Genomic DNA, 72,089 nt, shown 5'->3' with positions numbered 1-72,089 from the left:
CACTCATTCACTACAAACAATTTAGCCTACCCAATTCACTTGTACAGCATGTCTTTGGACTGTGGGGAAACCGATGAACGTGGAGGAAACCCACGTGAACGCAGAGAGAACATGCTAACTCCACACAGAAACGCCAACTGACCCAGCCAAGGCTCGAACCAGGGACCTTCTTGCTGTGAGGCAACAGCACTACCTACTGCGCCACTGCGTCGCCATGATAACATCTTGTACAATCATATTTATTTTTAATTAAATATTCAACAATCCACACTTAAAACTTTGTTTCATTACAGGTGGATCATTTTTGAAAGCCTTTTCATTGACATAATTTTGACGGTTGTTTCTTGCCACCCGTTTATTACACAACATAATTGCTACAACGTTAACCAGTGTCCAGTTCCATTAAATTATTATTTTAATCTTTACCATAAATGTCAGTGTTTATATCTAAACTATAAATTGTTATCCCAGTACTTTTGTGTTATTTAATTGTTTGTAACTAACTGAAGAAAAAAAATTGGATTCTCTTTCGATTAAATGCAGATTTGAATGCAGTGCTTCGAAGAATTTGGAATGTTGAAGTAATGTCAGATGAACCTACAATTTAAAAAAAAAAGTTTTTAATCCTTAATCTTTAATTTTAATAAAAGCAGTTTTTAATTTTTTTTATTAACATTTCAACAGGTCAAAATTATTAGCCCCTTTAAGTTAAATTTCTTTTCTGTTGTCTGCAGAACAAACCATCAATATACATTGATTTGCCTAATTACCCTAACCTACCTAGTTAACCTAATTAACCTAGTTAAGCCTTTGAATGTCACTTTAAGCCACAGGTGTCAAACTCAGTTCCAAAAGGGCCGCAGCTCTGCACAGTTTGGTTCCAACCCTAATTAAACACACCTGATCACTAATTCAGTCCTTCAGGCTTGTTTGAAACCTACAGGTAAGTGTGTTGGAGCAGGGTTGGAACTAAACTGTACAGGGCTTCGGCCTTCCAGGAATTGAGTTTGACACCCCTGCTTTAAGCTGTCTTGAAAAATATCTTGTAAAATATTATTTACTGTCATCATGGCAAAGGTAAAATAAATCAGCTATTACACATGAATTAATAAACTATGTTGTCTAAACTATAAATGTGTTCTCTCCGTTAAACAGAAAATGGGGGCAAATAAACAGGGGGCTAATAATTCAGGGGGCTTAATAATTCTGACTGTACAACTAACTGTATAGTATAGGTAAATGTAAAAATTACACTGCAAAGTCAACTCAGCTTTGCATATCTATGCGATGTGACTATTGCAGATGCACACATTGTGATATCAATGTTAAAACAATATATTATGCAGCCCTGTTATATATATTAGGCATGGGGCGATAACCATTTTAAGGTACATTGCTGCTTGAAAAAGTCATGGTTTTAAAACTGGCAAAATTTTCTGCTATACCGTTCCTATGGTATATGTATTATTTTTTATTTACTTTTTTTAGGACAACAGGATCTCCAGCGGAAAAGATATCCAAAAATGCTGTTTTAAGTTGTAAATAAATCTGATTCAAAAAATTTTTGAAACTAATGAATATAGCAAAAGTCAGTGATTTATTTGAATTATTTATCCTGACATGTTTACTGTTCCAAAATATTATAAGTGTTTCTCAAAAAAACTAATTGTGTTCAAAGGTGAAAAAGTTTTTTTTTTTACCCAGACGTTTAAAAAGAATATATTTTAGAGCAGTAATGACAATACCGTAAAACCGTGATATTTTTATCTAAGGCTATCATACCGTCAGAATCTTATACCGACCCATACCTTATATAGAAATAGTATATATAATATATATATTTTTTTATTATTATTACTTTTTTTTTACATCCCAGCTTTAGTTCATTTGTAGATTCTTGTTCTGTCATTTTCATATTTCTATACAAAACTTTATTTTATTTTTTATTAGAGTCTTTTACTTATATCATGACTTTCTCATTTTTCTTTTATCTATTGCGTCATACACACATTTATTTTATTTTATGGCCCTGCTTGAGGTCTTTTCTGATTATTTCCTCTCCTAGCTGTGTATTATAAATTGATTTATTTTTAATTTCTTAATTTACATTTTTTTCTTAACTTAATTGAATTCTCATGCCCCTCTTTTAGGCATTTTATTATATTATATTTTGTTTGTTTGAGCCATAGCCTGACCTGTGTTTCTTTTTTTCTATCAATTCAAACATTTGATTATTGTTTTTTTTATCGTTATTTTTTCTCATCGTTTTTATATAAATTATTTTTATTTTGTTATGAGCTAACCTTTTATCTGTTGTCGAATCTGTCCTTCACTCTATAATAATTTTTTTCCTCTGTTTGTAATTTTCAGATTGCTAAGCTCAGGCTGCAGCTCCAGCGCAATAAACAGGGCGGAGGCCGGCAGTGTAAGGACAGTAAAGAGTGTCTCTCCCCCCTCCACTGCTGTACCAGCACCACCACCATTACTGCCACTACTATCAGCACAGCCAGCCAAGCACCGGTCCGCATACACACACACACACACACACACACACAGACAGCATCAGCACATTTATGAAATAGATCCAGCAGATTCTGACTACTTAATAAAAAGTGATCTTGTGCCTTCTGTTTGTACAGTCGTCCATGTCGAAGTCAGCACAGATGCCACTGTCCAACATCACAGTGCCAAAGCCCTCCATCTCCAGGGTTCCCAGCAGCATGGAGGGCATCAACCATGAGCTGGAGAAAGTCTTCATTAAAGACAATGGAGAGAAAGAGGAGCTAAAGGTACACATGAAAGAATGCATGAAAAACAATCCATAAATACCACCAGTGAAAATGCACAGACTCAACATAAATTTCCATCATATAAATGCAATAATATTATGTTGTACAATACGTTTTCTGTTTACTGGTTTTAAAGTTTATAGTTTTAATACTATACTATTTGTATTATAGTTTTAGAGTGTAATGTTTTCTTAAAAATATTCAGTGACACATTATTTTTCAAAAAGCATACTAATATGATGATTAGTTGTTCATGAAAGAGGAATTTTCTTATTATCCATATTAAAGGGCCGTGAAACCCCTCTGTCTCTGCAGGTTGTTTTCACACCTCTTGTTTGAAAAAAGTCAGGAAAGTGGGTGGTTCCAGCTTTGTTTAGGTTGGAGGGTCGAGTGGCGAGAGAGGGAAGGGTTTGCATGAAAAGGGGGAGTTTCATTCATGCACAACAGCTGATTTTCACACTGGTAACGCAAACACAGACGCTGGGGAGATAGACAGGGATTGGGAGAGCAGCATTTACAGTAGATCTGAAAGCTGTGTAGAAGTGGAGGATTTTCAGTCCATAATGTTGTAGTGATATTAATGTAAACTTAGTAACTAAATCATTTTGACTAAGGTATGTCTTTAAAAACTGAAAGAGTATTGCTGATGATATGAACTAACTTCACCATCTGAATAAACATAAGCAAAGAACATTGATCGCACAAATCCGTAGAGATAGAATAATCAGCACAAACTGGAACCGCGTCTTTTTTAAAAGGAGATGGGCTGCAATTTCACCATTTCCAGATTCAAAAAGCTCTCGGATAAAATATGTTCCTTACAAATCTATTTTTGTTGCGTGTTAGCAGACCACTGTAATCAACACATGTGGGTCCACATGCAAGCTGTACTCTAATCACGGGGAAATAGAAACAAAACCTTTGTTGCGGCACATTTGTAAATGCAACACTGATGACCCATCTCTCTAAACAATTCTTCTTCTTCTACATGTTTGAATTATGGTTGGCAACACATAGTAGGGTCTCTCTGAACACTGTAACAGGAAAGAGGAGTCTTCAAAGCTATATCATGCATATTAATGAAGTTGCATCTTGTTCACAATAGAGCGCACTGATTGGTTTGAGCTATGTCTTTCTCGTGAATTAATGAACAAATATGCTGAAATCTCAATGGCGTCACTTTGTACCGGCAGGTAGAGACAGGCAATCTCCATGCTGGAAATTGCTGTGACGTTGCTTCAAAATTTCTTTCTAAACCTGAAGAAAGAATTTGTTATAAACAACGCAAAAGCAACCAATTTTAACTTTTTAGTGAAACGTGCGTCCTAATAGTGTTTTTAGCAACGTGGAACATAAATCACTGTCAATATCTCAAAAAATGTGTTTTGGTGTTTTGTGGCCCTTTAAACACAGTGCTGCTTATAATGTTTTTTTTAAAACAAATACATTTTTTCCAGGTTTCATTGATAAATGTGTAGTTAAAACAAGCAGCTTTTATTTGAGCATGTTTTTTTTGTTGCAATAGAATTGACTATGTGGCAATTAATAAGTATTTTATTTTGGCCTCCAATAATTACAATGTAAAAAAAATCTTGCAATGTAATGGTAAAATACTTGCAGCAGGGTTTCCAGCAGTGAACCGTAATCCTACAGTTTCATTACCGTTTTCCAAACTACAGCTTTTCTGTGAATTAACGGTGAGATACTGGCATAATTATTATGCATTTCTGTGTGGAGTTTGCATGTTCTCCCCATGTTCGCGTGGGTTTCCTCCGGGTCCTCTGGTTTCCCCCACAGTCCAAAGACATGTGGTATAGGTGAATTGAATAAACTAAACTGGTCATAGTGTATGAGTGTAATTGAGTGTGTGTGGATGTTTCCCAATACTGGGTTGCGGCTGGAAGGGCATCTGCTATGAAAAACATATTCTGGAATAGTTGGCGGTTCATTCCTCTGTGGTGACCTCTGAAATAGAGACTAAACCGAAGGAAAATGAAAGAATGAACTAGATGAGGAACGTTCGTTGACAAATTTAAATGTTGGCTTGACAAACATAGGTTTGACAATTTTAAATAACTTTGAAGGTTTTACAGCTCAGAGAAAGTTAATAAAACATTTCTAGCTTGTTTAAAGTGAATTATCATGCTAGCATGAAATAGCATATTGCGTTATTCAAACATTCTAACAAATGAACTATTCAACGTTTGTCTGTACATACAGTATTTTAGAGTGCTCAACTGCAATATGCCCAAGTGACATCCTCTGGGGAATATTAAATAGACATATTATTTATTTATTTTTCATTCCTTTTAAACCCGTTTAAACACATTTTATTACACTTTTTATCATTATTTTTAATTCTTTGTTATTTTTACTTCTTATGTGTGTTGTATTTTATGTTTCTTTAATTCTTGTTATGTAAAGCACCTTAAATTACCATTGTGTATGAAATGTGCTAAATAAATAAACTTGACTTGCCTTGCTTTATGATGTTTAGGGTTTAGAAGGATTGTAAAACATACCTTTTAAAGACGTTTGGGTCTTTGTACACTGCAGATGTTTTCCAGAACAAGCTCTGATGTTTTTAAATGTCTTGCACTAGTAGCTTTAGTTAATGTTTTGAAGACTCGACAGTCTCAATTTTATTCAGTCAGACAGTCTTTACTGTATAAAGATGTATCTGAGGAGGAGGATAAATAGGATTTTAGCATGTTGACTTGCTAAAATGGCTAAAATAAAATATTGTATCTATTATTATTATTTTTTAAAACACCTCTTATTTTAGCATTATCAAAAAAAAAAAGACTTGTAAAAAAAATAATAAACCTTTTGATTTTTTTGCTGCGTTTCCTCCAGTTTTTGTACATTAGTGTCATCACAGAACATCTCTCTGTCCTACTGTCATACAGGCACTGGAGGTTCCTGACGGACGAAGGGCTCCATTTCCCCCTCAACAGCGCAGCAGCAGTAGTCGTGGTATAGACACTCAGACGCCATCAGTCCCGGGGCGCTCCAGCAGCTGCTCCAGCTTGTCACCCTGTCCATCGCCCGCATGCCCACCACGCTCACATGACGGCAGCCCGTACTCCACCGACGAGATGCTGGATGACAGAGATAAAGGTTAAACCTAAAGACCACTGTTTAAACATGATACTTGCCCAACATTTAAAATAGTTGATATTATAATTTGAATTAATTTAATACTGGTGCACGGTTGAGAAAAAACATAAATATAAATCCCACAAGTGTATAAGCAGGCCTGTGAGAGAAGACCTACAATGGCAAGTATTGGGCTAACGCATTAAAGCTGATTCATACTTCCGCGTCAAACGCCGGCGTATGCTACGCGGTTGGCGTCGCTGACGTGCACCTTTCAAAAGTTGTAACTATACGTCGCAACGACGCGTAGCATAAGCTCTGTGAATGGTGGGCTTGGTAGCGCTGACGAGTCTGGGCGGGACCGAAAGCCCCGTGAATGGTGCGAGCCTGATGGAGCGATTGTTTACAAGTGTGGAGTCCCGTGAAGGAGCTCCGGATGGAAAGTTTTGTTTTGTGTTTACCTCATAGTTAAAGTTGGTGCACGTCCGCCGGTTCCTGCCTCAAAATGAGCGAGTTTGAGCCACTTGTACATTCCGGAAGTGTTCAGGAAAAGCAAAACAACAGCGAAGAAACTCGACACAGAGGAACATTTACACCTCACTACCAACTAGCATTTCAGAAGCGTTAATGCAGACCAACAGAGACAGCGCGCAGAAGTATAAATGCACAGCTGCGCACGTTGCATTTGAAGTATAAATCAGGCTTTACAAGTAACCCGAGTAACGTAATAAGATTACTTTTCTAAGTAACGAGTAAAGTAACAAATTACCTAAAAAAAATTAAGTAATAATATTTGAGTTCGTTTTTTAAGAATGTAACTTGAGTTACTTTTTTAGATTAATTAATACGCTTTTGAAAATAATTTCCTGAATTAAAATTAGTGTAATCACGTTGAATCATACTCAGTGAGAAAATGAGCTCCCCGCGGGAACAGACAAAAACCAAGATAACAGAGTCTTACATTTCTGTGATGGAAGTATTCTCATTGTTTTAAACACATGGAAGTAAAGGGGATAGTCTCAATGGACATTACTGAACTAATAAGACAAAAATACAAGAGTAGCAAACGCATTACTTTCAACTTTCATTAATCTGTATGTTTAGCATCAGTAAGTTCTCCAAAGGTAACATTATTCTAATTTTATTGATATGTTTTTTTAAAGGTTAATGAAGGTGTATGTTGTACAGTGTGTTGTTAAATGCCGAGCTCTTCTATTAAAAAAAAAAAAATACCCTGCAAGTTCTGTAAGAGATCGAGTCTCAAGCAGCTATGAAAAGTAACTCAAAAGTAACGTAACGCATTACTAACCATAAAACATAACTAAGTAACGCAATTAGTTACTTTTATGGAGAGTAACTCAATGTTGTAATGCTTAACTTTCCAAATTAACATTCCTCAACACTGCTCATGGCACCAGCGTCTCATTTAGTAGCACAGCAAATGTAATATCAGTACTAATTGAGGTAATTGAAACTGTAGCTAAGTTTAAGTTAAAAAATCATTAATTCATTAATTTTCTCTTCGACTCAGTCCCTTTATTAATCCGGGGTCGCCACGGCGGAATAAACCGCCAACTTATCCAGCTCATGTTTTACGCAGCGGATTCCCTTCCAGTCGCAACCCATCACTGGGAAACATCTACACACACTCATTCAGACTCATACAATACGGACAATTTAGCCTACAGAATTCACCTGTACACATGTCTTTAGACATATATGCAGACATGCCAACTGACCCAGCCGAATCTCGAACCAGCAAAAAGAAAATATTAATATAAAAAATTATTTAAACTGTTAAAGAAGTAGTTTGCCCACAAATGAAAACTGGCCTGATATTTACTCAACTTACTAGACCATTATTAGTTTATTTTTATTTTTTTGATGAACACAAACAAGATGATTTGAACAATGTGGGAAACCTGTAGGGATTAACATAAGTAGTAGGCGGTGAGATAAAAATGGTAACCAAAGATTACCAGTTTTCACCAAAAAAAAAAATAAAATAAATATTCCCTCACTTGTGCAGAACATTACATAACATTAGAACCTCACAGAACATTAAAAAATGACTGAAAATTTTTAAAACCAACAGAAATTGTTGTACCATTTACTACAAAGAACATTTATTTTAAAATTCTAGCCTTGATGAATTAAAGCAAAAAGACAAATTGGGAATGCATTATATATTTATTCATTAATATAATTTGCTATAATGTTATTTGTATGCTTTGGATGATTAACATTAATTGTCTTACACGCTAGATTTCATGCACAACATTTTTTACTGTAAATGTTAATGTGTGTTTTCAAAAGTACAGTAGTTCTAAAATCATTCTAAAATTAAAACGATCCACATTACAACAATTATTATATTATATTATATTATATTATATTATATTATATTATATTATATTATATTATATTATATTATAGTAAGGCCTTATACTGTTATAACAATTATAGAACATATAAGTGGTTTATGAGTGGTTTTATTAGAGGTTTAAATAGTTATGTGGCAATATTATATGCATAATAGGCATACAATTTTACACAATGGTAAAAAACTTAGATTTTTTTTTTAATTACACTTCATAAAAACTTTCTTTGTACATGTCATTAGTGTCTTTGTACTGCCCATTAGTGACGATGTACCCCTTATTAGCATAGGTATCCCTACGCAGTACCTGGCAAAAATGTCAGAGATAAAGAGGCATTATAAATTTTGAGTTTTAAGATGCACAAATGAACGGCGTAGCCTCCATAGACTGCCACTATCTGAGCTGTTTCTATTGACAGTTTTTTTTTTGTTTTTCTAAGAGACTACATTAGTAAAACATGCATGTAGATGTTTTTAACCCCGCATCCTTTAAAAAAAAGGGCTGGTAACACAATCTCATTTAAAATTAAAGCAACAGTCACCAAAACAGCATAGTGTGGATCAAAAAAAGGAGCAGTTTCAAAAATTATTTGTGGAGAATTTTACCCAGAAACTTCACATACACACTCAAGGAACTTCAGAGATTCATTTTACATCTCGTAAAACGGGGCATAATAAATTTGAAGCGATACTAAGCAACTTTCTCTTGCAGCTTCCCCTTTTGGTTGAAAGCACAATTTCCTGTTACCAACAAAGCAAATCACACAGAATTCAGCAGGATTCATCTACTTAAAAGTTATTCTACCACCAATATAATTTGTTACATTATTTTAAGGTTGAAAAACGTACATGCTGCTGCTCTAATGAATGTAGGCATTTAAAGTAGTGCACGTCATAACCGAAGAATGGGCTTATAATAAAAATAAAGTGATGATTTGTTAATGTGGATGCTCATATTGTTACTGTTTTCATTAAACTAAGCTTAATTGTGGATTTGTGTTTGTATTCCTGCAGACAGTGGCAGCAGTTCTCCTCTTCCTAAGTTCGCTTCATCTCCAAAGCCCAACAACAGTTACATGTTCAAACGGGAGCCTCCAGAGGGCTGTGAGAAGATCAAAGTCTTTGAGGAAATGACGTGAGTAGAGTTTTATTTCTGTAGTAAGCCTAAAATAGCACACTGGTGTTCAGCATGTATAATGTGAACAGTATGCAAATGCTGAAATTTCTTTCTTCACCTGCTACAATTTCTGAAATGTTTGGTTTAATTCCAGAATGCAGAATGGGATGCTATATGACACCATTTTCTTTTAATTTTCCATAGCAAATGTAATGAATTATCTAGAATGACTTTCATTTTATCTTTTAAAACAATGTTTAGTGGGTTGCTGGATACAAGACATTGAAAACATGCTAAATTAATTTTTAAATTGTAGTTTTACACTATTCTACAACTACTATTGCAGTATTCACAGACGTTAGTCCATATCATGATTTGATTTTGGATGCTGTAGTTTTGATTTATTCATCAAAGGTCTGTGATATTCGGTGCTATGCTGTACAGTAAATTCTATATTCTTTTAACCATTGCCAGGTCTTGTGATCCATTATGAAAAACATAGGGCTATACAAACCAAACTGACCAAATAAAATCTTCATTTTGATTTTTTGAAATGATTTTAATTAGATTAGTAGTTTTTTTTTTTTTTTTTTTGTAACACTTTACAATAAGGTTGTAATAGTTAATGTTAGTTAAAGAGCCCCTATTTTGCATTATAAAAGCTAATATTTTGGTTTTGGGGGTCCCCATCAACAGGCTGATATGCATGCAAGGATATAAAATACTTTCATTGTATTTTATATGCATTTATTTTAACCCTACGACATGATTTGTTTAGCCATTCATTTGTTCCCAAACCTCTCTTTTGCTTGAAGCCAATCAGCGCTGATTGATTTAATGACCCAGTCTGTTGTAATTGGTCGACTGCGTTCAGCGTGAGACAGAGAGAAATGCCCACCATGGCTATGAAGTAGCACAGAGTATGTGAGAGCTCACTGCAGGAATGCAATAAAGCAATGCAGTTAAACACCAGCATATTACTCTACTCTTAACCCTAACCACAAGTATAAGCAATGACACACATTCAGCATTAATCGACACTGTGGCAAAAGTTTAACTATTTTGAAAATTGACCGCACCACACATTTTTAGGAACAGCTAATGGTGGCCATAGCAAAGATTAGCAGCAGAGGATCGAGAGTTCAGAAACACATTTAATTCAGTAAAGGAAGAAGCATGTGCCACATTTTTAACATGGTTTTGGATGCAATATGTGAATACCCCATAAAGATTTATTTTGACAGATACACTACAAGGACTGATCTATAAAAGATAAGTGATTACAAGCCTTGTGGAGCGATTACAACTTATAACACGCAATTAAACACATATTTTGCAAACTACACAAAACGAGGCAACAGTTTTGATTACACTGACATGTTATGATCCGGAGAAAGAAGAAACTGTCCATATGAACTGTAACAGTTACTGATAAAGTCCCTGTCAATATCTTACATAGTCCCATACATAATAGTCTCTGAAAAATGATTCAAAGTTATTTTACCACCGATATAATTTTAAGTACATTATTTTAAGGTTGAAAAACGTACAGGGTGTTGCTTTAATGATCAGAAAGTAGTGCACTGAAGAATGAGCTTATGATAAAAGGAATGTGATTATCTGTTGATGTGGATGCCTATACTGGTACTGTATTTATTAAACTAAACTTAAATCAGGTTTTATTATTGAAGGTTATTGAAATTTTTGTCATATTGACACACTGCCTCTTTCATCTGTCTGATTTTTGCATTCGAAAAAGTGATTTGAAGTGAAGTTTCACAAACTTAACTAGAGGAGCATGTGATATGATTGAGCACTCATCTGTAATCAGTAATAATCCAATCAGAGTGATCCAAGCTTTTTATAAATGGATGGTTTTCTTCCTACTGCTCTATCTTCGTTTTGGAAGAATCCCGCCTTTCACCCCATCTCCTCCTTTTCCTCCCTTTTTAATGGGGAGCTATCGAGACCTACCTGATCTCGGATCTCCTTATATGCTTATTGACCGGGCAGGAGCCTTGGACATAAGTATCTCCAAGCTCAGGGTTCTTTCCTAGGACAGCATGCCAAACCTGCTATAAACGCTAAGCATATCTAAGTGGGAACTCTTGAAAAGTGTTTTGACAGTTCAGAGCCACCTTACAAGTAAAAAAGCTAAATACAGAATGCCGTCATTTGAGCTACAGATAACTTTATAATAAACACAGTGCAAAACAAAAAGAAAGAATGTGGCGGACAGTTGAGAACGTTCGAGGTTACTAAAGTAACCCTTCGTTCCCCTTCGGGGGAAACTCCACCACTATAAGTGGATTTGATTGTAAAATCCACACATTGGGAGGTTCGGTTCAGAAGCTACTCGTCTGAAAGAGTATTGAACGGGCCAATTAAGAATGAATTGGCAGCGCAAGCCTGCGCAGGTGAGCGGTATAAGCAATCAACTGAGTATATAAGCTCACCTGGCGCCAGCAGACGCTATCCTTTTTAAGCTGAAGAGACTTTTAACAGCTAAGGGACAGTCATTATGGCGACGGAGTATAGTGCTTCCGTTCCCCTCCTCGGGGAACGAAGGGTTACTTTAGTAACCTCGAACGTTCCCCTTCGGGGGGAACTCCAGCGCTATAAGTGGATTTGATTGTAAAATCCACGCATTGAGAGCCCATTGAAAGCGCCATAATGACTGCACCTTACCAACACCCACCATGAGAGAGCGGTCAGGCAAGCGTGACGCACCCAGATCACGAGAGGCGTGGTCCTCCAACGTGCCCTTGTCCCTAACTTATCCTACTTCAAAAGAAGTTTTACGGAATAGGTATCTTTTTTGGGAGTCGCTAGCGTCTAGATAATTCTAGGAATACACGACAGTACGTTGGGAAGCGTGCCATCCCAGTAGGGAGGACGCTGCGGAGACCATCCGCACCCAATAGGGGGAAACAAATGGAATTACATATGGACTAACCCTGAGAAGGGGGAGTGCGCATAAGAAGGTGGTTAGCAGATAGGGAAAGCACGGGTCCGCCCAGGGGGGGAACCTAACCGTGGCGAAAAAGCATATGGGGATCACCAGTGGGGATCGGCCATAGCAGGCACCTATACCCAAAACGCGGGCTGACCAGCGGGCAGACCTACAACTTTACTGACAGACAGGAGGGTGCACATCTCTCCGTGTTAGGGAAAAAAAGGCACCGCAAGCGTGTACAACACCTACCGAGTTGTTTCCTCAATCACCAAAGGTATCTAACACCCTTGAGGAAACCGGCTCCACTCGCAGATTATAAAATCTTGCAAATGTGTTGGGTGTCGCCCAGCCCGCAGCTCTACAAATGTCTGTTAAAGAAGCGCCACGCGCACACGCCCAAGAGGATGCAACGCTCCGAGTGGAGTGCGCATGCACTAATGGGGGGCGCGGCTGGCCTCTGCTCAAATAAGCACATGAAATGGCCTCCACAATCCAGTGGGATAAACGTTGTTTAGACACGGCACTTCCCTGCTGCCGTCCACCATAACAGACAAAGAGCTGCTCAGAAGATCTAAAGTTTTGAGTACGGTCCACATAAATGCGCAGAGCGCGAACTGGACAAAGTAAGGACAGGGCTGGGTCTGCCTCCTCCGGGGAGCAGCGCTTGCAGGGTTACTACCTGATCTCTAAAAGGAGTGGTAGGAACTTTGGGCACATAACCCGGGCGGGGTCTCAGAATAACGTGAGAAAATCCCGGCCCGAATTCCAGGCACGAGTCACTGACCGAAAATGCCTCCAGGTCCCCAACCCTCTTAACGGAGGCCAATGCGACCAGCAGAGCTGTCTTCAGGGACAGAAATCTTAAAGATACTGTTTCGAGTGGCTCGAAGGGATCAAATCACAGGCTCGTGAGAACGAGGGCGAGATCCCAAGAGGGCGTGAGAGGGGGGCGAGTTGGATTAATTCGCCTAGCGCCTCTGAGGAACCGGATGATGAGGTTATGCTTTCCCACGGTGCCGCCAGCCACCGCGTCATGGTGAGCGGAGATGGCAGCAACGTAAACCTAGAGAGTGAAGGGCGACAGCCTGCTGTCCAGCTTCTCTTGAAGGAAAGAGAGACACTGATCTGGCAAGATCGGGGGTCTTCTCTGCGAGAGACACACCACTCAGTGAATAGACTCCACTTCAGGGCGTAGGCGCGCCTCGTGGAGGGGGCTCTAGCCTGAGTGATGGTATCAACCACCGCGGGCGGCAGGTTACCTAAGTCTTCCTCGCGTCTATGGACCACACGTGGAGGCTCCAGAGATCGGGACGAGGGTGCCAGACGGTGCCTTGTCCCTGAGAAAGTAGGTCCTTTCTCAAAGGGATCTGCCAAGGGAGGGCCGTCGCGAGGAGGGAGAGCTCTGATATCCAGGTTCGGTTGGGCCAGAGGGGCGCAACTAACAAAACCTGCTCCTCGTCCTCCCTGACCTTGCACATTAAGTGCGCGATCAGGCTCACTGGGGCAAACGCATACTTGCGTACGCCCCGAGGCCAGCTGTGGGCCAGTGCATCCGTGCCGAGAGAGCCATCGGTCAGGGAATAAAACAACTGGCAATGAGCGTTCTCGGGGGAAGCAAACAGATCGATCTGGGCCTCCCCGAATCGTGCCCATATCAGCTGGACAGACTCGGGGTGGAGTCTCCATTCTCCAGAGTGAATCTGCTGCCGTGAGAGCACATCGGCTGCACGGTTGAGCATACCTGGGATGTGAATGGCGCGCAGCGACTTCAGCCGCGGGTGACTCCAGAGGAGCAGACGGCGGGCAAGCTGAGACATGCGGCGAGAGCGCATACCCCCCCATGCGGTTGATATACGCCGCCACCGCCGTACTGTCCGTCCTGACCAGCATGTGTTGCTGCCCCAGCGCCGGAAAAAAAACGGCGGAGAGCAAGGAACACTGCCAACAGCTCTAGGCGATTGATGTGCCAATGCAGCTGGGCACTTACCCACAGGCCCGCAGCTGCATGCCCGTGACACACGGCTCCCCAGCCTGTGCTGGAAGCATCTGTCGAAACAACAACATGACTGGACGCCTGTCCCAGAGGCACACCGGCCTGCAGGAACGAGGGGTCGTTCCAGGGGCTGAGGATGCGGCGACACAGCGCAGTAACAGAGACTCTGTGTGTGCCCGCATGCCATGCGCGTCTCGGAACTCGATCTTGAAGCCAGTGCTGAAGTGGTCTCATATGGAGCAATCCGAGCGGCGTGACGGCCGCAGCGGAAGCCATATGCCCCAGGAGCCTCTGAAAATATTTCAGTGGGACCACTAACTTGCTGTCGAGCTCTCTCAGACAGTTCAGCAGCAGGCGAGCGCGCTCTCCGGAGAGGCGCGCTACCATGGTGACCGAGTTTAGCTCCATCCCGAGAAAAGAGATCCTCTGCACCGGGGCGAGTTTGCTCTTTTCCCAGTTGACCTGCAACCCCAATAGGCAGAGATGCCGGAGCACCTCGTCTCTGTGCGCAGTCAATTGCTCCCGAGAGTGGGCTAAAATCAGCCAGTCGTCGAGATAATTGAGTACGCGGATGCCCGCAAGCCGCAGAGGCGCTAGGGCACCCTCCGTGAGTTTGGTGAAGACCGGCGGAGACAGAGAGAGCCCGAAGGGGAGGACCTTGTACTGCCATGCTCGACCTTCGAACACAAACCGCAGAAACTGACGGTGGCGTGGAAGATTGGAGACATGAAAATACGCGTCCTTCAGGTCTATGGCTGCAAACCAATCCTGAGGACGAACGCATCGGAGGATGCGCCTCTGCGTAAGCATTCTGAACGACAGCTTGTGAAGGCAGCGATTCAAAATGCGCAGATCTAGGATTGGCCATGACCCACCGCTCTTTTTGGGTACGATGAAGTACGGGCTGTAAAACCCGCTCTCCATCTCGGCTGGATTGCACCCTTCGCCAGGAGGGCAGCAATCTCCTCTCGCAAGACAGGGGCGGACAGGGGATTGACCCTGGTGAAATACACGCCCGTAAACCTGGGAGGCCGTTTGGAGAACTGTAGTTCGTAGCCGAGTCTGATCGTGCATATGAGCCACCGCGAGGGGCTGGCCCGCGCTAACCAGGCAGGCAGAGCCCTCGCTAATGACGTCATCGCAGCAATCGTTGACGTACCCGCGGAGGGGCAGCGAGGATCAGGTGTGCTGATCTGGGGAGCGCGAGGGTCCCACAGAAGAGCTGGAGGAGAGCGTTTCGCTCTGGCTCCGCACCCTGACTCCTGAGAGGGGGCTTGGGGGCTGGGAGAAGGGAGACCGTCCCCCCAGCACCCGAGAGCCGCTGGCAGAGCATGCAAGCCCTGCGAGCTGAGAGGCAGCGCGTCCCAGACTGGCGGGGCTTGAGCTGTCACATCCGGGGAAGGGAGAAAATGCTCTTTGATCGAAACTTTGGTGGCACTGAAAAGTACCGTTGGATTTTGGGCCCCGTCCTCCAGCGGGGAAAGAGCAAGTCTCCTCTTTTCCGGATGGCCTGTCTCAGGGACGCTTCGCGGTCCGTTTACCGGACTTAGCGGCGCCCTGGGCAGGAGGGGCTACCGGCTTTCGGCGTGCTCAACGCGCTCGCTTCGCCGGAGGCGGGGGCGGGGCATCGGCCGTTGGCGGGCGCCCTCGGCGAGGAACAGCGGAGGTGGCTCGGCCGGGGATGGAGCGGGCTTACGGCCCCGCCGATAGATGACTTTGCCCATCGCATCCGACTGCTCGCTCACCGCCTTGAACTCCTGGGTGAATTCACCGACGGTGTCGCCGAACAGGCCAGCCTGGGATATGGGCGCGTCAAGAAAGCGAACTTTGTCGACATCGCGCATATCTGCCAGGTTTAGCCAGAGGTGGCGTTCCTGGACCACAAGTGTGGACATCGTCCTCCCCAGTGCGCAGGCGGCGGACTTAGTGGTCCGGAGAGCATAGTCGGTACGCAGCTCGTGTAACAAGCCTGGGTTAGACCCACCCTCGTGCAGCTCAGCCAGCGCCTGCGCTTGGTAGCGCTGGTAGGTGGCCATCGCATGCAAGGCGGAAGCTGCCTGGCCCGCAGCCTTGTAAGCTCTAGCTCCGAGGGAGGCAGAAAACTTACTGGCTTTGGACGGGAGACGGGGCGGACCACGCAAAGCAGGGGCTCCACGCGGACAAAGATTGACCGCAATGGCGCGCTCCACCTGCGGGATCGCCTCATACCCCCTGGCAGCTCCACCATCCAGGGTGGTGAGGGCGGAGGCGGACGCAGCGCGGGCAGAGAAAGGTGCCCTCCAGGACTGCGTGAGCCTACTGTGCACTTCCGGGAAGAAGGGGACGAGAGGCTTCGAAGGCTTCGCCTTCTGATCCTCTACGTAACACCCATCTAGTCAGTCCGGCCGCGGGGCTGGGGGATAAACCATCTCCAACCCGACGGCCGAAGCAGCCCGAGAAAGCACGGCCAACATGTCCGCTTCAGGATCCGTTTTGACGGCGCTCGCTTGCCCAGAGGGGGCGAGCGGGTCCGGATCATCGTCGGACAATGAAAGCCCGTCCTCCGATGCCGCGGAGGACATCTGATCTCCGGTGTCAGCGAGCGTGAGAGCTACCATCTGATTAGACAGATCACTCTCAGTACCCGAAGCTTGGATGGAGCGCTTGGAGGAGCGAGAGGTCCGCGAGCCCGTGGGCGGCGGATTGTCTCTCGCTGAAGCCCTCAGATCTGCCCGAGCGCCCGCTGCAGAGCAGGAGGCAACTGGGGTGGCTCGCTCTCTTACGAAAGCTAACCGCGATCTCAACTGCGCAACGGTCATGGCATCGCAGTGACGACATGAACCGCCCCCGAGCACCACATTAACATGCTGGACCCCCAAACATGTAATGCAGTGATCGTGTCCATCATCCGGAGCCAGGAAACCCCCGCAACCAGAAACGCACAGTCGAAGCGCCATCCTGAAAAGGACGTGCTGCACGACTGTGTTGCTCTTTTAGGACCGGACCCAAAGGGACGCCAGGCAAGGGAGATACCCAGCTCGACCGTCTGCCGCTGCGTGGACTCGCTCTGGACCGGGATGAAATCGTTCTCTCGAAATGGCTGTAGATCAGCAGGAGGAACCCTCATAAGCTCGATCAGAAAAGGCTCTGAAGCGAAAAGGATAGCGTCTGCTGGCGCCAGGTGAGCTTATATACTCAGTTGATTGCTTATGCCGCTCACCTGCGCAGGCTTGCGCTGCCAATTCATTCTTAATTGGCCCGTTCAATACTCTTTCAGACGAGTAGCTTCTGAACCGAACCTCCCAATGCGTGGATTTTACAATCAAATCCACTTATAGTGCTGGAGTTCCCCCCGAAGGGGAACTTATGACTGAATTTAGTGACTTGCGCAGCTCTGCCCTGCTGCTGCTTAGAGTGTTTTCATACATTTGACATACTGCCTAGATACTGCCTAGACATTATAATAGAATGCATGGTCCACTTTCATTCCATTGCTTCTACACATCAAGGTGGCTGCCATCTATTATAATGTCTATAGGTACTGCCAGTCTCTGTTCAGGATTTGTTGATGTACAGTATGTGAATGTGTGAAGTATCACAAGCAATTAATTAAAATTCCACTGATCTCCTGACATAAACTTTGCATTTTGGGATAATCATAGTGCAGCTGTTTGATATTGAAATGAACTCTCCTTCTATATGCACAGTACATATTACACAATATGCAGCCTTTCCTTTTTCTTCTTTGGAGAAGAGAGAAGAACAAAAAAATCACTGCTTAAACTCACTCCAAAATGTTTAGCATTTTTCGTAATAGATTAATTAATATACTTTCCACTCTGTGTGCAAGGTTTGTTTATGTGACACATTTTTGCATATGACTGTAAAAAAACGCATACAAAAATTTTATACTTCAGTGTACAAAGACCTTTGCACTCATACTCTAGCACTACATTCTCTGAGCACAAACAAGTGACTTTGCATAACTTTGCAGAGAGTACACACATGCTTTACTCAAGTAGAAAGACAGATACTCATGTTTAAAACTACTCTGGTAAAAGTTGAAGTACTGACTACACTTTTGTACTTAAGTAAAGGTAAGGATGTACTGCCTGAAATATGTACAGTACTTAAGTAAAAAGTATTCATTACTAAAACCTGTTTTTGTTTCATTGGGGTAACTACACACACAACACGTATACATCTATACAAAATAACTTACATTTTTATATATATATATATATATATATATATATATATATATATATATATATATATATATATATATATATATAAAAGTATATATATATATATATATATATATATATATATATATATATATATATATATATATATATATATATATATAATTTTTTTTTTTTTTTTTTGTAAAAATGTTGTTTCCGATTTTTTTTTTTTTTTTTTTTTTTTTTTTTTTTTTTTTTTTTTTGCAGCACAACAGCCAAGCAACATCACTAAAATATTGTGCAACAACACTGCTCAAAAAGTTGCTCTGTTTCATCCCCTGGACAAAAAACTAAACTTTACAGCTGTTAAAAACAACAACTGCCATACTCATTCATATATTCTAAAATGTAATTCTTCTGCCTATATACAGTACTGTTTTTAAAACTAATAAATGTCTTCAATTTATATATATTTACATTTGATAAAATAAAAACTGAATGTATTTGACTATAAATGTCTGTTTGCTAAAACTAAAGCTGCTTAATTTTCTTTAAACAGCACATAACATGTTTATATTTTATTTAACAAATAATTATTTAACAGTTATTAATGCTGTTAATAAATGTTTGCATCATCTTTTTTCATATGAGTTCCACATTAGTCGTTCCCATGGTAAGCTAAACAAGCCTACGGTGCTCGATCAGAGGTTGAAAAAGCCGAGCATTGCAGCACACAGGCGCGCAATGACAAGATTGACTGAATCAAAAAGGCATTCAAATCTCGCAATGACAAGAAATAATATAGATTGCGCCACACAATACATTAAAACTAAAGTAACTAGACCAGTATAAAAATGTAAAGAGTAAAAAGTATAGATATTTATAAAAATAAAAATTGAGTTTAAGTGAAAAGTCAAAAATAAATAGTGAAACCAGAAAAATCTACTTAAGTACAGTAATGAAGTATTTGTACTTTGTTACTTTCAATCTCTGATAACTAGCATTTCTTGCATAGTTTGCCTCTTCTTGTTCGCTGAATTGCTGAATGCCTTTTCAATTGTAAGTCGCTTTGGACAAAAGCGTCTGCTAAATGACTAAATGTAAATGAAAAGCCACAATAGTTAATAGACACACCATCACTGCTGATTGGCTGCATGTGAGTTTTGCCTTTTTTTTCGACACTGTAGGCGAATATTTAATTATTTCTTAATGCACCTTTAATGCTGAGACTATAGTATGTGCATCATTTTTCCACTTGGAACATTAGCTTAAATCAGTTTCCTCTTATTCTCAGGTCCAGACAGTCAACCACCGTCCCACTTTTCTCCTGCCCTGACAAAAACAAAGTCAACTTCATCCCCACCGGCTCTGCATTCTGCCCCGTCAAGCTCCCGGGATCCATGCTCCAACACTCCAGTTCCCAGCAGGAGGACGAGGAAAGAGAGCCCACACAGGCCGGCCCTAGCGCCCTGCACCACCATATGCCCACTCAGGTCTCCACCAGCACGAGCACAGATGACCCGCCGGAGTCACCATCCCAACAGCAGGAGGCGCCATCAGAATCCGGCTCACAGCCGCAGAACTTTGAAGTCAGCTAAACACGCGCACAGAGCCGGTCTCCGTCGCGTCCCGCCACTCTGTTTCCTCTCCAAACCCCCTCTTCTCTCTCTTTCTCTCTCTCTCTCTCTCTCTCTCTCTTTACTATCTGCATGGCATAGCAACTGTGGCCCGAATGAGAATCGAAAATGTAAATGCAGATGAAGGGTTTGAGTATGTGGCAACGCCGCACTTTCGTATCTGGACTGGAATGGCATTTAGCAGGACGGAAGGAAGCATTTTGGGAAAAGGACCTTAGAATATGCAAATCAAAAAAAAAAAATCCTAATGGCATCACTGTTATCTTGATAAATGAGTGAGAGTCTCATACGGAAATCTTATTTATTAAATTTGCCTATTGATTAGTTCAGTCACATTCCAGATATTCCCGTTACGCTTTCGTTTTTTTTTTTTTTTAGTGTCCTATATCCAGTTATGGATGCGTTTGCAGGGACTTTTCCATCCAGAATTTGATTCCGCATTGATTCCGAGCATTCGCACAGCTGTTTTCAACGCAGCTTTGCTTTAGTGTGTGCTTAAAATTTAAGCAAAGTGGCTTTTGTATGAGCACTATAATCAGACAGCGCAGAGCAAGGCGTCGCCTTCGAATCCACCCGCCGATTTCTGAGGAGAAAGACGACTGAAGCTTTCAGGAAGGTCTTAATAGCGTCAGGGCATGCATTTGATCGTATGTTTAACATTAAATTATGTGTCGTGTTCTCTTTCAACATCCACAGTATGAATAAGCTCTCTCTCTATCAATATATCTATATACGAGAAAATCTATATATAAAGAAAAAAAGCTTGTTTGAATTTTAAACCGTGTATTGCTGTGTTATGTACATTATGGGGAATGCGATGAACTCCACGGGTTGTCGACTATCCAGGTGTTCTACCTTTTGGGGATATCACAGAATGAGAAAAACCAGCCTGATCTCATGAAGAAACGTAGCTATTTTACGTATTGTCAGAAAAGTGGCTAATTCATTCAAATTCATACCATTTGGTTTGAACTAAAATGGGAGAATATTTAAAAGCATGTGTGCCCCTAAAGCCAGCCATCATCAGGGGGTGAGCAAATAGTAGTGAAATGTACGAATGAGATTCTTACGGATTAACCATTAAAATAAAAATTCATGAATTGTTGTGCAAGTGTGTTGGAAAAACCAACAAGATATCATAGGAAAATGTGATCAATTTACATTTTGGCGATTAGTGGGTAATTTGCATGAATTTGTATCATTATCTCATTAGAGGCGGGCATTTATGTTGTATTCTAAAAATGTTACAGAAAACCCCACCTCCTAACCCCGCCCCCAAACATAGCCATCACATGGTCAGCAGATTTGAGCTGCGGTCACACTGGACTTTTCTCCCCATAGACTTCCATTCATACATTGCAAAGGTAAAACTTGGTGAACTCTGACTTGCGAAATCGCATCACTTGACTGCGTAAGACCAATTGAGAATCAAAACATGACCTCTCTGGACAGAAATTTAAAATATAGACCAATCTCTTGCTTTTTTAAATGTCTAATTATATAGTTTAATCCCGCCCCTTTTCACAACGCCGTACTACCGAATTTCACAAACTCAAACTCTATTCAGAGTTCTGTTGAAAACATAAACAAAAACTAGCCTCACTGATATAACATAATACAAAACATTATTATTAAACAGTCAGAAATAAATTCAGAACAAGATAATCATAAAATCAAATTGGAAATACCACAAGTACACACATATGAACAGAGATACAAGTTAAGCTATATTTACTTACTTGGTTATTGCTTCTTGGTTTAAAATATTGTGCAGCTTTCATGACGATAGTAAATCAGATTATGCTTAATAGAAGCATTTTTGCCCGGTCGCAATCACCATAATTATGAGATTTTAGTTTGTAAGAAGTGTTTATTATTTTCTGAGAACTATTTAAAGTTCAACCAAATATAAAAATCGTGTTATTAATTGCTCACCTTCATGTAGGGGTGCGACAAGATCTCGAACTATGAGATCTCGCGAGACAAGATGGCGACGAGATTTCTGGTCAAGGTGAAAAGTTGTCTCGTGAGTTGTGATGTTATGATGGAGCGAGATTTAAACAGCTCTGTCCTATCAGTCCATACTCGCATCCAGTAGCTCAGAGTTTGTCCATCAGTAGAGTTTATAGAAAAACATTCTGCAGTATTTGCATGACATTTACTGCATAGAATTCATTCAAATAGAAGTAAAATAACATTTAATACAAGTTAAATGTTTTTTTGTTTTTTTGTTTTTGCATTTTGTGATTTTTTTTTTTCCTGTTAAATAAAAGACTTTTTCATTCGTATATATTTCATGATTGAGAATTCCCAAAAATAGTACAAAAATCTTGTCTCAATCTCGTGTCTAGTCTTGTGGAGTAAACCATCTTGTTGCACTCCTACCGTCATGTCGTTTCAATCCCTTTAGCCTTTTCTTTATCTTTGAAACACAAATTAGGATAATTTTTTTTTCTTTGATGAAATCTGAGAGCTCCCTCATACTCTGTAGACCGCAACCTTGCCAAGATGTTTAATGTCCAGAAACCAAAACTATCATATGAAACTCCAAGAGCACTTTTGTGTGACAAAACAAAAACTTAAAAAAAGCTTTGTTAACTAATGTTTTCTGCAACCGTATTTCTGCATGTTTACTACAGGCAATTTCACTGTTGACTCTTTAGTCATACTGTTCTAGTAAACACACACTCTGATGGCCTGACATGGGAGAAATGTTACAGGCGAACAACGATGTATTTACAAATATATGGCTTTGTATGATAACAGATGACCCACTGAAGTCAAATGGAATGCTTTTATAATGTTTTGATTCTTTTTCTGGACTTTGAATGACTCAAGACCTATGGAGGAGCTCTCAGATTTCATCTAAAATATCTTCATTTGTGTTCAAAGAAAAACTAAGGTCTCAGGGGAATTTGGAACAGTATTTTAACAAATTTGAGGTGAACAAATGTTTTAATACTTGTGAACTAGAAGTTGATTTTAGGCGGTATGTTTAGATGTTGGTGTAGTTAAAGACATGCAAAATGTTTAGTCCAAAGAATTTTCTGATCGGCCCATTACTCCCCTCAAGCAGGTTGTATGAATAAGATTGCATGAATTAGCCACTAGTAAACTGCAAATTGGAAATAATTGTGAATTGGCATGAGATTGTGTTGGGAAAACACAGAATAAGGTTTTTGTTTTCACACTTTGTTGCACAGTGTCCGCCTGCGGCCTCGCTTCAGGTGCATCACTCTCTGTTTAAACTCAGGTAAATACTCACATTCACGCCCGTCCCATCATTCCATCTCATTCCATGCTGGGAGGTGCTGTCTGGATGACATGACGCAGAGAGTCTGCTTCAGTTGGACATACAGTGCACAGATTGTACAACCCTCATGGATCAGACACACATCCATACATTTGTCATCATCGAATACCACAAACTACAAGCCATTTCATAGGTTTCTCTACAATAATTAGTAATATTGTAATTAATGCTAATTACAATAGCAGTGAAAAGGCATGTTGAAAAATAAATCAATTGTAACAGTACAAGTTTAGTTGTTACTTTTACTCAAATTGGTTGATATTTTGAGTTGATTGGAATAAATTGCCTTTTTAGTCATTAAGTTTCAACAATAAAGTCATGAGATTGAAATGCACAAAGATAATTAATTTTTTGGTAAAAAATTTTTTTTTTTAAATATTATGTTCTGTCATGTTATGTTTACTTTAAAACCATTACTATCCAACATTTTCTTGTACACTTAAAAAAATGGTATGTTTCAAACCAAATTTGGGTCAAATATGGAGAAACCCAACTGTTGGGTTACATTTCAACACTAAATATATCCAAAATTGATCTGTCCATATTTTTTTCAAATATGGATTAAAACCACCCAGATTTGTGTGTGTGTGTCATTTTGCAACTTTTTCTTTAAAATATTTTCAATTATTTTCCCCAAATCTGCTGATAATCAATCTAAAATTTAAAAGAAATCATTGGCTAGATGTAAAAAGAAAAAAAGAATCATAATGTTTTCGATAAAGGAATGTTTTATCACTATTAATGTTGGATTTTTGGGGCATTGTAATATTAATGATAAAAACAACTCTGTTACTTTTCCCAGTACTGGGTTGCAGCTGGAAGGGCACCCACTGCGTAAAGCAAATGCTGAAATAGTTGGCAGTTTATTCCACTGTGGCGACCTCTGATAAATAAGAGACTAAGCCAAAGGAAAATGAATGAATTCTGCTACTATTTTTATGACTAATTATTATAATTAATCTAAAAACAACATACAGTTTAAGTCAGAATTATTAGCCCCCCTTTGAATTTTTTTCTTTTTTAAATATCTCCCAAATGATGTTTAACAGAGAAAGGAAATTTTCATAGTATGTCTGATAATATTTTTTCTTCTGGAGAAAGTCTTTTGTTTTTGTTTTTTCAGCTAGAATAAAAGCAGTTTTTTTATTTTTTAGAAATATTTTAAGGTCAAAAATTATCTGCCCCTTTAAGCTATATATTTTTTCGATAGTCTACAGAACAAACCATCCTTAAACAATAACTTGCCTAATTACCCTAACCTGCCTAGTTAAATAACCTACTTAGGCCTTTGAATGTCACTTTAAGCTGTATAGAAGCATCTTGAAATATATCTAGTCAAATATTATGATATAAATATATCTACTGTCATCGTGGCAAAGATAAAATAAATCAGTTGTTAGAAATGAGTTATTAAAACTATTACGTTTAGAAATGTGTTGAAAAAATCTTCTCTCCATTAAACAGAAATTGGGGACAAAATAAACAGGAGGGTTTATAATTCTGACTTCAACTGTATACTAGAAAGTAAGTACAAAAGTGGCCATTTTTCTTTTAATCTTAAGGAGAAATCTAAATTTACCATATATCATAAGACGGTTTTGTCATTTGCAGGTCAGCGAAAAGATTTTTCAAGAGCATCTATCCATAATCTTCACCGTACATGTTTATATGTACATGTATGTTGGCTGTTGTGAAAACAAAAGCATGCATTTATGATTTTCAATCACTCTGAATAATGATGAACAAGAATAAGTGACAGGCAAGCATGATTTGACGGGTTTTCTTGTGTCGAAGCAGAACTTTTATCAAACAATAATGTATTGTGCTGTCGCAATGATAGAAACATTAATTGATCTCATATGAAGAACCATTGACGACCCACATTTAAGATGACATGATTAAAACAAAAGGCTTTAAAAGTAACAATGCAACCTTTTATGCTGCACCTTATACACAGTATGAAAAGACTGAGTAGTTTATTAAAAGATCAAACTCATTTTTGGTAAGTTAAGGGTTTGCAATAGTCATTCGCTGTGGTTTTAATTGCTTAAATACCTTCGCCATTTAAACTCCATGTCTGATTTTAAAGCATATCAGCCTATCAAAACCAGCACTTGGGTAGGGGGTTTAAGAGCACATCACTGGTTTGACATGAGCAAAGCATTATGTAGGAGATGTGTTTGCCGATCAGGCTGACCTGCTGTCTGTTCACACACAATGGCAATAAACCAATCTGTTGTTGTGAATGTGCAAACCAGATATGTGTGTGAAGGATGGTGGATTGAGGACATCTTCTGTACTGAAGGTGAAAAATATTGACTGAGGACAAAGTTTTGCAAGCCCTTCATTCATAAAGTGATTCTTTCGTTAATTCAGTGTCAAAAAAATGATTTGGAAAGTCATGTAGCTTTCATTTTAAAGGCGTTTGAGCTCGCATAAGGTTATAAGGCCATTGTCTGGTGACTGTATCACAGTATCAAAAGCCACACGTTACACTTTCTTCAACCTTTATTTCCGTAATAGGAATATTGTGTCTTATTTAAATAAAATAATCATTAGAATTAAATTGCAGCCTCTTCTTCGTCTTTCCTGAGAAAATCACTCACTGCTTCTGATTTATGGTTGATAAAAATTACTTTTTTTTGTTTTTTGATTAATTAATTAACGAAAATTTATATTATGCTATTAATTACACACCCTCATGTCGATCCATACTCTTGAGACCATCAAGCTCTTTGATTGGTTCCTGACTCATTCAAAGTCTAGAAAGATACCAAACAAATATCCTCAAAACAATCTGCATGCCTTCAGTGGTTCAGCGGAAATATTATCAAGCTATATGCACAGATGAATGACAACATTATTCAACCGCTGCTTCTCCTCAGTGTCAGTATATTGTGCATGCTGGCATCCAGCGAGGGAAACATCAGTGCACAGTGCTTGTGAACATGCTCGCGATACACTAAGAAGAAACTGATCAATCTGATCAAGTCATTATTTTTGTGAGCAAGAAAGTATTCTTGTAGCTTGATAACATTTTAACTGAACCACTAAAAGCATATGGTCTGTTTTAAAGATTTTTATTATTTGGAATGAGTTGGGACTGTTGCTGCACTGTTAATAATTTTTATAAATTATAATTAGTATTGTAAGTAAGATAACTAAGATGATTTATATTTTACTGTACGACAGTTATGCAATATGATACTGTATTTTAAAGTTGCATTGTGGAAAATATCCTCTTGGTGTCATTTAAACTATATTTTTAAATTGCTGTGAATCAAAATGCAATAATAAAAAACAAAGGAAATACAGTAATTTACTATTTACACTGTTTTACAGTCTAAATAAGCAATGAATTATTTTTGTTATTATTAATAAAGTAATTATTGTTAAAATGTATTACATGTAAGAATAAAATACTAAACTTTACAGTAAAGATATACAATACTGTAAATACATTTAAAGAAAGATAAATTGGTATTGTAAATGTCATTACAGTATTTTGCTGTAATTTTGATTTACAATATGTTACTGTAAATTCTTCAAGGATATGTAAACAGTGTCTATGTTTATATGGACACCAATAATTTGATTTTATTGCAATTAGGACAACACTATGATTAAGAGTTAACCATGTAAACAGCGATTTTTGATTTATCAGATTGAGGTCATAATCGAACTAAGGAGAAATCAAATTAAGATGTGGAGTAATGCCGATTTTAGTCGCATTATTGAAGTGCAGTACAGACATGTAGACACCTTAATCGAACTCTTACCGTCATGTGCTTTTCGCTACGTTTCGCGACAGGATAGTCCACATACACGCACACACACGGCTGTTTGACACTCTTTGCACCTACCCGGTCAGTGCAGACCACAGACACCTGCATAGTGAAATGCTGAGTTTTTTTTTTCTTCCATTCAGTATGCAGTATGAACTTCCATTAAGACAACACTATTCCTGCAGTTCATAATTGCATCCAATATCTCGTTTGTCATGGAGGGCATGCATGAAATGTTCGGGAATGAAAGTGGAAGTGCCAAACTGCAGTTAAAGTCAACAAATAAAAAAAATGAAACACCCGAAATTGCATGAAATTCTGGAAGAAATGCGTAAAGCGTCATGACGCAATGACGTTAATCGGATTATGTGCTAGAACATGTAAAACGGGATCATGAAAGTAACGCTCAAAAAGCAACTCATATAAACACCTAAGTCTTTTTATTCTCTTAATTACATTAAAGCAAATAATTCAATTTCTGATGTCCATGTAAACGTAGTCACTGTGTCTAAAGGAGGATAAGGGAGCTCTCCGATCTCACCTAAAATATCGCAATTTGTATTCCGCAGATGAACAAAGCTCTCTGAGGATTAGAATGACATGATGTTGGGAAATTAATGACATTTTTACTTTTGGGTAAACATCCCTTCACCACTCGTTTTTGGTACCTTTTCAAATGACTAAATATGCCTAAATAAAATGGATGCTTTATTGTCAGCAGAGAGCATCAGTCTGTTAGAAGTAAAATCTTCAGTCTTTTATCCATAGTGGAATACGTTTTTTACTGTAACTTGCTAAATGCAGGCTTTTTTTGAGCTCAACTGTAATTTATCAGTGGTATATGCTTTTGCTGGAGCTGTTATATAAATAGAAATGTTACTTAGTTACTTTTTAAGTTACTTTTGTGTTACTTTTTCGTCTTGCTTGTTTGTAATATTATATAATATATTAAAAACTTCTATTGTTGACAACTAAAAAAGTACACATACTACTATTTTGATTTTGCATTTCAATCTTTAGTCATTTTTAGGGATTTTAAATAAAACAAAGTAACATGATGTTAGACGGTTTGTTCAACTATGACAATTTCTGATAAATCAGGGAGTAGACCTAAGGATAGTGAGTGAGTGAACATGGTGTAAACAAATCTACACATTTTCTTAAAAATGAAAAAGTAATGGATTATTTTAGTAATTACTTGGCCGAAAACAAACCGATCAGATACATTGGTGTGGGACTGAATGGTATATTGTTTTACATTTTTTTTTTTTTTTTTTTTTAAGAGCTTTGTGATTTAAGACTTCAATTGCTTTCAGACCAGCATGAGAGCTGCACTTGTATTGACAGATGTTGATTTTTCATTTGAATAAACTATCTGAAAGCATACATTTATATGTAAAAGTTTCAATTTAAAAGTTTTAGTCAAATTTTATGCTTTGGACTTAAGTTCTGCGTCTGTAATATTTCTGCAAGTTTTGAACTAAATGATGATACTTTTAATTATTAAAAACAGTTAGGCTACTTTAGTCACAATATTAGTATTTTACAAACGCCAGGTTGGGTTTTAAAACATATTTCCCAACACATTTAGTCTGTTGAGAGGTGAAGGTTGAGTCATGTACAGTTCCAGTAAACTGAATCTAATCAGGACAGAGAGACAAGAGCACTTTCCAGATGCACAACAACAACAGGACAAGAGGATCTGACTCTAATTGTGTCAAACAGCAAACACTAACAACATTCATCTATGACAATAAAGAGAAGATGCTGAAGTGCTTAAAATAACAAAAAAAAGAAAGAAAGCTTAATGAAAATTCTGTTATGTCCGCATTGAATAAAAGACTGTTGGGTAACATAACTACACACTGAATCATTTATTAATCCTTAGCAAATAGTGAATTAAGTATCTGTTAATTTCTACATTAATACACGTGACGTTAGTAAGCATTTTACAACTGCAACTAAAGATGCTCTATTCTTGATTTAAGAGCACATATATAATTTAGATTGTATGTTAATTGTAATGAGTGTATTTTCTACTTTGTTAATTATTATTTGTTTGTGACTAAATTAAGTATCACATCATTTAAAAACCAGTTATTTGAGAGAAGTTGCTGGTTTTAAATGATTATTCAGAATGCGTGAGAAAATGATTATCTTATTATTCAGGAGTATTTTAATAGTTCATTTGTATGTTAATAGACGCTTTATAACTTAACCTTATTCCATTTTGTGACCTAATCTAAAGAGAGGACTATTTATGTTTATAAATAAAGCATAAATGAGTCCCCTATTAATGACATCTAAAAGCTCAGTTGTGTTCTAAACAGGAAAATAGAAAAATAAATACTTTATTTATTTCTATTAATTTGAAGATACACAAATGAAACTATCAAATAAAAAATAAATATTTGCAATCTTATCTAAAATAAACCTACTGTACAGTTTAGACATCGCTTTAAATGTTGTATCATAGTATATTGTTAAATTAATATATTGTTGTATTATCCAATTTTGTTACATTTTGACTCTCGTGTTATTTAGCAATGGTTAATTTAGCTTTTTCAATAAGATTGCAAAATTGTGTTTACTGAGCCTTTAATTGTCATTTATAAGGCATTTCTAAAGCAAATATTCCTCACTTTAGATTAGGTCTCAAAACTGGATGAAGTTGAGTTAATAAGTCATTGAATAACATACAAATTAACTATTATGCCTGAATAATAAGATATAAATGTTGATTTGTATAGTTTATTAATCATTTACTAACACATTCTGAACGATCTTAACTACTCTTAAATACAAATTATTTTTAAATAATCTGATATTTAATTTAGTCAAGGAAAATTAATCAGTAACAAAGTTCAGTAACATTTTAAATGTGTTTTTAAGTAAAGAATAGAAAATTTGTATCTAGTCTAATTGTTTACTAACATTTATTAATGCAGAGTTAATGCTTAACAGATAATTAATTCACTTTTTGCTAATACTTAAAAAATATTCATAGTGTTTAGTTATTATAAATGTTACCAAATGTTTTTCGTTGCATTCTTATTTCTCAAAACAAAACTTTTTTTTTCAGATTTTTACTAACAAACAAAAAATTCTGGCAGCAATCTGATTTCTCTAAAAAGAAACATTAATTTATGTTTACAGCAATAAGATTTCTCAAAAACAAAACAACACTGAAATCCATTGTTTCCATCAATCCGATTTTTCAAAAACAAAATACAACAAAACATTTAGTTTGCCACATTCTATCTACTTCAAAAAACTAAATAAAAAACTATATTTTTTCAGCATTCTGCTTTCTGAAAAACGAAACCAAAAACTACAGCACACGACAATGAGAAATTCATTCATTCATTTTTGGCTTTGTCCCTTTATTCATCAGGAGTGGCCACAGTAGAATGAACCGCCAACTTATCCAGCATATGTTTTACGCAGCGGATGCCCTTCCAGCGGTCAATTCAGCTTATTTAAATCCCCTATACCCAATGTCTTTGGACTGTGGGGGAAACCAGAGCACCCAGAGGAAACCCACGCGAACATGGTAAGAACATACAAACTCCACAAAGAAATACCAACTGACCCACCCGGGGCTCGAACCAGCAACCTTTTTGCTGTGAGGCTATTGTGCTACCCACTTCGCCATCGTGACACCACAATGAGAAATTCATTCATTCGTTTTCTTTTCTGCTTAGTCCCTTTATTAATCTGGGATTGCGACAGTGGAATGAACCGCCAACTTATCCAGCATATGTTTTACACAGCGGATGTCCCTCCAGCTGCAACCCATCACTGGAAAACATCCAAACACACTCATACTACGGACAATTTTAGCTTACCCAATTCACATGTACCACATGTTTTTGGACTTGTAGGGCAGGGGAAACAGGAGCACTTGGAGAAAACCCACGCGAACGCGGGGAGAACATGAAAACTCCACACAGAAATGCCAACTGACCCAGACAGGGCTCAAACCAGCAACATTCTTGCTGTGAGGCGATTGTGCTACCCACTGCGCCATAGTGCTGCCCACAATGAGAAATATAAAACTTCAAAATATCTACATTGTGAATAATTAAAAAGGAATCTCGTGGAGGAATGTGATGATGTTGTGAAAGATGTTTCCCCCCCAACAGCATTGAACTCACAACATCGTGTGTACGGCAGAGGGCGCTGTTTCAAGAAAACCCGATTTCACCTCGATGAAAGAGAAGCTTTTGGCAGTGATGAGCAGACTGCTGAATCAGAACGGGGAGATTTGTTAACAAAGATGCTGTGTTAGTGTATATTGAATCTGCTCCTGTCATCTTATAATTGCTATATTGATTGTGTGTAGGAGGAATATGTGGCCGTCTGGCTCAGAGGTCTTACTGCAGTTTAAGATGAACTGCTGCTGAAAGGGGGTGAAATTTAGCTGACCTTACGTTTATGCCGCAGATATGCTGCAGTCTGGTCTATTCAGCAACATTCACCTTCAGCAAACTACATAATCATAAGTCATACCAGATATCTCTGTCTTAAGCGTTAGCACAGCCCAGTCAATCAGTGGTTAAAAATAAGGTGCATAATTCATTTGATGATGGTGCAAAACACTGCTAGACGTCCAAAATGCAGTCAGTGCAGACATTTGACCTCATTTTGAATCATGTTACAAGTCTGGCCTGGGAGGTTTCATTTAATATGGGTTTGTTTGATGCATTGCGGTTTTTTATTTGATCTGGAGTGCTTTCGACATGCAAAAGCAAAAACATTATGATGCAATAACATGACCTTAATGAGACATTAGGATGTTGCAGCTCTGGTTGTAAAACATGATGTGTGCTGTTTTAATGTGTGATTCTGCTAATAAAGAGCAAGTATGACTCTAACAAGGCCACAAGAGGGTTTTTTTAATTATCTTTTTCATAACCGATAATGCTGGCATTTAGCTTGGTTTTCGAAAACAAAATGAAAGCAAGGGAAAGCATGGCACAGTGAAATCAAACAAAGCATCTGATTTGCACTAATAAAACAGAGAGAGAAAAAATGGGATAGTGATTTCACAAAAACAAGCAAAAGACTTCTGCATTATAAACAAATCCTGGTTGCCTTAATTTTTAAAGCTGAATCGAATTAACCTTATATGAGTTCATTGAACTAATATTATGTTGAACTGACTTAAAACAGCTTGCGTAACTTATAAAATGAAGTTAAAACCTGATTAACTTAGTTTAGTAAGTTACAATGACCTAAAAACATGCTGTCATGACTTATTGAGCACATCTTTTTTTACAGTGTTTCTTAAGCAGAAAACAAAAGTGTATGCTGTACAATTTTAAAGGAACACTTCACTATTATTTGGAAACCAGTCTATTGTGTTTTACGATTTTTTTAATCTATTCAGGCCATCTCTGGCTTGGGTAGGAGCAATTTTAGGTTAGCTTTGCATAAATCATAGCATCGGATTAGACCGTTAGCAACTCGAAATTTAAAAAAAAAGATTTTTAATGATTTTCCTATTAACCTTTTAAAGTCAAGAGCTATATTGGGGTTTCCGCCTGAATTTTGCCTACCCAAATTCAAAAGCTTCCCAAATCTACATGCAGAGGTGTAAATGCCAGTTTAATATCATTTCAAAGAAAACCCTTTGAATTTTCATAAAACACTGTTGGAAGCGATTAAAATAATTGTATATGTTGTAAGGCACTTTTGTTTTGTAAACTCAAATTTGGAAGTGTACCTTTTAGGTTCTGTGTGGTCTAGGTTGCTATAATTAATTTTGGTGGTTCCTGCACATGTAAGTAATAATAGGAAAAAAGAAAAAATGTCTTTATCATAATCTATGCAACAGTTATTCTATTCCCACTGATGAGAAAATGGAACTACTTATGGGGGTATTGGGCCAGTACGGACCTTTAAAATTTAAAGAATCCGGAAGTAAATTATGTCACGGACTTGGTACGAGTTAAGGAAATTAAAAGTTTGACTCTTCTGTGTACAAAGACTGAGAGAAAATTAAAAGGTGTCACTATAGGTAACCAGGGGCGGATATATTGATTTGGGGGTAAGCAATTCAAGCCAAGAGGCCCAACAGTCCTAAAATGCACCCTCTGTCCTTTCATTTATTTTCTATTTATTTATGGTGTTTTTTTTTCTTTTCTATGTTTTACCTTAATGCAATTGCTACTTTTAAGGATTTGTTTCCTTAAATTTAATTCACAGCTAAGAATAATAAACTTTTTTATTTTTAAAACTAAATCTTTACCTGACTTGGCTGCTGTACTGCTTCGTGGTTGGAAGTGTGGGACAAACGTGCATAGATGTAATAATTAAAGATCATTTTTTTTTATTTGTTAGACCTTCACCATACAAAATATGATAGAAAATGATGCTATATATTCCTTATAGGTATAATTTATACTTCTAGACATTTATTGGGGGCTCCCAGATTTCATGTGGTCCTAAGCGACAGTTTACCTTGCTTATTGGTTAAGTCTGCCCCTGTAGGTAACCACATTGCATAATATCATTACACCTGCTGCCAAAAGTATCTGGATGCAGCCTTTATGATACAAGCTGAGAATGCACTCAATGGAACTAGTGACGTTACTGTTAGGGAAGGGTTAGGTGAGCACGTTCAAAAGCAATGGATGCAGCTCATATTGCATCTGCACCTAGTCTGCAGCCAGACCCCACTCCCCCTGCTGCAGCCATGCTACAACACAAAGTTTCCTTGATAATTACCACAGAATAAAAAAAATATTTTAGCCATATCGACTTAAATATAGCGGCATTTCATTTACTGTTGGTCTTATGGTACAGTGTAACTACTAAAGTGTAAAACTTTAAACAGGAAAATGATCAATATCCTTTTTTAAATTTTTTAAAAGAAATGCCAATGGTTTAATCCGGTTTAATGATTTAAGCTAAGCTAAGCTAAGCTAAAAGTGCTCCCACCAGACCCTAAATGCTAAAGCTAAATGCATTCAAAAATGGTAAAACTCACAAAACTTCTTTTTGTAGCATTCTAATATCTCACATACACACAAAACAAACAAACAAAAACAACGAAATATTGTTCATAGCTTTCTGATTTCCCAAAAGCAAAATCTTTATGAACTACCAAGCAAAGCCACACAGCCATAATTATAATGTGAATTTCATCATGATAAAACCAGATGCCTCCCTTTAAAGAGGGTCTGCAACAAGGAAATGATCACTGTTTCCTACCTAATTCTATTTTCATAAACAGACCTGCGACTGGTATTGTGAAACTTCATCAGAAATCATTAATACAGTAAAACATGCAAATGTCACAATGAAATTTATTATTCTAGATGTTTTATTCTGCTGCTTATAACAAAAATACGGATATCAGATCATGAATGATGAAATGATAGCACTATTCACACTATGCATTTATTATAACAATATAAAATACAGTATAGTCACGACACTTAGGGAAGAAATACTTTGAGGGATTTTAAGATTTTGGGCTTTTCAAAATGTTTTTTTTTTCAGTGTAATGGAAAGTGTATCTAAATCACGCTTAGAAGTGTTTATTTCACCGCAATTTATCAATTTGTATCTGTTGATTTCAATAACAAAACATATTTACCATCAGTAATATATGTGTGTTACTAAAAGGCTTTGCAATTCGTAATGTAGTTAATCGACTAGCCTCACTGTCAGCCTGATCTCATGAGTAGACTTAACTATTTTGCATATATTCAGAAAAGTGGCTAATTTGTACTCTCAAAAAATCTTTAGTCCTAAACAAATAAGATGTGTTCTGAATGCTTATAAAATTTCTATCCATTTGGATTACAAACTTTTAACATAGTTGAAGAAATAAACTTATGATTCATATTTGTGATTGATATTTGTTAGTTTAACATAAATGAAACAACAATTTATGTAGTAATATCAAAATGTGGTTAAATGTAGTTAATTAATCCAGTTATGTTTTTAATGCTTTTTGGAGTATGTGGAGTATGGAGCCGCTAGAATTTTGCTTTTGAATTTAAATAAAACAATCACATAAAATGTAACTAATTGGGTCTGTCTTTTTCTATAGAAAGATATATTTCTACCATATCCATATCTTTTAAATGATGAAATCTAATAGTTTTTCGATTTTTTTGCAGCTCAATGCATTTCGGTATGTAGACATGGTCAAGACAATCTGCTGCAGTTCAAACCGAGCATCAGAATGGGAAAGGAAGGTGATTTAAGTGACATTGAATGTGGCATGCTTGTTGGTGCCAGACGGCTCTGAGAATTTCAGAAACTAGTGATCTACTGTGATTTTCACACACAACCATCTCTAGGGTTTACAGAGAATGGTCTGAAAAAGAGAAAATATCCAGTGAGCGGCAGTTCTGTGGGCACAAATGCCCACAAAAATGGTCAGACTGCTTTGAGCTGATATGTCAGTAACTCAAACAAGCACTCATTACAACCGAGGTATGCAGAAAAACATCTCTGAACGCACATCAAGTCCAAGCGTGAGATGGATGGGCCACAGTAGCAGAAGACCACACCGGGTGTCACTCCTGTAAGTAGTTCTAAAAGTGGGGGTTGGGACCTCCCCGAGGGACAATGAAGGGGGGTTGCCTGGTGATTTCCAAAAATCTATTTATTTTTATTAAACCTTAAGAATGACCATATTTTATCCATAACCTACTGAAAAGACAAAAAAAAAAGTTGTTTATAGTTACTGTGTACTATATAGTTACTATAGTAGCTTATAGTTACTAGTTCTGTTGGACTGCGACCCCTGGGGTAATTACACTATATTAAAGACACAGCAATAGTGTCAGATGCAGCAGATTGATTTTATACCAGGTTAAACTTTTTGGCACATTTACTGTACTGACATACATTTAAAAAATTAAACAAAGAATAAACTTGGATCTATTGGTCTGTGTGCACCATTGCATGCAAGGTTTCTGTATTTATAACCACCTCAGAGGATATTGGGGGTCGCGAGTCACTGGCATTGTTATTTTGGGGGTCACAGGCTAAAAAGTTTAAGAACCCCTGCTATAAGCTAAGAGCAGGAAACTGAGGCTACAATTTGCACAGCCTCATTATAATTGAACAATAGAAGAATAGAAAATCGTTGCGTGGTCTGATGAGTCTCAATTTCTGCAGCAAAATTCGGATGGTAGGGTCAGAATTTAGCATCAACAACATGAAAGCATGGATACATCAAGTCTTGTATCAACAGTTCAGGCTGGTGGTGGTGGTGTAATGGTGTGATGGATATTTTCTTGGCACCCTCTGAGCCATTAGTACCAATTGAGCATCGTGTCAACGCCACAGACTGAGTATTGTTGCTGACCATGTTCATTCATTAATGACCACAGTGAACCCATCTTCTGATGGTTATTTCCAGCAGAATAACGTGCCATGTCATAAAGCATGAATCATCTCAGACTGGTTTTTTGAACATGACAATGAGTTTACTGTACTCAAATGGCCTCCTCAGTCACCAGAACTCAATCCAATAGAGCACCTTTAGCATGTAGTGAAATGAGAGGTTCATATCATGGATGTGAAGCCAACAAATCTGCAGCAACTGTGTGATGCTATCATATCAATATGGACCAGAATCTCTGAGGAATATTTTCAATTTCTTGTTGAATCTATGTCACAAAGGATTAAAGCAGTTCTGAAGGCAAAAGTGGGTCCAACCCAGTACTAGTGAGGTGTACCTAATAAAGCGGCCGGTGGGAGTATATTTAAAAAAAAAACCTGACAAAATAAATAGAGTTAAAAGCTTACAAACAGTCAATGATAATTTTATTTGTATAAAAATATATGACTTTTTAAATCCAAATCCAGTCCCCAATCTTACCCCTCATTAATGAATGAGCAGAATTGTACTAAAATGTAAAAATGAATTTGAATTAGCCACTAAATCCAAAGTTCCGAATTACTGTAAGATTCCGTTGCTAGTGTTGACCTCTATTGCTGGTAAAACAATTAGGCTGCTATAGTCTCATGCTTAAACTATTTCTGTCCCGAGTTCCAGGGTTTCCTCGTCTGCCTCAGACTTTACAGCATTTATTCCTGGAAAACACTCGTGCTAGGAAGAATCTTGCTTTGAAGGAGTGAGGCTGGGAATTGTTAGGCAATATCCATCTTTCTGGTATTTGGATTGACTGCTTTTACCGGCAGTCACCATGAATATGTGTAACAAAAACAGTGTTGAGTGAGAAGCTGTATTTTTAGGAATGTGTGAGGTCATTAAGCTTAGGATTTCTTCCCCATTCACAGACTTTGCTAGCAGTGGAATCAGCAACCCTCCGCTTGTTGATTCTGACGATGTGCCACAGTTTCAGGATCCAACCACTAATCTATAACGGACCCTGTTCAAATGAATGGGAGAGTATAACAATTTTTTTACAATCCTATTTGCAGAAATAATAAAAGAAAAACTTCACAATGGTGTTATCAAGACTTTTAGAAAAAGGAAGCAAATAGTGTGAGATTGATAATGGCAGCCAGAAGAAAGAATAACATCAAATCTACTGTCCCACACATACACCATGTATTTCAAATGCCTCACACTAGTGGCAATTTGTTTTTGTTTTTTGTAATTTAATGCAAAAAATGATATAATACTTACATAAATGCATATACATGTTCATACGTAAAAAAAAAGGATTTAAGATGCTGATGACCCTTAAACGTGTCATAACAGTCTAGTAAAAAAAGGGTCCATATGAACTGGACTGCTCACGACGTCATAAAAAGCAAAACCACCCCCCAATATTGTGACGTCTCACTATGCTCAGACGTTCTATTAAATTAATAGGACATAGTATGAACTTAATGAAAAAACATTGCCTGACCAGACACTCGCTTGGATTTAAAACCTCCTTGTACACTGTCCTATCTACACAAATGTCCTAATCATGAAATAATTATTTATTTGGGAACAGCAAGCTCTTCTGTCATTCTATATAAATCAGTGGTCCAAACACTTTATCAGATAGCAAAGTAAACAACAAATGATATATACATACACAGTGTGTAATATACTGTTAAAAAAAATTATGATTGTACTGTGTATATCTATGCCTAATTTCAGATGGTCAAACTATATCTATCATTATACTATGGGGATTCTGATTGGCTGATGAACATTCTAAATTGTGCATTTATTTTCAAATAAACTCAAAGCTGAAGTAGTGCAGGCAGGTTTTGACTGCATTACCAATAGGTTTTAGGTCCTATTCTAATAAACCAAACAGAACAAAAGTCTTTGGATGAGATGCGTAAGAAACTAGTTCTGCACACAGGAGCTTTTTGAAGACAAAAACTCGACAAATGTCTTAAACCATATACAACATCTTAACAGGGTCTTTGGGTATAACTTTAATAACTAGCATAATTAACTCTGGTCTGTTGAATTATAAGAAAAAAAAGTATACTGACGTTCTTGGCTGCATCAAAACCTTGTGTGTGCATTACTTTTAAATTATTCAATAGCTTGTCCTCGATTATTATTGAAATTATATGTTAGTAAAAGTTGAGACAGCAAATAAGTTGCTTTAATGTATTTTAATAAGTTAATCAATTTACAACACATTTTTAAAGTTATGAAAAGTTTAATTTAAAGGACACCTATGATAAAAATCTACTTTTCTAGACTGTTTGGACAGAACTGTGTGTAGGTATAGTGTGTCCACTGTCATATTGGAGTGATAGAAACACAATAAGTCTATTTTTGAAAACTTCCTGACGTTAAAATAGGATCCAAATGCCAGTGATTTTGAGGCCCACTGTGGGTTTTCTCCACCCTCCAAATTGATTCACAGGTGCCATGTTTCTGTAATAAAATGTGTACACAAATCATTGATTTTTTTTTACAAATAAACTAGGACTAAAATATTTGTTACAACTCTCTGTAAAGTTTAGAACGTTTTAAAAACAGAGCATGCTTGTAATGAAATTGCTTTCTAATTCTTAAACACTATAATCAACATGGCCGCATGATGTGTTCATGTGTGTGTGTGTGTGTGTGTGTGTGTGTGTGTGTGTGTGTGTGTGTGTGTGTGTGTGTGTGTGTGTGCGTGTGTTGGTTTATGTGATTTACGAAGACATTTCATATGAATACACGCCACATTATGAGGACATTTTCAATTATGAGGACATGGTCGGAGTCCTCATAATTTTAGCAATGTAGAAGTGCTTCTTTAATGTAGAAGAGCTCAAATCCAAAATTTCTCCACATGACTTTATAGTTCACATAAACCTGATTTTGTGTATTACGTGTGTATTCGACATGCGCCCCTGTAGCCCGGACTGGGTACTGCATCCCCTCATTAATTATGCATGCGAGTGTATGAAATCGCGGCATGTGATTGGCTGACCATCAAACGTCCTCATAATAACTGTATCTGTCAAACATCTGTGTAAACAATAATGATTAAAAAATAGTTTTAAATATGTATAAATATGAATTACGTTCTAATTAAATGATAAAAATCCCCCACTACCTTTATAAGATCAATAAAGAAAAAAATGCCTGTTATTGGCCAATCGCCACCACCTGACTCAATCAATTCCGCGCTGGACAGATGGATATCACTCATCGTTTGAAGACAACACAAAGAAGCACGGAGCTTGTTTATTCGACGATTGATTGCATACGATTGATTAAATGTGAATTAATTTATGGAAACTGATAGCCACTGAACTCAAGCGATTTTATGCTGGAAGATCCGATGACACATGGGTGTCAATCATCAGTTTCAAGACCTTTAAGGTAAGACTGTTAAATAAACACCCAGATAATTAAGTGTACTAACGTTACACGATTAATGTGCATTATTTGACTAAACTTAACAGCGAGTAAACCAAGTAATCTTGTTAACCTTGTAAGTTAGCGTACTTTTCATTTCCTGTCAAGAATGATGAACTATCGTTTTTAAAATGATGATTTATTGTTTTAGTATTACGTTTATGTTTGCAATGTCGTCATGGCTTACCAAAGTAACAGATGCGTTGCATGTAATCGTTTATAGTGTGCTTATTAATTTTGTAAGATGAGTATTTGCTAATCAAGTCATAACGTTATTGTCAGATTGATATCACTAATGTATGTAATGATAAGTTACACGTTATGGTCTAACTTGTTATTAGACGTTTTTACTGCACCCAAGATACAAGACGAATATGTTTTCATAACTGTATGTTAACTGTATTTTTCATAGCACGTGCTGATGAAGTAGTTTAATCGTTTTATTTTGTCCTCATTTTCATTTTATTTATGAATAATGTTGCTTACACTTACAAAATGGTCACAAGACATTCACATATGGTAAATCTAAATGTGAAACGTGGTTCCAAAACACTTTTGGTGGTTTTGGCATGAATTAACATGGGATTCACACAAAAGTGTTCCAGAAGCACACATTTCACATTTGTATTTTGCACATGTGAATATTTCTGTAAAGGTAACGTGTATACAGATGTTTCATCCTATTAAATATGTAGTCTGTGTGTATTTGACATTTTACTGACAAAGAAAAAGCAAACAAATAATTTTAAGTAACTTACATTACATTTTTTTTCCTGTTTCACTGGCATGTCATACTGACATGCATATTACAGACTAAGCACAAACTTTAACATGTGTACCCTTTGAAAAAATAAATAAACTAAATATGATTAAAAAAAAAAATTACAAAAATGCATTGATGTACAGTGACATTGGTGCATTGCTTGCGACAAATGGTGACAGCAAGGTCGCAGAGACTCAAACTGAAACCAAAGGATGAAGCAGTGTACTATGCTTTGACTTCAAAAGATAAAACTGGGTTTGAAATAAAATACAAGCTTATTCAAAGGTAAGAAAAAAAAGTCTGTTTACGTCAGGGATCTCCAATAATTGTTCTTTTTCATGACTAATCTGAAAAATCATTTGCTAGGTCGGGGAGTATTCAGCTCTAGCCACTATAGAAAAGAAGATTTTCTAGTTGAATATAGAGGAGACATAATAACCAAAGAAGAATGTGAAAGAAGACGCAGACTTTATCATAATGCACTTGAAGTGTTTTTGTTTCAACTGCTTTTTAATGGAAGACTGTTATGGTATGTATATTGCTTTATTAAATTTGCTAACATTTATGTTTCTGTATTTTCCTTAAATATATATATATATATAAAAAAGGAACTTGTCTTTTCCAAAACTTGATAATTTTTTTTGATCTGCAATTACTTACTGTGTAATTTAGTAACTACTGTAATTACATGAGGTGGCATTGTTTTCTATGATTCAGGGTTGATGCTGCAAGAGAAGATGGCTCGTTGGGTAGACTTATTAATGACAATCATATAAACACAAACAGCAAAATGAAAATAATCAATGTTGATAGAAAACCCTATTTGTGCTTATTCGCAACAAAGGACATCAGTCCAGGGCAAGAGATCACTTATAACTATGATGTTTCAGAATGGCCATGGAGGAACAAGGTATGCAGAGATTAAAGTTGTTTTCTTAAAAATTATTTGGTTATATAAAATTAAGCCAAAATAAACTTAAATCTTTGAAAAATACCGTATTCTGCAAGCATTTACATTTGTTTAATATTGTGTTGTTCATCTAAACAGGTGACCTCTGACACTGAAATCCAGACCAGTACTTCACTTAGCTGTGCAGGACAGAAAACTGGAACACAGAAGGTAAATGACTGAGAACACTGACTGTATATTTTCCCTTAGTTTAGCTCTATATATGCTAAAACTGTCAAGTTTACTGTTTATACAGTTTGTCAGTTCTGTAAGGATTTACTTGTGTTAATAGTGTTGTTCATCTAAACAGGTGACCTCTGACACTGAAATCCAGACCAGTACTTCACTCAGCTGTGCAGGAGAAAATGGTGGAACACAGAAGGTAAATGTCTTAGAACACTGACTGTATGTTTTCTCTTAGTTTAGCTCTCTATATATGCTGAAACTCTCATAAAGTTTACTGTTTATACAGTTTATCAATTGTGTAAATATTTACATGTGTTAATATAAGGGTTGGGTATCATTTTTTTTTTTGATACCTACTGTAAATCGATACTTTTAAAACGAAACCGGTGCCAAAACAGTGCCTGAACCGATACTTTTTAGCCACAAAATTATGGTGGATGACTCTAGAAAAATCTTTTATTTGACAATTAAAAAAATAATAATTTTAATAGAACAATATAATTAAAGTTTCAAGTAAACATCAATTCATATTTTTGTATTTGAATTGCATTAATACATTTCCTTTGATCATTTGTTGGTTAGCATGAATTTAGGATTTGCAATTTGAAATTACAATAGCTTACTATTAACCTGTGGGGGAGCGGGCAGGGGCCACGTACTTTTGAAGGCACATTTTAACATGTATATCACAAAATACTTAAAAAATGATTCAAAGTCATTTTTTTTCTTGCATTACTTTGCAGTCTTCATAAACAAGATAATTAAATAACTTAAACTCAAAATAACCTTCCTTGTTCATTTATTTGACGAGTAACGTTATACTGGTGTAGGAGAACACATTTCTAACATTCAAGTACATCAAGGCACATTGTTGCATCTGTAAACTTTAACAGGCCTGCAGTTGAAGTCAATTTATTTTGCCTTCCCATTCATTTAAAATAATTTTTCTAAAAATGTTCAAAGTGTTTCCTAAAAAAAAAAGAATTATTCCAGAGTTATTATAAGTTCTATATCTTATTGTTTATTTCATAAATAAAAGCTGTTTTTAATTTAAATAAAAATAAGGTCAGTATTTTTAGCCTCTTCAAGAAATATTTGCTGGATATTTTTGATTTACACAAAAAATCAGTTACAAAATAATTTGAATAATTTTAACTTTCGTAGTAAACTGATTAAGTCATTAAATTACACTTTAATCTGAATAAAAGACTATAAAATACTTAAAGGGACTTTGTCTGAATACAACTGTCTTGCAAAATAAATAGTAAAATGTTCTGCACTGACTGTCTAGCATGGGGAAGATAAAACAGCAGATTTTAGAAATAAGTTATAAGTTAAACTATTGTGTTTAAAAAAGTGTTGTAAATAAATCATGTTGAAGACGGAAATCAAAAATGAATGAAGGCAAAACTAAACAAGTTGAATATGACTTGCATGAGCGTGACTGAAAACTACATCTGATCAATGTCTTACATCTGTTCTTTGGTACTTACCGACTGTTTGTAAATTCAAGACTGCATTTCCTAACGTTAAACTCTGTACACTAGATTTCTAATGAATAATGGTCTCTGCATAGCCGAGGACTTCCTATTATAAAAGTGTTAAAATCGCTATTGAAAACAGAAGTCTAATATCATCAACAGTGGACATTTTGATAGTGTTTCACAACCTGAACATGACTGCAGTTCAATCTTTTTATTACCTGTGTCAATTTGGGCGTCAACTTCTGACGAATGCAGGGAACTGATCCGCGCAGCACCTTTACAGAGAGCAAGTGCCGCGAAAGTAGAGTTCCTCCGCCTTTGAGCCCTCAAATGTGTCATTAAGTTTGACATGTTTCCCCCTTACACGACACAACTTTTGTAAAGCACATTGCTGTGTAAGAATCCTTGCTTGTAAAATATGCTTTAAAATGCTTAGTTTAAGCAATTTTGATGAAAGTGGTCATGCGTGTTGATCTGGAGTGTCGCTCTCGCTGACCGAAAACCAGGCTGAATGTGCTTTACTGCGCGCATTGCGTGCGTCCGTTCCCTAAGCGACAGTAACAATCACTTACATTGCCTGTCCGTATTCCTCAAAGTTGTTTAGGATTAAATGTTTACGTCCTTCATACGTCCTTGTCGCAGCACCAGTGGCACTGAAATTAGGCCCCAAAATTCATATGCTGATTTGATCCGGTACACTTTGGTTACTTAGGTACCGGTGCTATAATGGCACCAGGTTTTGGTACCCAACCCAAGTTAATATTGTGTTGTTCATCTAAACAGGTGACCTCTGACACTGAAATCCAGACCAGTACTTCACTCAGCTGTGCAGGAGAGAATGGTGGAACACAGAAGGTAAATGTCTGAGAACACTGACTGTATATTTTCTCTTAGTTTAGCTCTCTATATTTGCTGAAACTGACAAAGTTTACTTTTTATACAGTTTGTCAATTGTGTAAGGATTTACATATATTAATATTGTGTTGTTCATCTAAACAGGTGACCTCTGACACTGGAATCCAGACCAGTACTTCATTCAGCTGTGCAGGAGACAATACTGGAACACAGAAAATAAATGTCTGAGAACGCTGACTGTATATTTTCTCTTAGTTTAGCTCTCTATATATGCTGAAACTCTCATAAAGTTTACTTTTTATACAGTTTGTTAGTTCTGTAAGGATTTACTTGTGTTAATAGTGTTGTTCATCTAAACAGGTGACCTCTGACACTGAAATCCAGACCAGTACTTCACTCAGCTGTGCAGGAGACAATACTGGAACACAGAAGGTAAATGTATTTGATACCTACAAGTGTTTGATACCTAGCAGAATTGCTCTCCGGGTTATTTGTGTAATTGGATATTATGTCATTTTTAAAATGGGAATAGTTAGGAGATGCAGGTTTCTCTTACTAAAGTCAGATTGGACCAATAGGTTGTGTGTTGCATGCTGTTCAGGAGTCGGGGGTGGGGTGGGGCTGGGGGAAAGGGTGACTGACGCATGCTGCTGCGCCCCACAGCAACAGAGAAGGCTTGGCAGAGCAAAAAAATACTGCATTACTATTTTTGTTAAATAATTTTTTTTAATCATACTAAAATAACACTTGACAGAAGTTCACTCAAAAGCGCAAGTTCTTTCTGTCATTAATTACTAACACTCCTGTCATTCCTACTACTTTCAGAACATAAATTTTGATATTTTACCATATGAAAATGCAATGCAGTTATGAAAATTGTGAAATTAAAGCAATAGTGCAGAGATCTGGTCCCCGCGTCAGGTCAGGGTGCACCTGTAACCTTTAAAACGAAGATCAGGAGGCGCACTAAACTCACACGGGAAAGAACTGGGCATTCAATTAATGTTTTAGTTAAATAATTCTTAAATACAGCTCTCTTGATCTCTAAAAGGGAAAAAAATGCAAAAGAAATTGGTCGTTAAATTAATTTTAGCAGGGACGCAACTGCCTGTCATTTTCACATTCGTTTTTCAGTTAGGGATTAGGTCTATTAGAGTAACCTAATAAAAATGTTTTGTTGGACACCGTAGTCTACACAATAATCAATATTATAATTTATTGTATTCATTATTATTAAAACTAAACTATACAATTGATAAAACAAAACCCTTTTTAATGTTTGCTTTCATTTTGACACCGCTAACAGTTGTAATAAGAAACATCGCATTATGCAGAAGTTAAAAAAATACCTTTTGAGTTTAAAGATGATCAGCCTGCCAAGTCAAGTTTACAGTGTCATAAATGAAATAGGTAGCATGAGTAAAGGGGATTTGCAACCTCTCGTATGCGCTGCAGGTAGACTGAATGATAATCTTTAAAAATATATATGCAATACAAAACTTTAAACATTTATGTTTTTTTAAAAAAAAAGAAAAAAAATCAGGAGAGTGAAATATCATTTAAACCACTGGTCTGGCGCTGATACTTTATTGTTTGTAGCTAGAAGAAGAAACAAAAAGCAGATGAAAACCTGGCTGGGGAGACGGCGATAACATGGATTATCTGTTCTTTAGAAAAGATCACGACATTGTGAGGCGTTTATCATACAACGCAATTCGTGTTTATAATCATTAATATTAACTAATATTAAAATTCTCTCTAGACTTTGTTTTAGGGCTTGTTCTTGTATGCTAAATATACCCTAGGCTTATTGCACGTACAAATCTGATTGTGAAGAATGATTAAGCGCTCGCATTTTTTATTGCATCTTTTTCGCTGATTATTTATCTTTTTATTTTTTTAAAGTGGTGAGAACATTATTTACTGGCAAACTTGTTCCTCGATCTCGTACATAAACAAATAAAGTAGCCTACCTAAGTTAATTTACCTTTAATGTAAAAATTAAGGAATAACTTAACTTAATATTAATAAATAAAACCTCGGTATAAACGTACGCATTTAACTTTCGTTAATAAAACAACACAAAACTGTTTATAAATATTGTAGTTAAATATTAAAAAACTTTAACTGCTTGAAACCTTATAATAATAACAATTAAATGTTACTTTACTTAGCAAACAGCCTAAATGGCACTTTACTCATCAGTGTAATAATAATATAAATATTAATAATTGTAAGTAAAAAGAAAATATTAACCTAGTAACAATGTAAGTCAGATGTTTAAAAAAACAGCGTAGGTTCTCTCCACCTTTTGTATTCGTATTTTAAATTATTTTCCAGAAAAACTAACATGTTGACTTTGTCCGGTTTAAGTGAAGAATGGGGTTATAATGTTTCCAGCAATACACTGTTAGACGGTGTGCTTGTAGCGAAAATGCACAGACAGGCTACTTTTTCACAACCATGCGATAGGGTTTCTTGCTTCTGTTCCGCCGCCAGCATTTCTCGCAAAGCAGGTTTCTCTACGCTGCGGGGCGGCGCGTTCTTAACTAGTTACCAAATATGTTGCTCCATTTCTCATCAATGTCTTCCATTTATCACTTTCTCTTTTTTGACAATGGACAACCGTGGTGGCAACTAACCACGGTGGTGACCCAGTTGTCACGGTGACCATCACAGCACTAGTCTTAAGTATATATATAAAAAAATATCGCAATATATATCGCAGGAAAAAAAATATTGCAATGTCAATTTTTTTTCCAATATCGTGCAGCCCTAGTGTGTAGTGTCTCCATAATTACTGATTGTGCTATATTGTGTATTAAATTAGGTTGTGTGTCCTCATATTTACTGTTGCTGTCATGTTGTGTATTGTGGGGGAGGGACAGAAGATGCAGGTTTCCATTACTAAAGCCAGATTGGACCTATTGCTTGTGTGTAGTGTCCCCATAATTACTGATTGTGTTATATTGTGTATTAAATTAGGTTGTGTGTCCTCGTATTTACTGTTGTTGTCATGTTGTGTATTGTGGGGGAGGGACAGAAGATGCAGGTTTCTATTACTAAAGCCAGATTGGACCTATTGCTTGTGTGTAGTGTCCCCATATTTACTGATTGTGTTATATTGTGTATTAAATTAGGTTGTGTGTCCTCGTATTTACTGTTGTTGTCATGTTGTGTATTGTGGGGGAGGGACAGAAGATGCAGGTTTCTATTACTAAAGCCAGATTGGACCTATTGCTTGTGTGTAGTGTCCCCATAATTACTGATTGTGTTATATTGTGTATTAAATTAGGTTGTGTGTCCTCGTATTTACTGTTGTTGTCATGTTGTGGGGGAGGGACAGAAGATGCAGGTTTCCATTACTAAAGCCAGATTGGACTTATAGGTTGTGTGTGTGTGGTGTCCTCATAATTACTGATTTTAGGGCTGTGCAATTAATCGATAATCCGATTTCGATTTTGACTTCTAACAATCATGAAAAAACATTAATCAAGATAAACGATTATTGCATCATATACCGCCCCTTTCCAGTTTTGCACATTTGTTGCTCTGCAAAGCTCAGTTCCACGTAAAAATGACTAAAAGCATCTACTGTAATGTAACTTTTGCAGCACGGGATGAGCATCATTCATTTATGTACATTCGAATCATTCATGTTTTTAAACGTGCAAACGAGCGCATGCTGTTGTGTGTGCGTGCTTGGCCTCAGAGACGAGCAGAGCACACACATCTAAAGTCATCTTAAAGTGAGTGCTTTAATGGTCAAATACATGCACATTCGTGTCAGAGCGCGGTGTTTAGTGATTATTCATTTTAACCCTCATTTTTGTAATAAACTAGTTGAGAATAAAAAAACATGTGAAAGAGAAACCATATTAGAGCCGCACTATTCTTTTAAGTGACAGCATGCAATATTCCTGCTTAAGGAATTAATTTTTTATCAAACAAATGGAGAAAATCTCTCGCTGCTCTTGACTGAAGGACTTTTGTAGCTAAAGTTTTTTTTTTTCTTGCAGTGAAGATGCTTAAAGCTCAGTTTGTTTCATATTTTTTTTTTATTGTATTTATTTCCCTTTCCTTATTTACAGGAAGGAAAATAACTGCATATATACCGTTAACGTCAGAATTATTAGCCCTCCTGATTTATTAGCGACCCTTTCCCCCCAATATCTATGAATGGAAAGAATTATTTTCAACCCATTTTTAAACAATAGTTTTGGTATCTCATTTCTAATAACTGATTTCTTTTAACTTTGCTTTGATGACAGCACATAATATTTTACTAGATATTTTTTTAAGATACTAGTATTCAGCTTAAAGTGACATTTAAAGGCCTATTAATGTAATTAGCCAAGTCATTGTATAACAGTAGTTTCTTCTGCAGGCCATTAAAAATATATATTGCTTAACGAGCTAATAATATTGAGCTATTAAATTAGATTTCAAAATATTAAAACCTGCTTTTATTCTAGCCGAAATAAAACAAATAAGCCTTTACCAAAAGAAGCAGGAAACAGTGTGGAAAAATTCCTCTGTTAAACAACATTTGGGAAATATTTGTATATAAAAAAATTCACAGAAGAGCGAATAATTTTGACTTCAACTGATAATTCGTGAGAACAATTATGACCAAAATAATCGTCATTATGATTTATCCCATAATCGAGCAGCCCTAACTGATTGTGTTATATTGTGTATTAAATTAGGTTGTGTGTCCTCGTATTTACTGTTGTTGTCATGTTGTGTATTGTGGGGGAGGGACAGAAGATGCAGGTTTCTGTTACTAAAGCCAGATTGGACCTATTGCTTGTGTGTAGTGTCCCCATAATTACTGATTGTGCTATATTGTGTATTAAATTGGGTTGTGTGTCCTCGTATTTACTGTTGTTGTCATGTTGTGTATTGTGGGGGAGGGACAGAAGATGCAGGTTTCCATTACTAAAGCCAGATTGGACCTATTGGTTGTGTGTAGTGTCCCCATAATTACTGATTGTACTATATTGTGTATTAAATTAGGTTGTGTGTCCTCGTATTTACTGTTGTTGTATTCACTTATACAATAGGTTGTAGGCATGGGCTGGTATATGATTCTGACAGTATGATTACTTTGGATAAAAAAAAAAAAATCAAGGTATATATTTTTTTTAAGAAACATTTAAATTATTTTGAAACGTTCAACATGTCAGGCTAAATAATAAAAATATATAATTCAGTGTTTTCTTTAGAATTTTTTTCAGATGTGGCGGCAGACTCTCTTGGGCCTTTTACACTGATCTACCAACTACTTAAACAAATAACGCACAGCAATACTACTGTTACAGAAAAGTTCACTCTGTCATAATTCACTTAAAGGTGCAGTAGGTGATGTGCCAAAATGCTAACCGCTTAGCATATTATCTTTGGACGGCGGGGAGGGACTGTGATTCAAGGCCACAACCCCTGAAGTAACTAGCGCGCGCACCGCATCACAACAACAGACAGACAACCCACTAGTTCATGTCATTCGCCAGTTAGACTTAGTGTTTAGCCAGCGTCGTGCAGGAATTACATATTACTTAGCCATACTTACATGCTATTTCAGAGCGAATATTCAGAGTAGCGGTAAACGGTATAGGAAGGCTGGCATTGTTCAAAAATGACCCAATGTGAATATAAAAGCAACTTCAGCTCAATAAAGCAGTTAGGCGGAATAGAGCTATTTACTGATGTTTTGTTGTTAAACTAAATATAAATCTACATTATCGATGCTGTAAAAGGACCTTATGAAACTGAAAATAATCACATCAATCTTTCACTGGGAGATTTCAGTGGCTGAACAACACGTCTGTGCATATAAGTCATTCACAACAGAACACAATCTAACATTAGCTTAGCCTGACTAAAATAGTTTTAAAACAGAACATTACCTGTCTAACAGTAATACTTCAGCAATGGTGTTGTCTTTCTTCCAGCGTGCTCAAGTTACTCCAATATTGATATAGGTTTTTAAAAGTTTCAATTCATTTTTTGATTTCTCCTGGTCCGTCTCGTGACGGCCCGGCAGCTTATGCAGACGGGCACATCCTAATGGCTTGAACGGATGCGCAGAAGTCCCAATCTACATTTGCTGACAGACAGTCTGAGCTGCTTATCGGAGTTATGGGAGATGTCGGTCCGACTCTATTTAATTGGGTAAACATTTTTTAGTTTTATGCCTTGCCCAGAATATAAAATTACATTTAAACACATTTAGATCATTTACTGTAATCATTACTATTGGACTGTGAAGAGACTTTCAACCAGCACAACAACAAATGTTTCTGAAGACAATCACCTGCACCTTTAACTTTTAATGCGTTTTGGTGCGTTTTGTAACCCGCTATTAAAAAAACAATGACTGAATGTTTTGAATGAGTAGTAATGTAGCAGTGGTGGGGTAAATTTTGGTGTGGCGCCCCGCCATGAAAGAATGAATGTAGTGGAAACCATGTAATTGACTTCTGTTATCTCCATTAGTTTTTAAAAACACAGATTTCTTTACAACATGAAAATACATCTTTGGAGATCTTTCTTTTCTTTGAATAATAAGCCACTGCACTGTTCAGGTGCACAGCATGCTGAATGGTGGTGCACAAGTGATTTGTTTTTCAAATGTTTGAGGAATTGTGGGATGAATTTAAGCTGAATTGTAGTTTATGTTGTAGATGGTCTTTGACAACATCTTAAAAAAAAAACAAAACAAAAAAACGTACATATACCTTAGGAATGGTATAACATTTTTTTTTTTTGTTTTAACTGTAAACCTTGAAACTGACTATCATCCCATGCCTAATAGGTTGTGTGTTGTGTCCTGATATTTATTTACAGTGTTATATTGTGTATTTAACATGGGTTAGGTGTTGTGTGTCTTTCTACTTACTTATGGTGGTATATTGTGTATTAATATAGGCTGTGTATTGTGTCCTTGTGTATTTACTGCTGCTGATGATTTTTTTTTTTTCAACAGATTTGTAAACTTTATGTAATATCAGTAGCTGTGTCAAGCTTGGATAAATGTGCCAGCTGCAGTGGGCCCTACAATGCATTCAAGTGGGTTAGGGTAAAATGTAAAAGTAAGTATTGTGCTTTGATAAATTAAAAAATAATAACAATAAAAAATTAATTGTAACCCTCTCTGTGAAAACCCAGCTAAAGTCATGTTTTGATTTACTGCTCTCTCTCTCTCTCTTTCTCTCTCTCTCTCTCTCTCTCTCTCTCTCTCTCTCTCTCTCTCTTTCTTTTTTCTAAGAACCTGTTAAAAGGAATATTGCCAATATCATAAATCAAGTTATTTCATTTTGTTTATTTACATTTTTATTAAGGCACAATGTAGTGCCAAGTATGGTCAATTAGTTTATCGTACTAATTAAATTGTTGCACCTAAGTGCTCTCACGATGCGGTATGCGGTCCAGTCAGTACTGAAATTTGAAAAACGTCCGCTAAACGTTCCCACTAAAATTTAAGCACTGTTGATCGTGTTCTTAAACGGCACTGATTTGGTGTTGTGTTCACATGCTCAACAGAAATGACTGTTATTGACTGTGAAGGTCATCAACTCCCCACCGTTTACTAAGTGTAAACACAAAAATTCGAACACTGGAGTGCTTTAAAGCAGTGAAGATCAGGGGCTTCTGAATTATTAATCCGGGCATGGTGATGGGAGGTATAGATTTTTAACGTGGATGTTATGACTCAACATTATGTAGTCAGCAATAGTAATTCAGTCAGTTAAAACATCACCATGATATGAAAAATGTCTTACAGTAAAGTTTTGCAACCAACTGAATCATGATTCACTTATTTAAATTCCATTACGATTGTCTGTTAAGAAATAAACTTACGTTTTTCACCAGATCCTCTCATTTAAGCCATCGGTTTAGCTGTAGTTGTTTTAAATTCAGTTCAGTCATACAGCAGGCTGTACCTTTTGTGTTTGGTTCACTGAATCATGCATGCGCAGTTTTATCGGTTCACCGCTTCTCAATGTAACGTTACTGTTCTAAAAACTGAATGAGTATATATTGGATTATTCAGAGTCACCGTACGTTTACACCGAAAGCGGCGAGAGCGTCAAAATAGCCGGAAGTCATTCATTTTCAATGAGAGCCGGCGGCGATAGGCGACGATAAGCGGCGAGGAGCAGCGCGGCGCGTCTTCGCCGGCGTGAGCGTCGAGGAGAGTTGAAATGAAGTCAACTTTATGGTAATGAGCTATGACGCGGTTCGGCGGCAAGCAATCAGAATAAAGACGTCCACCGCTTGATAGCAGTTCAGGGAACACAGACCTGTGAACTTTGGTTCCGACCACAATTGTTCCCAAGGGTTTGATTATTGCGGTCGCCGGATTTCCAATTATTTACAATGTTTTCTTACAGGAACATACATTAAATAAGTTACTGGCGAGTTACTGATGTTCATCAATGTTATGTAAATTTATCTTTAAAAAGCGGGAATCTCACGCGATGTGACAGTACAAAACAGTATTGCTGCTTCAGGATATTTCAGACATATGGACACATATTGGATAAATAGAGCAAAGCCACACCACATGCAACTTGATCTTCCATTGTTATATGAATTTGATAAGAAGTGCGCAACATTTTCACGCTAAAAACATGTTTTATGCAGGAATGTAACTGATAATGCTGCAACGGCTCCTTTAAGTACGAGATCAATGTAGCGAGTTTTGACGCTCTCACCGCCGGAGCTGAAGGCAGACAGCGTTGTCGCCAGGGCGACCTTGGATGCTCTCGCCGCTTTCGGTGTGAACGTACGGTCAGAGGGGGGTATTAGGCTTGTTATAAAGTAAGTAGTTTGTGGATAAGTGCTTACTTGAGACGCGATTCGTTTGAAATTATTCAGTTTGATTTGGTGAGCTTGTTCAATTGGTTCACTTAGAAGATCCGGTTAAAAAGATTAGTTTGCGATACTGAAATAAAATCCATTATTGAGCACAAATATGTTTAAGTAATAGTTTTAAGTCTCTGTAATTAATGCTGTCACCGTGCTGCTGTCATGTCCACTCGTTGTTTTTGTCGCGGGAGCAACAGTAAGGATGACTAGAGAAGAACCGGCTCAATCTGGCCAATGGCGGCAGGAGACTCAGGTGCGAAAAGGTTAAAAACAAACACCTGCGCGCAGATTATATTTACTACTAAAAGGCTTACAGTAAGATTATGTATTAAATACATTTACAAATATGAAAACGGAGGTTTTTGCTATAACTTTAGTTAGTTTCAGTTAGTTATGTATGTACACAATACAGTTTCAGTTAGGTCTAGTTTTTAAAAAAAACTCTCATTTTTATTTTAGTTAACGACAATTATTTTACATTTTAGTTTTCGTTTTTTGTTCGTTTTCATTAACTATAATAACCTTGGCTTACACTCAGTAAACATTGGTGAGTTTGGTAAACTGATGACCTTTTAAGGCCAATCACAGTCATTTCTGTTGAGCACGTGAACACAATGGCAAATGAGCGCTGTTTAAGAATGAGCTCAGCCCAGATATTATCGGGAAATAGATGTTTTTAAATTCCAGTACTGATCAGTTCCAAATTTGAGTATTGTGAAAATACAATTACTTCTAGTAATAATCAAAAAAAGTTAAATAAAGAATGATTGAGAAAAGGGTGTGGTTGGGAAATGGAGATGAGCTCTGATCAACATGGTGCTGATCCCATGAATCTGTTTTCTTATTTGCAGTCATTCTCAAATCTTCTGAAAATTACGCAAGAAGAAAAACAAAGACCATGGTCTCCTGATGAAATTGCTGCAGTATTGAGACATTTCCAAAGCCATGTTTCCAAGGGTAAACTTGCCACAAAAATAGAATGCCAACAATGCAAATCCGCAGAGCATCCTATGTTGGCAAATCGCTCCATTCAAAACATCAGGGACTTTGTCAGAAACAGGTTTGATGCTGAAATGGAATCAGGTAGAAGTAGTCTTTTTGATACCACTTGACTTAAAGAATGTGTTTATAAAACTGTAATAAAAACTATATAATTGTTACAAATGTCATGACTAATGAATGAGATTTTATGCATGCTTATGACAGTTGTAATTTGATGTAATGTGCTTCGTTATGTCAATTTTAAATGACAACTTAACAAACCAATACATCACACGTTTTTTTATTTTTGTCATGACAACTTGACATTACCAAGACAAGAGAAAAGCATTTAATAAATCGGTCAAATATGATTGTCATGAGGGCATTATAATTGTGTAATTTTATAAAATGAACATTAATATTGTTTAAATTTTAAAACAGCTTCATTCATATTTTTCTTGATCACGAATACAGTGGTAAAAGCTGAATGTGTTGTTAGAATGTTGTGATTGACTTCTAATAACATTTAAAAAAAAAACATTTTTAAAAATGTAATTTAAATAAATAAATTAAAAATTAAAAAGTGATTAGAAAAATATTCATGAAATAATTATAATGGTCTCATGGCAACCATAAACTACTTGTTTTGATTATGTCAGGTTGTCATGACAAAGACTGGGTGCCTGTTTCAGTAAGGAGGTTTAAACGACTCTGAGTTTAAACTTAAACTCTTAGTTGATTTACCGAGAGATTAAAAACTCAGTTTTCGGTTTCAAAATAGCTGATCTGAGGTATGTCAATAAACTTTGAGTAGACCAACTCAGAGTTAAGCACACTCAGAGACTATAAAAAGGCATTGTCAATGGAGCACAGATATTACAAGTGACTATGGCAACATCTTAAAAAAGAGATGCAAAGTTATAGCAAATATGATCATATATTTAAAAAAGCAACACCACTGCATCAGTGAAACAGAGGCAGCATGGGAAAACAGCTCAAGTTAATGCGTAATTTTACATTAAAGTATTTAAATATTTAAGTATAATAAAATAAGTAACGTTATGTGTGTTTCCCAGAGATGGTTTGTGGCTGGAAGAGCATCCGCTGCGTAAAAACATGCTGAATAAGTTGGCGGTTCATTCCCCTCTGGCGAATCCCTGATAAATAAAGGGACTAAGCTGAAAAGAAAATGAATGAATGAATAAATGTTATGTGCAACGTTTAAAAAATAATAATAATTTACACGCATTCCCACTATTATACTCGTTGATCAGTTTTAATAAATTTAAGTGCACTTGTGTGTCTGCCTCTATTATTGATCAATTGGTAGAGGTTGATATGAAATTTAGAATGTAAGCAAAACTAAACAGTTTTTAGAAAGAATAATAATCTCATTAATTGAGTAACAGTAGGCTACATGTCCCTGTTGAAGGTCAGTGAATTTAAGATAATTATTTATTAAAAAGGACTAGCCATTCTCGTACGTGACTTTGTTCTTTGTGTGACTGAAATGTAGGCAATAGCTATTTTTCCATCCAATAATATTAATCAAATTTATGTGCAAAACTAAAATATTGCATAAAAGATGCGAATAAAGCAGCGTTTCCATCCAACGAGTCAAAGAGAACTAAATCGCCACTTCCTGATTAAACAGGCGCCAAATACCAACTGTAAAAATAGAATTTACTGCGGTATAAGAAGCTGCGTCAAGCTTTTCTTTATTTAATAATTGTACTTATTTATTAGAATTAGTAGAACAGACGCTCTTGATACACTCCAGACGCTCTGGAGATCATTAATAATATAATAACATTAATATTGAAACAGTTAAGAAATTTTAGAATGACCAAAACAACATTTGAGATGTTACTGTGTGCTTAGCCTGCTGGTTTGTCCATTTACACAGTTTGATCAGCATATGATCTCTTATAACAAATCTTTTTTTAATGTACATACTGTAATTTGTCAGTAAAAGTGTTTCCATCGTAGTTTATGCACATCTTTTCTATCGAATAAAAGTTTATCCTACTCAGTTATGTGCAAGTTTTTTATGCATATTTTCAAAAGTTATGTGGATCTGACATTTCCATCAATCATTTTTATGCGCATCTCCAAAATGAGCATTAAAATTGGTGGGTGGAAACGTAAGGCTAAGGTGAGAAAGACCTGTGTTTTCTGTGAACAAGATGATTCTCACACCCTTTCAAAGCAAAAACACTAGGCTAAAGGATCCAGTTCTCAAAAGTCTTGTGCACAAATGTTCTGTGTGTGTTTCATGGCCTTTTTTCAGTGACTTCTAAATTTTAGTTTTTCACTAACCACGCATAATCATTTCTTTCTCAAAAAACACAAACACATACAAACATGCTGCATAGGTATTATTGTAGCTCAACTTGTGCTGTTTACAGTGTTATCACACTTTAACCAATCATATGTTTTTTAAGATACTGAAAACAACACAAATGTCAGTGCATGTCAATACTTCTTCATAGCCCCAAAACACCCTCAGACGCCAGAGGGATAATACACTTAGCAAAGCTAATGTTTTATTTGTATTAATTCGATTTTCTAAACGAGCACAAACTAAACTTAACATTTTGTTCATATGCTGTGTTCTGCATTTGTTCTATTAGTAGATTGTTTTAGTTGTCATACCAAAGAAACGTTCGAGGTTACTAAAGTAACCCTTCGTTCCCCGAGGAGGGGAACGGAAGCACTATAAGTGGATTTGATTGTAAAATCCACGCATTGGGAGGTTCGGTTCAGAAGCTACTCGTCTGAAAGAGTATTGAACGGGCCAATTAAGAATGAATTGGCAGCGCAAGCCTGCGCAGGTGAGCGGCATAAGCAATCAACTGAGTATATAAGCTCACCTGGCGCAGCAGACGCTATCCTTTTTAAGCTGAAGAGACTTTCAACAGCTAAGGGACAGTCATTATGGCGACGGAGTATAGTGCTTCCGTTCCCCTCCTCGGGGAACGAAGGGTTACTTTAGTAACCTCGAACGTTCCCCTTCGGGGGGAACTTCAGCACTATAAGTGGATTTGATTGTAAAATCCACGCATTGGGAGCCCATTGAAAGCGCCATAATGACTGCACCTTACCAACACCCCCGATGAGGAGATAGCCAAGCAAGCGTGACGCACCCACATCATGGGGGGCGCGGTCCTCCAACGTGTCCCTGGCCCTAATTTATCCTACTTCAACAGAAGTTTTACGGATTTATATATATTTTTTGGGAAGTCGTGAGCATCTAGATAATTCTAGGAAAATACGACAGTACGTTGGGAAGCGTGCAATCCCGATAGGGAGGACGCTGCGGAGGCCATCCGTTACCCAAGGGGGGATAGATGGCAGAATTTACATATGGACTAGCCCTAAAAAGGGGGAGTACGCATAGCAAAAGAGTGGTTAGCGGGGAGGGAAGACACGGGTCCGCCCAGGGGGGGGGGACTTAACCGTGGCTGAATAAGCATATGGGATCGCCTAGTGGGGACCACGCATAGCAGGCACCTTTACCCAAAACGCGGGCTGACCAGCGGGCAGACCTACAACGTAGTGGGCCAGCAAGTGACTCCTCCGCTGAGTCAGTGCTGGGGGCCACGGAGGAATCTGCAGGGCTCACCTGACGGGGAACTTTACTGACAGATAAAAAGGCGCACGTATCTCCGTGTTAGGGAAAATGGCGCAGCAAGCGTGTTTCAACACCCTACCGAATTGTTTCCTCAATCACCAAGGGTTACCTAATACCCTTGAGGAAACCGGCTCCACTCGCAGATTGTAAAACCTTGCAAATGTGTTGGGTGTCACCCAGCCCGCAGCTCTACAGATGTCTGTTAGAGGGGCGCCGCGTGCGCGCGCTCGAGAGGATGCGAAGCTCCGAGTGGAGTGCGCACGCGCTCTCGGGGGACACGGCTCATCTCGGCTCTGATAGTGAAAGAAAGGCATCCACAATCTAGTGGGAACTTATTTCGGTACGGCACTTCCCTGCTGCCGACCGCTATAACAGACGAAGAGCTGCTCAGATGATCTAAACTCTGAGTGCGGTCCGGATAATACGCAAAACGCGAACTGGACAATAAATAAGGGCTGGGTCTGCCTCCTCCGAGGGCAGCGCTTGCAGGCTCACTACCTCGTATTAAAACGGAGTGGTAGGAACCTTGGGCACATATCGCGGGCGGGGTCTCATACGTGAGAGAAGCCAGCCCAATTACAGGCACGAGTCACTGACCGAAAAATGCCTCCGGGTCCCCGACCCTCTAATCGATATCAACGCGACCAGCAGAGCTGTCTTCAGGGACAGAAATATACTGAGTCGAGGATCGAAGGGATCTGACGCGGCTTGTGTAGCGAGGGCGAGATCCTAAGAGGGCATGGGAGGGGGCGGGGTGGATTAATTCGCTTAACGCCCCTGAGGAACCGGATGATGAGGTTATGCGTTCCCACGGTGCTGCCAGCCACCGCGTTATGAGAGCGGAGATGGCAGCCACGTAACCTTGAGTGTGGAGGGCGACAGCCTGCTCTCCAACTTCTCTCGGCGTAAAGAAAGCACAACGCTGATCTGGCAAATTACGGGGGTCTTCTCAGCGAGAGACACACCATTCAGTGAATAGACTTCACGTCAGGGCATAGGCGCGCTCGGGGAGGGGGCTCTAGCCCGAGTGACGGTATTAGCCACCGCAATCGGAGGTTACCTAAGTCTTCCTCGCGTCTAAAAATCTCTTCAAAGATCGGCGAGGGTGCCAGGTGGTGCCCTGTCCCTGAGAGAGTAGGTGCTCTCTCGAAGGGACTGCCAGGGGAGGGCTATCGCGAGGGAGAGCTCTGACATCCAGGTCCGGTTGAGCCAGAGGGGCGCAACCAGCAACCTGTTCCTCGTCCTCCCTGACCATGCACAGTAACTGCGCGAGCAGGCTCACTGGGGGAAACGCGTATTGCGCGTGCCCCGAGGCCAGCTGTAAGCCAGTGCATCCGTGCCGAGAGCACTCGGTCAGGGAAAGAACAACTGGCAATGAGCGATCTCGGGGGAAGCAACAGATCGATCTGGGCTTCCCCGAATCGCGCCCATATCAGCTGAACAGACTCGGGGTGGAGTCTCCATTCTCCAGGACGCAAGGCTGCCGTGAGAGCGCATCGGCTGCACGGTTGAGCTTGCCTGAATATGAATGGCGTGCAGCGATTTCAGCCGCGGATGACTCCAGAGGAGCAGACGGCGGGCGAGCTGAGACATGCGGCGAGAGCGCATACCCCCTATACGGCTGATATACGCCACCGCCGCCGTACTGTCCGTCCTGACCAGCACGTGTTGCCGCTCCAACACCGGAAAAAAACGGTGGAGAGCGAGGAACACTGCCAACAGCTCCAGGCGATATGCCAATGCAACTGGGTACCTTTCCACAGGTCCGCAGCCGCATGCCCGCAACGCACAGCCCCCCAGCCCGTGTTGGAAGCGTCTGCTGAAACGACAACAAGACTGGACGCCTGTTCTAGAGACACTCAGGCCTGTAGGAACGAGGGGTCGCTCCAAGGGCTGAGGGCGCGGCGACACAGCGCAGTAACAGAGACTCGGTGTGCGCGCGCGTGCCATGCGCGTCTGGGGACTCGATCGTGAAGCCAGTGCTGAAGTGGTCTCATATAGAATAATCCGAGCGGCATGAAGCGGCTGCGGATGCCATATGCCCCAGGAGCCTCTGAAATAGTTTCAGTGGGACCACTATTTTACTGTCGAGCTCTCTCAGACAGTACAGCATCAGCTGAGCGCGCTCTCCGGAGAGGCGCGCTGCCATGGTGACCGAGTCCAGCTCCAGCCCGAGAGAAGAGATCCTCTGCACGGGGGCGAGTTTGCTCTTTTCTCGGTTGACCTGAAACCCCCACAGGTGGAAGTGCCAGAGCACTTTGTCTCTGTGCATAATCAACTCTCATAATCAAGAGAGGGCAAAATTCAGCCAGTCGTAAAGAAATTGAGTATGCAGATGCCCGCGAGCCGAAGGGGCGCTGAGGCACCCTCCGCGGGCTTGGTGAGGACCCGCGGAGACAGAGAGAGCCCGAAGGGGAGGGCTTTGTATTGCCAAGCTCGACCTTCAAACGCAAACCGCAGAACTGTCGGTGGCGAGGAAGAGTGGAGACATGGAAATACGCGTCCATCAGGTCTAATGCTGCAGACCAACCCAGAGGACGAACGCACCGGAGGATGCGCTTCTGCGTGAGCATTCTGAACGGCAGCTTGTGCAGGCAGCGGTTCAAAACGCGCAGATCTAGGATTGGCCGTGACCCACCGCTCTTTTTGGGCACGATGAAGCGTGGGCTGTAAAACCCGCTCTCCATCTCGGCTGGAGGGAGCGGCTCGATTGCATCCTTCGCCAGGAGGACAGCAATCTCCTCTCGCAAGACAGGGGCGGACAGAGGGCTGACCCTGGTGAATACACACCCGTGACTTGGGGGGCCGTTTCGCGAACTGAATCGCATAGCCGAGTCTGATTGTGCGTATGAGCCACCGCGAAGAGCTGGCCCGCGCTAACCAGGCAGGCAGAGCTCTCGCTAATGGACTCATCGCTACAATCGCTGACGTACCAGCAGTGGGGCAGCGCGGAGTGGGTGTGCTGATCCGGGAAGCTCGCGGGTCCCACGGAAAAGCTGGAGGTGAGATATTTGCTCTCACTCCAAACCCGAGCTCCGGAGGGGAGGCTCGAGGGGTGGGAGAAAGGAGACCGTCCTCCCAGCGCTCGTGAGCCACTGGCGAAACGCACCGAATCTGCAAGCTAGAAAGCATAGCGTCCCAGACTGGCAGATTTCGGGCTGTCACATCTGGGGAAGTGAAAAGTGCCCTTTCATAATGTTTTCATGGCAGTAAAAAGTGCCGTTGGAAATGGGGCCCCGCCCTCCAGCGGGGAAAGAGCAAGTTCCCTCTTCTCCAGATGGCCTGTCCCAGGGGCGCTTCGCGGTCCGTTGCCGGACTTAGCGGCGTTCTGGGCACGGGGGCTGCCTGCTTCCGAGGTGCCCGACGCGCTCGCTTCGCCAGAGGCGTGTGCGGGGGCGGAGCAGCTCTCGTAGGCGGGCGCCTTCGGCGAGGAGCAGGTATGAATGGCACGGCGGGCGGAGCGGGCTACGGACCGCCGATAAGACATCACCCACCAACTGCTCTCTCACCGCCTTGAATTCCTGGGTGAATTCACAGACAGTGTCGCCGAACCTGGCTGGGGATATAGGGAAGTCAAGAAAGCGGACTTTGTCGACTTTGCGCATATCAGCCAGGGGTGGCGCTCCTGGACCACTAATGTGGACATCGTCCTCCCCAACGCACACGCAGCGGACTCAGTAGTCCGAAGAGCTAAGTCGGCGGCGGTGCGAAGCTCGTAAGCCTGGGTTGGACCCACCCTCGTGCAGCTCGGCCAGCGCCTGCGCTTGGTAGCGCTGGTAGGTGGCTATCGCATGCAAGGCGGAAGCAGCCTGGCCCGCAGCTATGTAAGCTCTAGCTCCGAGGGAGGTAGATAACTTACAGGCTTTGGATGGGAGACGAGGCGGACCCCGCCAAGAAGAGGCGCCGCGCGGATTTACCGCCATCGCGCACTCAACCTGAGGAATCGCCACATACCCCCTGGCTGTTTCACCGTCAAGAGTGGTTAGGGTGGAGGAACACGCAGCACGAGCAGAAAAAAGTGCTTTACAAGACCGCGTGAGCCTACTGTGCACCTCCGGGAAGAAGGGAACGCCCCTCTAGTCGGTCCGGCCGCGGAGCTGGGGGATAAACCATCTCCAACCCACGGCCGAAGCAGCCCGGGAAAGCACGGCTAACATGTCCGTTTCAGGATCCGTAGTGACAGCGCTCACCAGCCCGAAGGGGGCGAGCGGGTCTGGATCATCATCGGACAATGAAAGCCCACCCTCCGATGCCGCGGTGGACATCTGGTCTCCGGTGTCATCGGGCGTAAGGGCTACCATCTGTTAGACGGATCGCTTCCCCCGCCCGAAGCTTGGATGGAGCGCTTAGAGGAGCGGGAGGTCCGCGGGCCCGTGGGCGACGGATTATCTCTCGCTGAAACCCTCAGATCTGCCCGAGTGCCCGCTGCAGAGCAGGGGACAACTGGGGTGGTTCGCCCTTTTGCAAAGGCTAACCGCGATCTTGCGCAACAGTCATGGCATCGCGATGACGACATGAACTGCCCGCGAGCAGCGCATTAACATGCTGGACCCCCAGACATGCAACGCAGTGCCCGCGCCCATCATCCGAGGACAGGAAACCACCGCATCCAGAAACGCACAGTCGGAGCGCCGTCCTGATAAGGACGTGCTGCACGACTGTGTTGCTCTTTCTGTGAAGTTTGCAACTTTATACGCACCGCTCTGGAGGACCGGACCCAAAGAACGCCAGGCAAGGGAGAAACCCAGCTCGACCGTCTGCCACTGCGTGTACACACTCTGGACCGGGAGAATGCTCTCGTTCGCTCAGAATCGCTGGTCACAGCAGGAGGAACCCTCATCGACTCGATCAGAAAGTCTCTGAAGCGAAAAGGATAGCGTCTGCTGCGCCAGGTGAGCTTATATACTCAGTTGATTGCTTATGCCGCTCACCTGCGCAGGCTTGCGCTGCCAATTCATTCTTAATTGGCCCGTTCAATACTCTTTCAGACGAGTAGCTTCTGAACCGAACCTCCCAATGCGTGGATTTTACAATCAAATCCACTTATAGTGCTGAAGTTCCCCCCGAAGGGGAACTACAGTTGCTTGAATACACTCTACAGATTTACATTAGTGTGTATGTATAATGTAAAAACAAACTGATCAGGATGCCACATAAGTAACTATAAAGGCATATTTGTAAATTACTTTGTATCTAGATGGAAAAAGTTCAAAACATTGACTTTTTTGTTTAACCATGTCCTCATAAATCAGTTATGTCCTCTTAATACACAAGGTGTTTAGTTTTGTGTGTGTGTGTGTTTAACTGTTCGTCCTCCTAGATTACTTATGTCCTTTTAATACACAAGGCATTTACTTTTGTGTGTGTGTAACCATTCGTCCTCCTAGATCACTTATGTCCTTTTAATACACAAGGCATTTACTTTTGTGTGTGTGTAACCTTTCGTACTCCTAGATCACTTATGTCCTTTTAATACACAAGGCGTTTACTTTTGTGTGTGTGTGTAACCATTCGTCCTCCTAGATCACTTATGTCCTTTTAATACACAAGGCGTTTACTTTTGTGTGTGTGTGTAACCATTCGTCCACCTAGATCACTTATGTCCTTTTAATACACAAGGCGTTTAGTTTTGTGTGTGTGTAACCATTCGTCCTCCTAGATCACTTATGTCCTTTTAATACACAAGGCGTTTACTTTTGTGTGTGTGTGTAACCATTCGTCCACCTAGATCACTTATGTCCTTTTAATACACAAGGCGTTTAGTTTTGTGTGTGTGTAACCATTCGTCCTCCTAGATCACTTATGTCCTTTTAATACACAAGGCGTTTAGTTTTGTGTGTGTGTAACCATTCGTCCTCCTAGATCACTTATGTCCTTTTAATACACAAGGCGTTTACTTTTGTGTGTGTGTTTAGCTGTGTCCCATTAAATCACAATTGGTCCTTTAATACACATTTGTGAAGTGTGTGTGTGTGTATAGCTACTGTCCTTATAATAACGGTTTGTGTTATGGGCGGGGTTTCAAGGTAATTATCATATGACCTCATAATTAAGTATGTAGTCAGATTGTTGTATTTTAAGTTGTGTTGTGTGTAATCAAACTTTAAAGTGAAATCTGTGTTGTACAGCTCAAAATAAAATTTTTGATATGCACCACAACTCTCTAGAGTAAGTGGAAGAGTGTGCTCCCCTAATACACCAAAAAACTGGTTTGAGCTGAAGTGTCCTTGTAACACACATAAACCCGTATGCGTGTGTTCGTGTGTGTGTGTGTGTGTGTGTGTGTGTGTGTGTGTGTACTGCAAATGCCATTTGTGTGTAACTCATCCTTTCAGAAAGGCTTGAATAAACTCCACCACAAGTACATCAAGTAATCTTACTTGGTTTTTTGACTAATGAGCTTGATTTAAGCTTTATCCCTGTCTGTCTCTATCACTGACTGCTGTTTATCTGATGTAACGCATGATAAGAAGCAGACACGCATGTGGGAATGGTGGACAGGGAGAAACAGGCTACAAAAACAGCTACAATGAATTTAAACACCAAAATGGGCAGATTCTGCAGGCTATAATAAATAATCTGATGGGTATTTTGAGCTAAAACTTTACAGACACATTCTTGAGACAACAAAGGCTTATCTTACATCTTGTAAAAGAAGTAAAATAAGTGCCTTTTAACATTTTTGTCAGTTTGATTGATATAAGTTAAGCTGAATAGAAAAGTTAATTTGCTTTAACTGAAATATGTAAAACAGCAACAAATATTTTTACGGTCTACTTAAAATATTGATGTAGGAGAGTTGAGTGTAGAAAGTTACTACAGTGAACACCATCATTTAAAAAAAACAGATTTGCTTTAATTTGTGATATAACTGAACATTGATCATAAGCTATGTAATATATAATAAAAATAAAATATATAATATTTCTCAATTTAAATAAGTAAGGATCAACATCTTCACTTAATGAGCGAATTTCTTGTGTTCCGGAGCAAAAATGAAAACAGTTGAACCTCTGCAGAGCAGCTGTGGCTTTAATTCACTCTGGCAGGTTGGAGCCATGCGCCACCATTAATCCAATAGTGCTCACTTTCCAGGTGACTATCACTGCCTTGTCAGCCCATTTAGATCTTCATAATCCATAAACCTCTTAATCCAATTGTGCTGCAGCATCATGACATATTCCACACTGCATTGCGCAGAGGAAGATGGCAATGGAGGTTTGACCTTACCTGTAAATGTAAGAATTAGTTGATCTTGACCAGTGGTGTAAAGTAACGAATTACAAATACTCAAATGACTGTAATTGAGAAGTCATTCTCAGGAATTGTAACTTTCGAAGAAGTTTTAGAAATGTGTACTTTTACTTTCTCTTGAATACATTTTTAGTGCTGTTTCGCTAAAATATGTTTCTTCAACCTTCAGTCACCACTTTTTTTTTTCATCTATGGGTATTGGCTGAGTAGAAAAATCAGCAAAGCAAAAGCAGCCCAGCAGGCACAGGACGTCAACATGACATCAGATTGATGTTGTACTCCAATATTGTGGGGCATTGCATTTATTTATTTATTTTTATTAATGTCAGGGTAACAAAAAAAGTTAAATAGATTGCACTTGAGTTTTACAGAGAGGTAAAGCATCAAATAAGCAGAAACAAGAAAAAAACAAACTTAAAAACAAACATCAGAAAATATAAAATCATGTGTTAACTTAAAAAAGGAAAAATAAATTAACAGTTCTAACAGCTTTAAGATTTTTAGAGAAAACAATAGCCCTAATGTTCTGTTGAAGTTCCATTTCAAAAACCATAAAAGAAGGTATTAGTTGAGATAATTTACAGCGGTGTATATTGAATTTAGCATAAATTAAAAGATGGTTAATAATGAAATATTCCATACTTTTATCATCAGTCCAAATTCCATTGGATTTCAGGGCAATTCCAAAAAAATATGATCAGCAGTTTCACTGGGTATAGTGCAGCATGTACGACTTTTTTTTCAAAAATGTCTTAAAATTTGTGTAACAGTTTAAATAAAACTTCTCTAATTTTGTAAGTTATTAATTATTTTACAGACAAAGACTAAATGTTTTTCCATTTAATTTGGTCAAATATTTCCATTCAAGGGTTGACAGGTTGATGTCAGAACTCAACATCAGGCCGTTGTCAATGTCCAATGTCGGACAGACACGCATATGTGGTTACTTTCCAACTAAACCTAAGAACAACAAAATATCAACATCTATTATGATGTTACAGCTTCACGTTGTGTGGACGTTACCAAAATTACATCTATCATAAATTGGATTTTGGTTGCCATAACTGACGAATAAATCTCTGTATTTGACATCAATATGACGTTGGTCTAAGATGTTGGCTCAATGTCGGATTTTGGCCACTTTTCAACAGAACCCATGTGATTGTGCTCAGCCAGTGTGTTCTTTTTCAGGAAAAACAAGAAGAGCTAGAGTGGTGTAATTTCATGTGTCTGGTCAGGATGTTCATTAGAAAGTTCATTATAGAATATTACCGCTTTTGTTTCTGCTGTGTAACTCACACTAGGGGATTAAATCTTGAGCATTTTTAAGGGGTCATGAACTGCCCTTTTTATTATTTTTTTAATGTGCACTCATAATGTTAACAAGAGTTTTACATCCAAAAACATCATCGTTTACAGGTAATAAACTGTTTTCTGTCCAGTTTTAACTATCCTCATTTGAGCATACAGTTTAAATAGGGAAAACAGATTGTAGACTCTGAAATGCTTGTGTAATTGACTAACAATTTGGATGTTTACATTTTTTTCAAAGGTTTGATAGGGCAGTCTTGCGCTCACTGATGTAAACATCTGCATGTGTGATTACATTCTTCATAGACTGAGACTTCTCTGATACACTCTAAAATACTGAGCATATATACAACACAATCTCACAGCAATTAGTAACTTAGATTAAGTGTCTAATTCCTATAAATTTGTACAACCACATTCATAAAGCAAGATTTGCTTATGCCCCAATGAGGGTTTGGTTTAGGGGCGGGGTTTGGCACCAACCTGATTTCTCCAAGGAGGACATGTTCCTGGATTAATATCTATGTTGATCCTGGAGCAACATTCCAATCAGCCAATCAGAATCAAGCTATATGCTTATCGTTTATGTTAAGTTTAGGCTTACAGTTAGAGTTATGTACTTCTACATGATTGGGTAACACTTTACAATAACTACACACTATAAATTGTTTATTAAGCATTAGCAAATAGTGAATTCACTATCTGTAAAGCATTAACTCTACATTAATAAACATCAAGCAATTTATAACACTGCAGCTACAAATGCTCTATTGTTGACTTACAAACAAATTTAAAATGTACTTAATAATTGTATTTTCATACTTAGTTAATGATTCATTTTTTCATTACTAAATTAAGTATTGCAATATTTACAAACCATTTGTATTTAAGAGTAGTTGAGGGTTTTTAGGATCATTCAGAAGGAGTTAGTAAATGATTAATAAACTATTGAAATCAACGTTTATATGTCTTTTTTATTCAGGCATATATTAATGGTTACTGTGTATGTTAATAAATGCTTTATTAACTCAACTTCATCTTGTTTTGTGACCTAATCTAAATTGAGGACTATTCATGCTTTATAAATCCTTTATAACTGACAAATAAAGGCTCAGTTCAATTCTAAACAGGAAAAGTGACATAAACTACATTGTTCATTCATATTAATGTAAAGATACACAAATGAAACTGTACTTCAAATGAAAAATAAATCTTTGCAACCTTATCTAAAATTAAAATCACTGTAGAATTTAAACATGGCTTTTTATTAAATTGTTAAATGATTAAATTGTTGTTGTTTTATCCAGTTTTATGTTATATTTTGAAACTCCTGTTATTCAGCAATGTTTAAACTTTACAGTTATTTTAATTTTAGATAAGATTGCAAAGATTATTGTTCATTTGATTCTGAGCCTTTAATTGTCAGTTATAAAGCATGAATAGTCCTCACTTTAGATTAGGTCACAAAACTGCATTAAGCTGAGTTAATAAAGCATTTATTAACATACATAGTAACCATTAGTATGTGCCTGAATAATAAGACATATAAATGTTGATTTCAATAGTTTAGTAATATTTTACTAACTCATTCTGAATTATCCTAAAAACCCTCAACTACTCTTAAATAACTGTTTTTTAAATAATGCAATACTTAATTTAGTAATGAAAAATAAATCATTAACTAAGTATGAAAATACAATTATTAAGCACATTATAAATGTGGTTATAAGTCAAGAATAGAACAATTGTTGCTGCAGTAATAAACTGTTTACTAACGTTTATTAGTGTAGAGTTAATGCTTAACGAATAATGAATTCACTAGATGCTAATGCTTAGTAAGTCATAGTGTGTAGTTATTATAAAGTGTTACCAGTATGCATGTGTTCAAGTTAGCCAGTTTTCTGCCAATACGTACAATAGTCACATTTTCTTGTGAGATACGGCTGATGTATCAGATGATCTGTAATAAATGATAAAGCAAAAGTGATCAATGTGTTAAAAACAGTTGCTGATACTTGTGTGGTGCAACATTTCTGTTGGATCTGAACTCAGAAAAATAACATTCGTTGTTTGTTCAAACTACTTATTTAAATTGAGCTGAAACAGCATGATTCTTGAATTTTGGGGGGACAACGTATTTGTTTTATTTTCAATACATTTAAATTTGTAAAAACTAATGAGTTAATTTAATTATTTCATGTTGTCTCAACACAAATCGATCGTTTGGAATTTTTTTTTTTTTTTTTTACAGTGAGCACTGCATTATTTATCAGTTTTTCTGACTTTCCAAAAATCCTGGATCCAGTTGTGCCTTGTTTGTAGACAAACAAGCAATAAAATGAAAGCGGCTTTCCTCATTTAGTCTTGCATCGTTTAGTTTGGTTTTAATTGTACTAGAGTTTGTTTACCATTTTGGTGCGGTTCGTCTGGGCAAGTGAAAAGTAAGAATGCAGCGTTTGCACCAAAAGTCAACCAAACAAGCGTAATAGGCTGAGTTTACTAAAACTTCAAGAAGGTCTCGGTATGGTTATTTGGTTAACTTTTGCAGGTTTGAAATGCCTCACAGCACGAAGGTTGCTGGTTCGAGCCTTGGGCCAGTTGGCTTTTCTGTGTGGAGTTCTGTGCATGTTCTCCCCGAGTTTGCGTGGGTTTCCTGCAGGTGCTCCTGTTTCCCACACAAGTTCAAAGATAAGGTGAATTGTATAGGAAAAATGGGTAAGCTAAATTGGCTTTAGTGTATGTGTGTGAATAGCCGCGTTTCCACTATCGCGCCTAAAGAGAGCAAGCCAGGGCGAGCCAAGGTCAGTCACGTTTCCACTATCACTTCCGGGGCCTGATCATTAACTGCGCAGAGTCCCTCTGTAAGTGGGGGAGACCACTCAATGCAACAGTCGGTGAGTAAACAAATATAATGAATGGAAATACATAGGCCTGTGCGTATAGACAGATAATGTAATGCTGTACAGTAACGTGTCATTTGTTTGTTTCGGTTGTCTTCATTTTAATCAATTTGTGATGATGCGATGGTGTGCTTTTTCTGCCTGATTCCTGCTGAACTGGGCGGGTTGTGTGACGTTGGATTCGGGGGATGTTCGGGAGGCGGGGTTTATATGACAGTCCGACAGTGGAAACGCGACATGATTTCCCCCTCACTGCTCATGCTCCCAGGCGATTGGCCCTGGCTCACACTGGCCCAACAGTGAAAATGTGGCTAATGAGTATGTGTGAGTGTTTCCCAGTGCTGGGTTGTGGCTAGAAGGGCATTCGCTGCGTAAAACACATGCTGGATAAGTTGGCGGCTCGTTCCCCTGTGGCGACTCCTGATTAATAAAAGGACTAAGCCAAAAAAAAGATGAATGAATGAATGAGTTTTGAAATCCTTCACATTTTTTAGTTCTGCACAATATAAATGCATAATATCAAAGTATCTGTAATTGTTTTTACGGTATTTTGATGTCACACACTGATCGGTCTTTGCTTAACAGTGCAGTGAAGTACTTTGAAATGTGTTTTTTTGTATGTAATCTCAACTGAAAAATGAAAAGAGGGTGGGACATCTCTAAAAGCTTCTTCTCTTTTAAAAAATAGCCAATAGCATTTTGTTTTTATCACAGTGTGTGGTGGACATCAATCGCATCTGTCACAACTTTTATTATTAATGATACAACAGAGATGGGTCCAAGTAAAACTTTTTGTCCATTTTGATTTATACCTCTATATATGTTCCTGGAGTGCCGCGAATATGTCCTAGGAGGTATGTATTTTGGCAATTTTTGTTTTCGCAAATCCACAAGAGGCCGCTGTATACTCTTTTTCATATCTCAAATTTCTGTCACAAGTGCCATTCGCGCCTTCTTTTCTAACGTTAACCCACCAGAGGCCGCTGTTGACTGACTGTATGACTGACTGAATGACTGACTGACTGAATTGACTGACCGACCAATCAACTGATCCACCCTTCCCCTTTCCTAAACCCAACCTTTTTTATTGATTGAGCCGCATTCTCACCCTGTTATTTACTTATTTTTTTATCATTTAAATTCTGTTTTTATCTTGTCTGCTTTCTGTAACCGTTCTTCACTGGACTCGAACCCTGTCATCATGGTCAACTACTCTCCTTTCAAGTCCGCCAACATACATGACATGCTAACTACTGGATTAACTGGTTGCAGCGGGAAGGTCGACCACACAGAGGTACCTGGTCAGCTGGTAAGCGCCATGTTGCGTTCGTTTGAAAAATAAAATGCAGCCATACATACCTTTGACCACATAATTTGCAATCTCTAGAAACTTATATAGAACTACATTTTCAGAATAAGCCTGTGTTGGACGATACAGAAAACCATAAGTGCGTACAAACCAATAACTGTGACCACATCAAATGAAAAGCAAATAAGAAGCCTTTAAGGGGCGGGGCAAGATTCGATGAGAAACTGAAGTATGAGGTGATGTGAAAAAAAACTGTCGATCCATTCATGGAGAAGTGACAAACTGCAAGCTTAGGATGTTTATATCAGTTTTTTATATTATTTTTTTTATCAAATTTTGTCACTTTTTTGGAGCACACTAGCTTTTAGATATCATGTTTTTTATTTTAATTTCACAGGACCTTTAAAGTCTAACACACCTTTTGTTTACATCCGGAAGTTGCCATATAATTTTCCCTGCATGTTAATTCTGACCATTTAATTGACGTTAATTCACTTTCAATAGTGATGTCAACTTTCAAGTAAAATTATGAAACAGCATGAGCATTGCTTTAGCCCTTTTATATTTCCATTCAGCCCCCTAAAACTACGATAACCTCATGAACTGTACATCACTAAATGACCGCTTCTATATTTAATATTTTGTCGTTTCTTTTAAAGTTTGGATTGGGTGGGTATAGAACACCAACTTTATTTTAGTACTACACCACTGCTTAGATCTACGTTTTCTTCTCTAATTATTTACCTGCCGTGTTTGAATCGGTGGAAGGTGCTAAATTAGCGTTAATCTTCTGCCGAGTTTACTACGTAATAAAGTGGCTCATTTCACAAGGTGTCGTTTTAGCAGGCTGCATTATTGTAAGCTGTTTTTAGACTAACGAGAAGGATTTCAGCTCTCTTCAACTTGCAGGTTGTACAGTGACATTTTTTTGTGTCAAGAGATGAATTGGATTTTGTTTGCTCAGTTCATGACCCTTTCAAAACCAGTCGCATCGCCACTAGCTCGTCTCCTTCCCCGCTGGTGCCCAGTGGATCAGGTGTGTAACCATGGAGACGCGCTCGCGGTGAGGAGGCAGGATCATTCGCGCGCGCCTCTCGCTCGCTCCCTCCCTGCTCGCGCGCGCTCCCCAGTCAGTCTCTGTTTCGCGCTCTCTCTCTCTGTGGATGCAGGAACCGTCCAGACACTTGCACAAGAACATAAAATAAACACAAACAATGACATTATCTGCAACGACCCGACAGAAACACGGCATTATCTGACTGACTGAAACTATCCCGCGCTTTTTCTGCACGCCGATTGCCGGTAAGTGTTTGGATTCATTCGCGAACGCAGATGACTTAATGAATTGAATTATTATTGATATTATTAGTACCGTAGCATATATTTAAAAGACAATGATTGCATCATTGTCAGCTGTTCTGCAGTTATGATTTGAGTGGATGTGTTCGAACAAACTAGATTTAAGAAGCAGAGATGTTCTGGGCATTGCATGAATATTGCAAAACCTTTCTTGCTGCATTTATTTTCACTGCTGCCTCTGTGGTGTATT

General features: G+C 38.6%; 3 protein-coding genes across 7 annotated transcripts in view; all 3 read left to right on the top strand.

Annotated features, from left to right (window-relative positions):
- The window catches only part of glcci1a (glucocorticoid induced 1a), a 75,154-nt gene extending 54,238 nt beyond the window's left edge, over positions 1-20,916 (top strand). For both annotated transcript variants that reach the window (XM_073930618.1, NM_001079950.1), the window contains 5 exon segments: positions 2,371-2,520; positions 2,640-2,789; positions 5,699-5,909; positions 9,283-9,403; positions 19,795-20,916. In XM_073930618.1, the coding sequence (XP_073786719.1) occupies positions 2,371-2,520; positions 2,640-2,789; positions 5,699-5,909; positions 9,283-9,403; positions 19,795-20,098 (936 nt within the window). In that variant the 3' untranslated portion in view covers positions 20,099-20,916.
- An 18,909-nt stretch (positions 20,917-39,825) lies between these two features.
- On the top strand, positions 39,826-54,240 carry LOC137489785 (uncharacterized). Of its 4 annotated transcripts, XM_073931769.1 has the most exons (11): positions 39,826-40,004; positions 41,170-41,332; positions 41,521-41,552; positions 41,648-41,713; positions 41,852-41,923; positions 42,063-42,134; positions 44,206-44,277; positions 44,422-44,499; positions 44,638-44,709; positions 51,266-51,371; positions 54,003-54,240. In XM_073931769.1, the coding sequence occupies exons 2-11, from the start codon at positions 41,281-41,283 to the stop codon at positions 54,059-54,061; spliced, it is 681 nt and encodes a 226-aa protein (XP_073787870.1). In that variant the 5' UTR covers positions 39,826-40,004; positions 41,170-41,280; the 3' UTR covers positions 54,062-54,240. The 4 variants fall into 4 exon arrangements, with proteins under 4 accessions (XP_073787870.1, XP_073787869.1, XP_073787868.1 ...); XM_073931768.1 differs by having other exon boundaries at positions 39,826-41,332; XM_073931767.1 differs by having other exon boundaries at positions 39,826-41,332; positions 41,521-41,713.
- Positions 54,241-71,672: 17,432 nt separating this feature from the next.
- rims3 (regulating synaptic membrane exocytosis 3) overlaps positions 71,673-72,089 on the top strand; it is a 146,643-nt gene continuing 146,226 nt past the window's right edge. The window contains exon 1 of the mRNA XM_005170052.6: positions 71,673-71,842. The gene's annotated coding sequence lies outside the window, so the exon portion shown is untranslated. The remainder of the gene's footprint in view (positions 71,843-72,089) is intronic.

Source organism: Danio rerio, chromosome 19, assembly GCF_049306965.1.
Source record: "Danio rerio strain Tuebingen ecotype United States chromosome 19, GRCz12tu, whole genome shotgun sequence".
In the NCBI taxonomy this organism is placed as follows: Eukaryota; Metazoa; Chordata; class Actinopteri; order Cypriniformes; family Danionidae; genus Danio; species Danio rerio.
This window is presented reverse-complemented; position numbering and strand designations above follow the sequence as displayed.

Bases quoted from the DNA above. Each gene is read 5' to 3' on its own strand.
- LOC137489785 (XM_073931766.1), top strand. From the start codon at position 41,142: ATGACTAATCTGAAAAATCATTTGCTAGGTCGGGGAGTATTCAGCTCT. The intron at 41,333-41,520 runs GTATGTATATTG...TCTATGATTCAG, and splicing joins TTTAATGGAAGACTGTTATG to GGTTGATGCTGCAAGAGAAG. The intron at 41,714-41,851 runs GTATGCAGAGAT...TCATCTAAACAG, and splicing joins AATGGCCATGGAGGAACAAG to GTGACCTCTGACACTGAAAT.